At 34.3% G+C, this 68,356-nt stretch overlaps 5 protein-coding genes and 1 long non-coding RNA gene across 6 annotated transcripts; 4 read left to right on the plus strand and 2 right to left on the minus strand.

The window, feature by feature from the left end:
* The first annotated feature begins 13,386 nt into the window (after positions 1–13,386).
* Positions 13,387–14,772, plus strand: LOC146923294 (uncharacterized). Its single transcript, XR_015012883.1, has 2 exons — positions 13,387–14,220; positions 14,335–14,772. It is a non-coding gene; the product is annotated as an uncharacterized LOC146923294 (long non-coding RNA).
* Positions 14,773–16,852: 2,080 nt separating this feature from the next.
* On the plus strand, positions 16,853–17,596 carry LOC146923295 (uncharacterized). Its single transcript, XM_085711682.1, has 3 exons — positions 16,853–16,933; positions 17,018–17,284; positions 17,402–17,596. The coding sequence occupies exons 1-3, from the start codon at positions 16,853–16,855 to the stop codon at positions 17,594–17,596; spliced, it is 543 nt and encodes a 180-aa protein (XP_085567808.1).
* Positions 17,597–20,223: 2,627 nt separating this feature from the next.
* LOC146923296 (fatty acyl-CoA reductase 1-like) lies at positions 20,224–23,644 on the plus strand. Its single transcript, XM_085716061.1, has 4 exons — positions 20,224–21,896; positions 22,540–22,809; positions 22,915–23,045; positions 23,165–23,644. Exons 1-4 carry the CDS (start codon positions 21,870–21,872, stop codon positions 23,313–23,315), a joined length of 579 nt encoding a protein of 192 aa, XP_085572187.1. The 5' UTR covers positions 20,224–21,869; the 3' UTR covers positions 23,316–23,644.
* Positions 23,645–26,369: 2,725 nt separating this feature from the next.
* LOC146923297 (ferritin-2, chloroplastic-like) lies at positions 26,370–28,933 on the plus strand. Its single transcript, XM_085716064.1, has 8 exons — positions 26,370–26,987; positions 27,092–27,175; positions 27,264–27,324; positions 27,403–27,490; positions 27,964–28,025; positions 28,193–28,258; positions 28,553–28,616; positions 28,697–28,933. Exons 1-5 carry the CDS (start codon positions 26,830–26,832, stop codon positions 28,002–28,004), a joined length of 432 nt encoding a protein of 143 aa, XP_085572190.1. The 5' UTR covers positions 26,370–26,829; the 3' UTR covers positions 28,005–28,025; positions 28,193–28,258; positions 28,553–28,616; positions 28,697–28,933.
* A 194-nt stretch (positions 28,934–29,127) lies between these two features.
* LOC146923298 (serine carboxypeptidase-like 42) lies at positions 29,128–33,027 on the minus strand. Its single transcript, XM_085716063.1, has 10 exons — positions 32,756–33,027; positions 32,027–32,134; positions 31,820–31,912; positions 31,584–31,676; positions 31,159–31,244; positions 30,773–31,051; positions 30,540–30,673; positions 30,168–30,260; positions 29,777–29,894; positions 29,128–29,531 (listed from the first exon to the last, which is right to left on the minus strand). Exons 1-10 carry the CDS (start codon positions 32,991–32,993, stop codon positions 29,364–29,366), a joined length of 1,410 nt encoding a protein of 469 aa, XP_085572189.1. The 5' UTR covers positions 32,994–33,027; the 3' UTR covers positions 29,128–29,363.
* A 4,577-nt stretch (positions 33,028–37,604) lies between these two features.
* On the minus strand, positions 37,605–47,562 carry LOC146923299 (uncharacterized). Its single transcript, XM_085711683.1, has 5 exons — positions 46,167–47,562; positions 44,844–45,413; positions 44,233–44,462; positions 37,776–37,838; positions 37,605–37,616 (listed from the first exon to the last, which is right to left on the minus strand). Exons 1-5 carry the CDS (start codon positions 47,560–47,562, stop codon positions 37,605–37,607), a joined length of 2,271 nt encoding a protein of 756 aa, XP_085567809.1.
* Positions 47,563–68,356: the final 20,794 nt, after the last annotated feature.

Consider the following 68,356-nt stretch of genomic DNA (forward strand, 5'->3'; position numbering starts at 1 on the left):
TTTCTTCAGTGTCATCACCTCATGAGTCTTCTGCTCATCCTTTCCATCCAAAGTCGTGATCAAGTTCTCAGCCTCATAGTATCTAGTCTTCCACTGATGCTTCTCCCGACTCTCCATAGCTAGATGCTCCTTATACATCTCCTGAGTAGGTGGAAGTAGAGGCAAAGGCTTGGCAGGAATAGATGCAGACACATATCTCATAGAAGGGTAAGGCATACCAATCTCCTCAACTTGGTTTATCACCCACTGTGTATAGGCCTCATGAGAAACACCGGACCTTACACCCATATGCTTCACTTCTTTCTTCCGAAGCTTGGACCAAGCTTCCATGAAATCCTCTCTTATTCCCGTGGGTGCATTGGAGTAGTGGAAGAAGTAAGGAGATGTAGCAAGATTGATGGGCTTTTCCTTCATCGGGAAACCAAATTGTCGCAAGGCGAGCTCCGGGTTATAGTTGATTCCACCCCGGGTACCAAGAAGAGGTACATTAAGAAACTTCCCACCACCAAAGATGATTTCCTTGACTCTAGAAGCTGGAGTGAGCCAAACCACTTCATTGGGAGTGAGAGCCATAATCCTTTGTGAAATAGTCCAATTCTCTGGATTATCAAGGAAAGACTTCGGTAGGTGCAAAATAAACCACCTATAGAGAAGAGGCACACAACAAAGAATGTATCCACGACCCTTGCCGGATCGATCATGGATAGCATGGTATGTGTCAGCTAGCAAAGTAGGAACCAGATTCTTGGAGCGGAAAATCATAATAGCATTCATATCCACGAAGTTATCAAGATTTGGAAAGAGAATAAGCCCATAGATGAGGAGTGCAAGAATAGCCTCAAGAGTGTCTTGACAAGTGGTTTTGAGGTTGGCTTTGTCAAGAAGATACTCTGAAGTGAACCCTCGGATGTGAGCCTTAGTGACAAGATTCTTGGAGACATCGGTGGTCTTGAGATAGAGATCTTTAGCAATAACCAATGGAGTAGGAGGATTCTCAAGTCCCGCGAAGGGTACCCCCTTAGCAATAGATAGACCCATCAAGCAAGAATAAGCCTCTAAAGTAGGCACAACTGAAAGTCGGGAAAAGTGAAGCACCGATAGTCCCGATCATAGAATTCCACTAGAGTGTGCACAAGCTTCTCATCCACATTAGTCTGGAGAATAGTAAGTAAAGCCCCGTAACGATGTCGGAAACCAGTCGTATCCTCGATCTTGAGTGCCAAATCTCTCAAACTAGCCAAATCCACCTCCTTGAACTTGTAGGACTTAGTCTTTCCCATTCCTACAATGTTTACAAATTCAATTTGTCTAAGCCCTTCGATAACAATGCATGGAAAAAGTTTATGCATGTATGCATGTATGCATGAATGCATGATTATGTTCAAGTTCGGAGAAAACATGGTGGGTTGAAGTTCAAAGTTGAGAAGTCATGGGTGGACACGGTGTCCGGTGAAACTAGGGCTTTAAGATAATAGTAACCGGGTTCTAAAAAGGCTCCCAAGTTGCAACCTCTCCGACGTATATCATGGTGTCACGAGACAACACTCGCTCCATGATTATGAGTAAGAAGGTCTAACTTGAGTGTAGTATCACGTGACGACTAAAACTCGAGACAACAATCGGTTTAGCCTCCGCACTACGTCCTAGAAAATGGCCATGGTTGGGTTTGGTTATCTACGGTTCATAGCGTCATAGAGCAATTAGAAGTAAAGTGCCTAAACGCGACAACACGCGCCGACAACATCACCCCAAAATGCCTCAGCTATGTGGGATTGATCGCATAATCCAAAACACGAGGCAACCCCCGGAATGAATTGTCGATTATATCCCTCCTAAATCCTAAGTTCACTCAGCCCGGGTGCAGGACTTTTGATATTCTCACCCCACACGTTTGCAAGAATTTAAACATTTATTCACATAGGAGAGCAAGTAAAAGAAACAAGTAAAAACGAAGCGCAAGCGTGGAAATAAAGACTAGGCGTAACTCTCGAATCTCCCCAGTGAAGTCGCCAGCTGTTTTATCTTGGTTTTTCGGGTGTCAAACATTGATTATGTTCGAACCTTATTAACCGGTGATATCTCATTTTTTCTTGGCAAGGGAAAAAATAAGCAAAACCCTTGAGAATCGAGGTCCGGGAGTTGTTTTCGCTACGGGAAGGTGTTAGGCACCCATAACGACTATAGTAACCTATAGGAACCGTCTTTACTTTCTACGCGCGCGCTTTACTTTTAAATGCTATTTTGAAAAGTGATGTTAAGCCTAAGAGTTTTCTAAGTGAAGAATTGGAGGGAGAAGAAAGCGTTTGAATTTTTATTTTATTTGAATTGAAGGAATTTTGATTCATTGCCTACGTACCCGTTTAAGGGATCAAATCCACCGTAGTTCTCTCAAAAATGTTTTTGTTTTTGTTGGTTGATTTTAAATTTGAAAATTGGAATTTTTAAGAATGGAGATTGAGAGGCCTTAAAGGCATGAGACTTTAAGAAAAAAGTGAGGTTTGATTAGTGATTTTGGAAAAAATGAAAGTCAAGGTATGATTAAAATTCATTAAATTTGATTAAGAAAAAAAGAGAAAATCAATGGGGTTTTGGACCCCAAGGTTTATTAAGAAAATGGTTTGAGTGATATTTATTCATACTTTTTTTGTTTGGAAAATTGATTTTTCTAAGTATAAATCCTAGGCATTCATCTAAACATACAATCTTAAACATACATCTAAACATGCATAACCTAGGCATACATCTAAAGTGGGGTGTGTGCATGTGTCGGTGCTTGTGTCGGTGTACATTATTAGAGTCCATTGTCCTTTACATCATTGGCCTAGATACATTCTATGGTCTTGCAAGAAATTAAAATTGCATAAAAGTAAAGTATAAAAATTCCTAAATCTTTACATGTCAAGTCTTGGTGAAAATTAAATTGCAAGAGAATGAAGATGGATGTGAGATGAGATAGGGATGTCTATGGAATGCTTATGAAACAAGAAATAAAAGGTTAGTAGCACAATGTAGAGGAATATCATGAATATTATAGCAATCAAAAGACTCTAAACAAGCAACTAGAATTGACAAAGAAAAGATGCTAAATATACCCAAAAATTTACTACAAAATGATGGCAAATGTGGAGCCTATAATTTCTACATTATGGCCAATTTTATAGAGTATTCTTCCTTCAGCCATAACATGGAAATCAAATGGAAACAACAAGCCAAGAAATCATAGCAAGATTTTAGGTGTATTTATCACTTTATTTCTAACAAAAATCAAGTTACTTAAAGCACAAGATACCAAGAATTCACCACACAAATCAAGGTAATTGCATACATTTCAGAGGTAAAAGATTCAACATATTTGATATCAAGAAACATTATCAAGATAAAAAACACATGAGCAATTTTTGGAGGTTTTTCACACAATTTGATCAAAAGAAAAATATTAAACTAACAAGAATATCAAGACACATCTCCATATACTTTCAGTTCAAAATTAACATGTAAAATCATTCAAGAACAACTAAAACTATCAAGAAACACATGATGATTTTTGGGGATTTTTATGAAAAAAAATTTAGACAAGCAGGGGTGTAATTATTAAACAAAAGTGTGAAAATAGCAAGAAAATACGTAAGACATAGAAAACCAATGGGCTTAAGGCCCAAACCCAAACACAGGCTGGGTCTGGATCATCCAGAAGGCCTCTGAAGCGTTGGATCAACCCAGGAGGCAAAACCCTAGATCTGACGGTGGCAATCAAGGTTCAGGAGTGAACCAGACTGGTTCAGGTGAACCGGTCTGGTTCACGTCCTTATAAAAACACAAAGACCAGCCCACAATTCATTCCTCTCTTCTCATTCTCTCTCTAACTTCTCTCTCCCTCTAAGAGCTCTGCAAATAGCTCGCCGGAGAGGATGAATGTTGGTCGGAAAGTTCATCTTCTCCGGTACTACTTCCAGATTCCGATGAACATGAAACCCTAACGTTTTTAATGAAAGGAAACACCATGATACTCGTTTTTTCGTTCTCTTTCTGAATCTTTCCTTGTTTCTTGTGAAAAACTCGTAGATCTTTCTAGATCTACACCTTTATGGTTCGGTTAGGTTGAAACTTACGAGGAACGAGTCCAAACGAGGCTATGGTGTTTGTTTTACGGTGTAAATCTTCTTCTCTTCCTCTATTTACAAACGTTTTCAAAGAAAAACGAGGAGAGATACGAAGATCCACACCGTTTCGCTTTGATCTGACTTCGCTGATGTATTTTTAAAAAAAAACAGAGGAGTTTGAACGTGTTTACCTGTTGATGATTGGAGAAAGGGAGAAGACGGGAATACTTCGATCTTCCTTTCGTCTCTTGATTTCTGAACCCTAACTGTTTCGATTTCCTCGCAGATTTGAGATCCTCTCACTGTTGTTCTTCGATTTGGTACTTGATTCGAAACCCTAGGGTTTTGGATTAGATCGAATTGAACTTTGAACCGTTTTTGCTGCAGGTTTCTCTTCGTATTCTCTGATTCTTCAATTTCTCTTCTTCTCCTCTTCAATTTCCTTTCTGTGATCGCGTCCTTACGCTTGAATTGCAGGAAGAATTTTTACGGTTCAATGATGAAGATTACGCAAGTAATCACTGAGAACCTTGCTGAATCCGAAAATATTTTGTTGAATTGAAAGCATTTTGCTTCGATCTTTTGAAACTTGTGTGGATTTTGTGTATTTTGTGATGAATTTGTGAACTTGTGTCTGTTTTGGATGAATCTGGAAACGGTTACGGTGGTTTTAGTGGCGGAGGAGTTTGTTAGGGTTCTGGTAGTGGTGGCGCGTGGGAAGAGAGAATGGTGACTGTGTTTGTGATGAGTTGGCCTCTCTGGAATGGTGATTCTTTCTGACTTTGACCTGAGTTGGCACTGTTTTATAGGTGCCAAGTGTTCCCCTTGCCCAATAAAATGTTGCCACGTGCCCTTGGACTAAGCTTGGACTAAAATGAATAAAGGACTGATCTGCAATTTTTAAATCTTTGGGACCAAACTGCAATTTTGACAAATTGGACTAATATGCAATTTTAAGACTTAAGAGGACTAAAATGTAAATTGAAAGAGACTTTTTAAAGAGAAAAAAAATAAAATGAAAAGAAGGACCTAAGTGTAATTTTCGAAACTTGGAGGACTTGAAATGCAATTTTAGGAATTTTAGGACTAAAATGAAAAAGTTAAAATAAAATTGAATTAAAATTTGGTAAATGGGAAACAACGTAAAGTGAAACCAATAAAAGACACAAAATGGACTAAAACGAACCAACTACTTGAATGAGGTACTTTAAAGTAACCTCTCTCTGTCGAAATTTCGTGTGAAATGACCAAAATGCCCTTCGGGATCAAAACGACTCAAAAATGACTCAGATGCAATTTTAAGATGGATTTTTAACAGGAAATTAAAGCAAAAGCTTATACAAGCAAAATTAAAAGACTCAGAGACAATTTTTGGAAATTACACAGAGTTTTAACACATGAAAAGACCAAAATGCCCCTAGGGGCTAAACTGACTCAAAATGACTTCAAATGCAATTTTTGAAATGGATTTTGACATGGAATTGAAATAAAAACTTATTCAAACAATTGAAAAGACTCAAGCAATTTTTAAAGGACTAAAATGAGCTTGGACACAGGAAATGACTAAAATACCCTTTTACATGAATTTTGCAAGTAATATTGAAATAAAATGCAGAGAAAGATGTAATTGATCAGAGACAGTTCAAATGACTTGAAATGCAAGAAAAGAGGAATGGAGCTAGTATTTTTAGGTCCAAAATTAGGGTATAACAAGAGGTACACCCCCACTATATAAACACTAGTAATGTGTGTGTTCCATCCGATGTGGGACTTCCACTTTTTTCAATTCACACAACACTAGTTCTACCCAACATGGGAATTTGTGTTTAGTCTTTTTACTCAATTTCCACACATGTTCCAACAATCCCCCACTTGAATTTAAAAAATGGTTTCAGAAATAATGTCAAAGACGTCTCCATAAGATTTGCTAGTAAACAAAGGTGTCGCCTACAACTTGAACCTTTGCATAGCGGATAATATTCCGATTTAACAAGAGTTGCTTATAGCATTGAACTCTATCTCAGACATAGAATCCGCACACAAACCTTTTCTAAGGTGTATTCTAAAAGCCCGTGCGTTTATGGCCCTGCACATCTATCCCAGTTTTAACGGACGCTCTAGGTATTCTGCCCCGAATTCCATAAGAACCGGCCTTAGTTCCACATTCGTATAGGTGAGTCTATCAAGAGTAATCCTGTAGCTATGTACTCTGTAACACCCCGTTTTTCCCAACTTTAAAATTTCATTTAAAATCAGAGTATTTTGATCACAAACGGAATGTCACATACTTCATTTAAATCATAAAATGGATAATAATAATTATCCTTCAAATTCAACATCATGAAAATCGTAAAACTGTTGCAGCGGAAAATAGTTCAACATTTAAAAGTCTTGGCACGCAGGCCTTATTGGAAAATCTCATAAATTAGTTCATAAAAGAGACACGTAAGGAATAGAAGTAAAAGCAAGCCCCCATCCCGTTACGTATCAGAGCACCTAGACACCAAGTGAGGAGTCCACTCACGAACGCCTCTAATCTTTATTACCTGCACATTACCCATGGTCGAGGCAACATATACGCAGAAGGGGTGAGATTTCATAATCAATACATTAAGCATATAATCCAATAAAATGCATTTAACAAGTTAAACATTAATAACATCTCAACAATTAACACTTAGCATATTTTTCATTTAATAACAAATACAATCATCAAATACTATTACTAATTTTCATCTCAAATCATAATCAACTTAACACTCAACTTGACGACACAACTCATCTTTGACCATGCAACTCTATCAACTCAACAACAGCTTAACAACTTAGACCATCATGAAACTTCTTGATATGCAAATGCATGTGGTACCAATCAACTACAAAAAAATGAGCATAATAGGCTCTTCAACGTGTGAGCACAAAGGCTGCCGGGCCTAAAGCCCCCAACTTTAATGAGCACAAAGGCTGCCGGGCCTAAAGCCCCCAACTTTAATGAGTATGCAATGAACTCAAACTTCCAACAACTTAGACAACAACATGAATAACTCATACGACTCATAATCATGGACAACTCCTTAGATCTTTACAACTTAGACCGACTCTTGCAACTTTTATGACATTCAGGTCAGTCAACAGGAAATAGCAACGTAGGCAGCACATAAACAGTTCTAAAATATCACATCAACATTAAAGAGTGGATCGCATCAATATAAACATCATAAATAATCCAAATAGTACATATATAACAATGTCACATTAATATTAATCTCAGTCATCTTAATTAAGCTTCTTGGACAGTTTACAACTTCTTAACAACTTACATTTCCAACTCAAGGGTCATCTCAAGACTTTACGTGCGAAAAATCACAAGAAACAATTTTGGGCAGAATGGGGTAACTGCTCGCCGTGGCGAGTAGGCTTGCTTGCAATGGCGAGTTGCCTTGCTCGCGAGGCGAGCTCACTTGCTCGCAACGGCGAGCAAAACATAGCTCCTGGACCTCCTTTTCTCTCTCTGCTCGCGGTGGCGAGTGATTCAGCTCGCGAGGCGAGCGACGGTTCTACAGTAATCGAGCAGATTTTAGAAATTCTCAATTTTTCATCTAATCTCTTGATTCTAACCACTAAACAGCCTCTAATAACCATCTTATGAATCATCTAAGGTCTATACATCATTTTTACATCAATCTAACATCTGTTCATGATTCAATCATCAAAATTAATCTTAAACCTAATTCCCAATTCTCACCAAAACTTAACCTAATCATGCTAAATTCATTCTAAAGAATTATACCCTTAATAATATTGAAAATTAGTCTCACCCTTACCTGGTAATAGCAGAATCGCAGCCCTCCCTTGGTTCTTCTCTCTTTCTGACTTTTCTCCATTTTTTCTCCAAAAATGTTTCACGCACGTTGTAAAACTAATTCTCACAACCTAAACCTTCTATTTATAATACTTGTATTACTCTTCTCACCACTTAACTTACTCACCTCACAACACAACCCCGCTTTTAATATTTTTATTTTATTTCTCATATCTTATTTTATTTAATAATAAAATAAGTCACACCAACATAACAACTTCACAACATCATATAATTCACACATCTCAATCACTTAAATCATAAATCATATAAGCATATATTTATAAATATACTCTAAACTTCATCGAATTAATTAAATAATTAAGACGGGCGTTACATACTCCACTCCACATAGAGTATAGATCTCATTAAGAGTTTCTATTATCTCATCCTTCTGTCACTGCAGGAATCATGCTTTCTACTTTTCTCATAGCATGTTCTATCACTCATGACTTGTTATTACCAATTGAACCTATTTCTTGGGATCTCCAGTCAGTTAGGTCGGGTTACCATCACTCGTGACCTTTGGGCATTAGTCCCATCCTATTGGATGTGTTTAGGACTTTCTTAGTTATTCCTTTCGTCAAAGGATCAACTAATTCTTCATCAGTACGTACATGATCAACTTTAACAGTTCCTTTTGAGAGTATCTAGCTCTCTAATTCTTTATGTGTTCGTGCCTTAATAATCGTCTCTTGCCATTGTAGTAACGATTCTCAATTTTTTGTAATGGCTGCAGTACTATCACAATGAATTAACACTTATGGAAACAGTTTTACCCACTAAGGGTTCTCAACTAGCAAGCATCTTATCAACTTGCCTCTTCACTAGTTTTCTCTAGTGTTCTCATCTCAGATTCATTCCATAGTGGACTGAGTCAATATCATTTGTTTCAACAAATAACTCCTCCAATGATGCTCAATATGCAGTCACTGGTCGCTTTAAGACTCATCTGAAGGATGTTCAATTTTGTATATTGTACCATTCATGTACAATATGATACTTCTCATTTGTATCTTGTACCATTCAAGTACAATAGGATACTTCTCATAATGTAATTCTAGAATCATAATCTTCTTAAGGCACCTCATGACTCTTTCAATAGCATGTCAATGCTTCTCATCCGTCTAATAGTAAACTTGAACAAAAGTCTCACGACGTGGCCAACGTTGAGTCTAATACATTCAATGGCATATTTTATTTGTCTAACATCATCTCAAGTGTTCTTATAAAATTTTACACTTTGATCATAAGGTGTGCTTGCAAGTTTACAGTCAAATAATTACATTTTCTTAAGATATTCTCAACTTTGTGAGATTCATCAGAAAAGTTCTCTTTTCTGGTCTAGTAATCTTGAAATCAAGAATTACTTCAACTTTGTCTAGGTCTTTCTTATCAATGTTATTGATAAACAATGATTCACATAATTCGTAATATGATAATTCATAATATGAATCTTTAAACCAAATATGAGCAAGTCGTCTTCATAGAGACATATGATCGTGCACATATTATTTCCATATTTGTTGTAAATATATTTGTCACTTTCATTCACTTTATACTCATTTGATAACATTAGAATGTCAAATTTTCCATATTATTCCTTAGGAGTTTATTTTAGACCTTACAAAGAATTATCTAACTTACAGACCTTGTTTTCTTGTCCATGAATCACAAAACCTTCAGGTTGTTCGATATAGATTTCTTCTTCTAGTTCACCATAAAAAAGGCAACTTTCACATCCATTTGGAGTACTATCGAGTTATGAACAGCGGCTAAAGGGACTAGTACCCTTATGGATATGATTCTAGTGACTGGTGAATGAATGTCGAAGAAGTCTATATTTTTCTCTGTCTAAAACCTTTTACTACAAGGAGAGCCTTGTATTCATCAACTGTTCCATCAGGTTTTACTTTCCTTTTCCGAAATCCAAATACAACCGATTGGTTTTGCAACTATGAGGCAAGTCAACCAAGTGTCATGTTTTGTTAGACTCTAGAAAATCCATTTCATCGTTTATTGTTTCTTGCCATAATTCAGTATCCAATGAGGATATAGATTCTTTAAGGCTTAATGGATCTTCTTCGAATGTATAAACCATAAGGTCCATACTCTTTTGCAATTCTTGCTTTCTTACCTCTTCGAGGTTCTATAACATCATGTACGATGTTCTCATAACTATTTCTGATTACTGAAATATGATCAGATATAGTGCCCCCACTAGTTCTTAATATACAAGGGGAATTTAATTTACCCCCAGTAGTGCCCCCACTATTCTTTAGTTTACAGGGGTACTTACTTCATAGAAATCAGCATCGTTTCACTTTATGACCACTTTAGCATTTAGGGAAATAAAACCTTTAAGCTCCCCTAATTATAGCATACCCAATGAATACACATTAACAGGCTCTACTAGTGAGTTTAACTCTCTTGGGTTCGAAATCCAAACTTATGTCAGACAATCCCAAGTTAAAAAAATAAGACAAGTTGGATTGTCTTTTCTTCAAAAAAAATTTAATTAGAATTTTTGTTCATAAACTTGGGTACTCTAGCCAACATAAATTTCAATTTTCGTTAAAGAAATTGAACACATCAAGCATATCAATTTTATTTTTAAAAATTTGCAGTCATCAATAAATATGATAAAATATCATTTTATCATTTCTAGGTTATGTGCCATCAAGTTCGCACATATCATAATTTATTAAGTTTAGAGATTCAAATTCTCTAAACACTGATTTATATGAACTTTTGGTTCATTTATCTTGACTGCAAAAAATAAAATTGTCTAATCATATAACTTTGGAATTAAGTTCAAGTTACTCAAGTATAAAATTAAACGCTCGTTCACATAATAAGTTTTGATATGTCAAATATTAAAATCACACAACTTATAAAATATAAGGAGAATTTAATTTTGAACATACCATCAAAGGCGCAATCTTTTTTTTCCACAAGAATGCATGGTACACAAGTCTCTCTTTAAGTCTGATTCAACTCAGTCTTATTCAGTAGAAATCTGAAATTCATATTCTTTCTTACTTCATATCTCCAATGCCAACAACTTTAATGGTGTTATAATATTATAACAACATTTTCTTATTTCCAGCAATAACATATGTTTTGAACATAGCATAATCATAGCAAATATGGCGCGATGCGCTAATGTTTATCCATCATTCACTTAATTCATCAACTAGAATGATTTAACTAGTTATATCAGTAAATTTCTCTTTGGTCATGTTAGGCTACAAAGCAGCACTTGACATGTTCATATAATTGTGTGACATATGACATGGGTTCTCACAATTGTATTAAAAATAAATTGTGAACCAATATCAATTCTTGATGGTGGCTGCTGATTTTCACTTAGGATCTTTTTGGGTTCCTATTCCCTTGGCAATTAGAGTTATTTATTCATAGTGCGGTTTTGATTTTTGAAAATAAATTTCAAACAGATTCAAAGTAGCATATGTGAATTTCGTTAGTGTTGTTGTTATAACAACAAGCACTTCATTGTTTCAGTCGAAAGATGTATTTCTATAGCTTGATTCATCCTTCTTGTACTTATGGACAACGAAACCTCAATAAGTAATTTCTTCGTTAGACATAGTAGTCGAATCATCTTAAAATTGTTGTTTTTGGATTCCCAAACTATTGTATTTTGGTTTTCCAAATTCTATTTTCTACCAAAGTTGTTACTAGGTTGAGTCACGACCAGGTCGCTCTCTTTAAGACGTTTTGTGGCACTGCCCAAAATTATGCAAGGCAGACTATCAACCACGCCGCCTCCAGGATAAAACAAGCACAACTACAACTGTGCGGTTAACTACTGCACTGTAGAAAACCGTTCGAGAATTACACCTTCAATATGGTACTAAGACCACTCTTTTAATACTGAAACCAATATGGTATTATAACCACTCTATTATGCTGTTGAGACCGCTCAAATATGGTGTTACCACCATTCTAAATTTTAACATCTCCAAATATTAATATGGTATTTCAACCACTCAAATATGGTGCTACGACCATTCTAACATCTAACTTCTCCATGAATTGAAGAAGAATATATATGTTTAATTAAGATCATTCTTATTATACCGAAAATGGACTATGATCTTAAAATATTATTTATTCTAAAAAGACATAAATAATTGAAGGGACTATGCTCTTAAAACCCTTCTTGATTCCGAAGGGACAATATACCGAAAAGGGACTATATGGTCTTAAGAACACTCTTAATTCCGAAGGGACAGAAAGGAGTAGAAAAAGGAGAAGGACTTGTCATCACAAGTCGAAGGAGGGAGAAGAGAGGAAAGACACAGAAAGCATCTACTATGAATTTCGGTGTGTAGATTGCACCGTGTGAGCTCTCTATTTATAGAGAAAATTCACAACTAATAAGTGAGAAACTTTGCGAACAAGTAATACATTACTTTGTGATTAAGTAACTCACATATTAGATCTAGTACAAAAATATATTATATTATGTACCAAAATATATTTCAGATCAAGTACTAAAATATATTAGATTGTCTACCCAAATATTTCAGATTGTGTTCCAAAATATTCTAGATTGCGTTCCAAAATATTTTAGCACTAAGAAAACACTTTCTAATAATGATTAAATTAATTACTTAATTTATCATTTCCAAATAATAAAATATATATCAATATATATTTTTTTTTCCTCTAATGCTTACTTTGTTCACATAATTATTTACCCCTATTAGAGGTACACCCCCACTATATAAACACTACTAATGTGTGTGTTCTATCCGATACGGGACTTTCACTTTTTTCAATTCACACAACACTAGTTCTACCCAACATGGGAATTTGTGTTTAGTCTTTTAACTCAATTTCCACACATGTTCTAACATTAGCTATAGACATTTTATATATAGCATAGGGGTCACATGCCCCTTATCATTTGTTAATATACACATAACCAGATGGCTTTAAGGAATATCAATTAAGATTTAAGGATTAATTACAAAACTCTAACATTTAGGCGGCTAAGTAGTTTTTTCTATAAATCAATCAAAATTATGAAATGTGAATAAAAAATATTACAATATTTCAGTTCTTACAAGAACTATAAATGTTTCATGAGTTGGTGTATGAAAAAAAATACACCTTGGTTTCAAGTGTGTCGAAATTTGGTGTATTTTTTTTATTTATTACTCCTACCGGTTCTTATGAATAAATACCATTTGCGTATCTGTTTTTTGGTTGAGTTGCTGAACCTTCAAATATTTTTTTAATAAAAAATGTGTTATAAAATACACATCCAGTTTTTTTTTTTTTACCAAAGAAAAATGTGTATTTTAGTTTTTTTTTTTTGGAAATTCAACGATTTTATCAAAAACAAAAACTAATCGCATAGTACACTCTACTTATGAATTCTCGACCCAATCATACATTATTCAAAAAAATAATTTTACATTGGGCTAACAAGATAATTTTACTTTTATTGTCATTGAATATCCTTTTCTTGGTGCGAACCTTCCGGAAAAAGGGGTCATGGTAATCCGGATTTTGGTTGTGAGGTAAGTATAGTCTGACAAGAATGGTTCCACCTAGAAATTAAACTCGGATTCTACCGAACGATTCGTCCTTTGGTGGAGTTCATTAACTACTTGAGCTCAGTTGCTTAAATATTAGTCAAAAGGAATAAATTTTAATTATTACTCCCTCCGTTTCAAAATACATGTTCAAGTCAACCATTTCACATATGCCAATGCACAATTTTGACCGTTAATATCTTTAATTATCTAAAATAAAAAATTATAAAAATTTAATATTTTGAAAATATTTGTCGAGACAAATCAAACAACATCTTACATGCTAATATTTGTATTTATACATTAGTTAAAAAGTATGGTCAAAGTAAGTCAAGTGAATAGTGCACATTGCAAAAATTGGACATGTATTTTGTAACGGAGGGAGTAGTAAGTTTTTCATTTGACCTCTTTATGTGTGTTAATGGAACAAACACAACACATTGATATACTTAAGAGATAATTAATAATGATATATTATAATTTTATGAAGGGTTTTTACAACTTCATAAGTGCTAAGACTATTAAATTATTTTTAAGAGAGCATGAACAATATAAATAGAACAAATCGATCATATTCGAATTTTTTACATGCAAACAAGAAAAAATATGGTTCAAATTCTAAAGTTTGTTTATGCTATGATTCTATTCATTTCCATAGTATTTCTCGTCAGAACAAAACTGAGTGACAGTAAGTCATTTTTTTCATTCTTTTCAAAATTGCCTTCTTTACTTTATAGTTTGTACACAATCTTTTAACATATTTTAGTGACATTATTTTATTACTATCTTTTTTTCTTTATAGTTTATGAAGAATGTGAAACCGATGACTATTGTCCAAAATATAGGGACTTGTTATATGTTTTTAAGTGCATTGATAAAAGATGTGAATTGGTAGAAGCACATGTATGATTCTATGAGTTTCAAACCATGGAGAGTGCAAAAACATACTACGAAGGAGAATGGGTTATAATGTCAAAGAAAACAAAGTAAAATATGACATAATATTTCATGAATTGTCGTTTGGTTATTATGTTAGCACTCTATAATTTAATTTAATTTTTCTAATCTCATGAACCTTGTAGTTATGGTGTGTTACTCTAAGATAGTTTTAAGGTAGTAAAGATTATTTTTTATATTGTCTTCTTCTCTCATAATTTTGTAGGTATCATCATGGCATATCACACCTTTTAAAAATAACTTTAGTAGTTGGGTGTATAAATAAATTTTACCTTACTTCAAAGCCTTTTTAATTTATGCATGTCATAATATATAAATACATTAGATGTCTTGTTGAGCTTTAGAAGATATGAAAAACAATTCAATTTGCAAACACTTTAATTTATATTTGTAGGATTTTAGTGGATATAAAAAACTAGAATATTGTCACTAAAATTATAATAAGGTACTACAATAACAGTAAAAAAAGTTAATTATTTTATATTTTGTTGTCTCCATGAGATTGTCACTAATCTTTATTCAAAAACAAGCCTTTGGTGAGGTTTCAAGAAAATTTGACTAATCTTAATAACTTATTCAATTTTTTTTTTTTGTCAATGTAGTTTTGTTGGGATCACCATTACACTTCTCTTTAGATGAAATACATTTTACCCTTTCTCGACGTGACTAAGAAAAGAAAAAGCTCTGGCGAAATGAAAAACAATTTTTTTACTGTTCATTATATCTTACCTCACCAAACCACCAACAACCACCGGTCTCTGCCGCCTACTTTAAGAAGGTTTTTTTTTAACAAATCAAAATGATATATATATATATATATATATATATATATATATATATATATATATATATATATATATATATAAACAAAGACGTTGCAATTCCCCGCACAAGGTGTTTTAAGAAGGTCTTTGTTAATATATATATCATTTAATTTGATTAAACACGTGCTAAAACATATTTAAGTCAGTTAAACACGTGACATAAAACATGTTTGAGAGTTTTGTACATAAGTTATAGTTCTAAAATACCAAAATTGTTGTGTTGGATGTGGTGGTTGACGTTTGAACCAAACACCTCCATTTATGTGAGCTTTTTTTTTTTTTTTTTTAAGGATGTGAGCTTTTGTTATTTCGTTTATCAATAAAAAAAAAATGTAGAGTGTTTTCACCAAAATTGTAAAAAAAAAAAAAAAAAAACCACCGTTGTCCACGTATACATTTTCAATTCATTTTCCTATATATGTATGAATGAAAAGAGGGTCTCGCTAGTATAGTTTGCCTTAAAGACTAACTTATACCATAGGGTAGAGAATCTTTAGATTTTACTACTTGCATTTTCATCAATCCAAACATACATATTTACCGATCATGAACTTTCTTTTCTTTCTTGAGGTAATATTTTATTTAATATGAATAAAATAATTACCTTATCATTGTATTATATACCTTATCAAAACCCAACGTGAATAAAATAATTATTTCAATGTGAGTATTTTAAGAAATAAAATTTTCAAGTTTTTAATTGACCAAAAAACAAAGTTTCAAGTTGTTTGTGGGGTTGTTCAAAGGAAATTTAGATTGTCATTAAACCACTTGTTACTCCCTCCATCTTAAAGATTGGCATTTGACACACACTAAGAATTTACCAGGCAAGATTCACTCTTTAAAATCTCAGATTGATGTGATGGAGGCGAGGGGCGGGTTGAATGTTTTATTAGAGGATGAAGTGGCCGAACTGCACACTATGTCAACCGATCGTCACTCTTTATCCAGGGTAAATGCGAGTATCATGTGGCAGCAATCGAGGTTGTTATGGCTGCGCGAAGGAGATGCTAATTCTAAATAATTTCATGCTATCATGTCCGGACGTCGCCATAGAAATGCTATTTCATCTATTTTAGTTGGTAATAATCTTGTGGAGGGTGTCTCGAATGTGAGGGAAGCGGTTTACAGTCACTTTTGTAACCACTTTCAGGCGCCAGACATCATCAGACCCGAGTGGAAAACTTACAATTTCGAAGATTATCCATTGATGAAGGTTCTCATTTGATTGTTCCTTTTAGTGAGGCAGAGGTGAAGGCTGCGGTGTGGGATTGTGACAGTTTCAAGAGTCCGGGACCGGATGGTATTCATTTGGGTTTTATAAAAAAAAATTGGTCCGAATTGAAGAGTGATATTTTGAGATTTGTTTCGGAGTTTCACCGTAACGGTCGTCTTTCTAAAGGAATAAATAGTACCTTCATTGCTTTAATTCCTAAGATAGACAATCCACAACGTTTGAATGATTTTCTTCCAATTGCATTGGTGGGGTGCTTGTATAAAATTTTGGTGAAGATGTTGGCCAATCATTTGAGAAAAGTAATGGGCACCGTTATTTCAGAGGCTCAGTCAGCGTTTGTTAAGGATAGGAAAATTCCAGATGGCATCCTTATTGCTAATGAGGTGGTTGATGAGGCCTATAAGATGAAAAAAGACCTTTTATTATTCAAGGTAGATTTTGAGAAGGCTTATGATTCTGTGGATTAGGGTTACTTGGATGATGTTATGGGGAAGATGGCTTTTCCAACTTTGTGGCGCAAGTGGATGAAGGAGTGTATCAGTACGGAAACCGCTTCAATTTTGGTTAATGGTTGTCCTACCAAAGAGTTTCACATGAAGAGAGGGCTGAGACAAGGTGACCCACTTTCCCCTTTTCTTTTCCTTCTAGTTGCCGAAGGTTTGAATGTCATGATGACTGAGGCGGTGAACTTGAATTTGTTTACTAGGTACTCTGTTGAAGCGCACAGTGGCACTGTAATATCTCACTTGCAATTCGCGGACGATACATGATTGCTAGGCACTAAGAGTTGGGCGAATGTCAAAGCCTTGAGGGCGATTCTTATGTTATTCGAGGATATGTCTGGTTTGAAGGTAAATTACCATAAGAGCATGTTGGTTGGTATTAATGTGGATGAGTCCTGGTTGAGTGAAGCTGCGTCTGTTTTATCTTGTAAAATTGGGAAATTTCCATTTGTGTATCTTGGTTTGCCCATTGGTGGTGATGTTAGGCGTTTGATTTTTTGGGAATCTGTCATTGATCAAATAAAATCTAGACTGTCAGAATGAAAGAGTAGAAATTTATCATTCGGTGGTCGCTTGATTCTCCTTAAGTTCGTCCTGTCTTCACTGCCTGTCTATGCCCTTTCTTTTTTAGAGCTCCCGCAGGTATAATCTCCGCCATTGAATCTATTTTAATTAATTTTTTTTGGGGTGGGGGTGAGGATCACAGGAAAATTGCCTGGGTTGACTGGGATTCTATATGCATGAATAAGGAGGTTGGTGGATTGAGGGTTCGGAGATTGAAGGAATTTAACATTACTCTTTTAGGTAAATGGTGTTGGAGGTGTCTGGTGGATAGGGAGGGTTTGTGGTTTAAGGTCTTGTCTTCCCGTTATGGTGAGGAAATAGGTCGCCTTAAACATGGTGGTAGGAAGGGTTCAGCGTGGTGGCGAGATATCATGAAAATTCAAGAGGGAGTTGGTGTTGAGGGTGGGAGTTGGTTTGAAGCGAGCCTTACGAGGCGTCTAGGTAATGGTTTTAATACGTATTTTTGGTCGGATTGTTGGGTTGGGGCGGTTACCCTGAAAGAGAGATTTCGCAGGTTGTATGACTTGTCCATTCATAAGGAGATGACGGTGGGTGAGATGCATGCTTTAGGGTGGGGTGAGGAAGGGGAGGCTTGGGGATGGAGACGTCGGTTGTTCGCTTGGGAGGAGGAGTTAATGGAGGAAGTGAAGTTGTTACTCTCTAACGTATCTTTGCAGGAAAATAGTTCAGATGTTTGGCTTTGGCGCCCGAATGCAGGAGATGGCTACACAGTCCGTGGAGTGTATCAACTGCTCATGAGGCATGAGATGCATGATCATGACGACATTTCTGACGCGGTGTGGCATAAAAGTGTTCCTTTAAAGGTTTCTATTTGTGCGTGGCGTCTTTTTCGCAATAGCTGGCCTACGAAGGATAACTTAGGGCGTCGTGGTGTCATTCCTCTCGACTCTTTATTGTGTGTTTCAGGGTGTGGAGAAAATGAAACAGCAGAACATTTATTAATTCATTGTCCAACTTTTGGTGCTCTTTGGCAACATGTGAAGCACTGGCTTGGTGTCTATTTTGTGGATCCCCAACATGTTATGGATCATTTCTATCAGTTCATTCATTCGCAGGAGGGTACACTCCCCGACGTTCATTCTTACATATGATTTGGCTTTGTTGTATTTGGGTTCTTTGGAGTGAACGTAACCATCGGCTGTTTTCTAATAATGCAAAATCAATTATGCAACTTATGGAAAAGGTAAAAATCACTTCACTTTCGTGGTTGAAAGCGAAAAATGATTGCTTTTCTTTTGGCTACCATATGTGGTGGCAACGACCCTTTGTTTGTTTGGGGATTGGCTGACCATTGTTTACCACTATTTTGACTCTGGACTGATTGTTGTATCTTTGTGTTCTGCTTCTCTTTGCACACCTTGTGCTAGGGAGCAGAATTTTTTTGTTTATATATATCATTTTGGCTTGTTCAAAAAAAGAAAATACACGTCGCAGTCAACCATTGCACACATGCCAATATACAACTTTGATAATTAATGTCTTAAATTATATATAATAAAAATTTGATATTTTAAAAATATTCATCGAGATAAATCAAACAACATCTTACATGCCAACATTTGTATTTATATATTAGTTAAAAAATATAGTCAAAGTAAGATATGTGAATAGTATACATTGTAAAATTGCGACGTGTATTTTGAAACAGATGGAGTATATATGTGAGTGTGTGTGTGTGTGTGTGTGTGTGTGTGTGTATTTTTTTTTTGTGGTGGCCGGGGTTTGAACCCCGGACCTTGCATATTTTTTGCATTGTTCATACCAACTGAGCTATGCTCACGAGGACATATATATATATATATATATATATATATATATATATATATATATATATATATATATATATATATATATATATATATATAGGGGGCTGTTAACTTGCACCCACCTAAAAACACTAAGGTGCAAGTTAACAAGCTGCACCTACTTGTACTTTACTAAAACACCATTTTGTCTCTATTAAACTTTATTTTAATTAAAAGGACATTTTTGTAAATAGCATAAATAATATTTGTTTATAATAGAAAAACATGGGTGTTTTGGTAAATAACTAGTTCGTGCAGTTGTTAACTTGCACCTTAGTGTTTTTAGGTAGGTGCAAGTTAACAGTGGGGGCTGTTAACTTGCACCCACCTAAAAACACTAAGGTGCAAGTTAACAAGTTGCACGTACTTGTACTTTACTAAAACACCATTTTGTCTCTATTAAACTTTATTTTAGTTAAAAGGATATTTTTGTAAATAGCATAAATAATATTTGTTAGCATAAATATGTTATCATCTCAATGTTGTATTATTCAAATAAATAACTTTACATATGTCCAAAAAAATAATATTATCTTCTCTTTAATACCATGAAAGGTTAAAAAACCAATGAAAAAGTTAGGAGTAATGAAAGGTTAAAAGAGAAAGTTGTCCCTTTTCTAACATGAAAGGTTAACAAATAACTGAAGGTTAAAATATTTAACCTAAAGTAGATATGCACATGACATTTATTTATAATTTTTTTTTGGACAAGGCAATAATGAGGAAAACAATAAAGAGAAGTTAGACATCCCGGCTCGATCGGTACCCTTAAGAAACTCTCATATAATGCCACTAACTAATATATATATATTTATGCTAACCAAGTTGCTCAGTTGTATCTGTGACACTTGACAGTAAAATGAAAATAAGTGTTTGATTTAGGGTGCTACGCAATCTGAGCCAGTGTAGGGGGCACTTGTGCTGATTGTCTAACATATGAGTTTTTCTACTATAACAGTATAAGCAACATGTTAGGCATTATTACCTGGAGAACCATTATTAACAACCTGACATGCATTAAAAATTGTGGGGTTAGATAGAAGTAACAGGGAGTTCAACATGACTTGTTAGATGATTATTAGTAACAACGGCCTCGGCACTTCCGTCACTACAAAAATCTAGACATTTAGCGATAGTGGAAAACCGTAGATAATTGTCATTTGGCCGTAGGTATAACCCAAATTGCATATACCTACGGTCGTTTTTTACATGGACAATAATAGATTTTTCCCTACGGATATTGGACGTCAATATAACCTATTGTGACGGATTTTCTTCGTAGGACAAACCAATTAGGTTATACCTACGGATTTATGATGTAGGTATAGAACCTAATCAGAACTTAAACTGTTTTTTACCTACGACTTCGGGATGTAGGTATAGAACCTGATCAGAATTTAAAAAGGTTTTTACTGACGCCTATTTTCGTCACTACAGACTTCAGTGACCAAATTTATTGTTGGTATAAATTATTGCCTTGGGAAATAGATTTTTGAATATACATCATTTATTTCAAATGGTATTGTTAAACTATCTTTTAAAGATACAATACCATTTGAATAAATGAATATACTTTCTCGGTCAAAAAGATACAATACCATCCGATCATAATTTACTTATTGAATATACCTTCCGATCATAATTATAAACCTTATACATCATTTAATCAAATGAATCTAGGAAATAGATTTTTGCTTATAATTATGATCGGATGGTGTAATTTTTTTAAGGAATCTTATTGAATACATGTAGCCTTGTTTTGGCATTTGACATATCCTATTATACTAATATTTATTTCTTTACAAATAACAAGGAAATTAAGTGATAATTAGATAAGCTAGCAATACAAAGTAAAATATGATAATAAATTTTGGGATGAGCTCTGATTAGACCGGACATTCAAAAGGCAAAAACAAGGTTTGTGTGCTAGAGAATTTGAAAGAGTATTGGCACTGGTAAAAAAGACAGTAATGTTATATATTTCTTCAACTGCTTAGGTTTTCATATAAGAGAGAATAAAAGAGCTATTGTTAAAGATTTTCTAACACATCGAATTCGTCTTTGAAAAGCTTGATCAGAGTCGTTGGAACTTTGCCTCAAATGGATAATGTCGTTGAATATTCGTTTGAAAATCTTTTGCTTCTAATATAATGATCTGTTACATTCTCTTTGTCCTTGACTTTTCTTGCTTCTTTTTGCATGTGGTCAGAAGAAAACAAATTGTACTATTTAGAGTCAGTAGTAACATTCCATCATAAGAAGACAAACCATGTCAGAGTCTCCCAGACTACTGACGTCACCTTCAGAAGCTTCTTTCCTCCAGAGTCTGATTCCGTCATAACCTTCCAAGCAAAAATGCTTCTTCCAAGCAAAAATGCTACCTTCATATTTTGTTTGAAGTCAAAACAACCTCTCTTTTGTAGCAGATGCTTTCCTTTGTGTTCAGAGTCTTGGTACTTAAGAACCAGAACTTAACTTTGAGAGTCAAAATTTAATTCTATGGTCCTGCATACTTGAACACACATTAGCATATCCAACTGTTCTTTCATACATTGTTATCATCAAAACTTCAGAGAAATTATTCAAAAACCCATTTTGGTTCAACATGTCATTGTTGGACCGAACTGGACAAACATTTCTTGGTGTATTTGTTTCTCTTCTCTCTTTATCTTTTGCTTGCGATTTTGTGCTTTACACTTGGTTCCTAGATTAGATATAGGTATGTTTTTTTTTTTTTTTGAAGAAGCCAAAATGATATTAATAATCACCAAGAGCGATTCATCTCGCACAAGGTGTGCTAAGAGAGTCACTCCTCAAAAGAATATAAAACCAGTATCTGTTGCCAAGTAAAACACAATTACAGTTATTGTTGTTGTTGCTTGAGACTACTTTAATATTGGTTGCTATGTACTTCCCTTTTGCTCCACAGATCTAAGTTTACTAATGCGATTTTGAGTATGAATTCACAACACTTTTATGAATTCTTATTGTTTATTTTATTTTACGAGCAGTTTAATGTGTTATACGTATATATTGATTATCTATATAGGAAAAACAAAAATAATCTAACTTTACTATGGACAATATGATATGCAGATACCTGCAGATTTAGCCGTCAATTGTGTGATCACAACCATTGTTGTTGATTTGGATCAAGATCCAAACAAATTTATCTACCATATTTCTTCATCGCTAAGGAATCCTTTCAAAGTTTCTGATCTTATAAACGTTACATATGATTATTTTGTGAAAAATCCTTGGATAAATGCAAATCGAAAACTAATAGTTACTTCCAAGAGACTTTGGCCGACAAGTTTGGATGCTTTCAACAATTACACGATGTTCCGCTATGTCATTCCCCTAAAGGTTTGTTAAATGTGAAACTTAACAACCTAATTAAACGTTTCAAATCTTATTCTTAAAATATTTATACTAATCCATTTCACACAAATATTTTGGCTTATTTCTTAGGTCTCAAATTTTGTGAACAAAATATTTTTCGGTTTATTCCAAGATAACACTTATGATGACAACTGCAAAAAGATAGGAATGCTTAAAGGACTAGCAAAACTATACACTCCATATGCGTGTTTTAAGGGCGTGTAAGTAATTTCCCATGACCTTTACTTTTACGAGTTATATTTGGTTGATATACTTTTATTTGATTCTCTTGTATGAATATATGAGTTTTTTTTTCTTCATGCTTTTCTTTTTATTTCAGCTTTGATGACATAAATACAGAAAATTTACGAAGGGTAGCAGAGGGCTATACGGGAAATGGAGAATTAGACTTTGACCCCACTAATATTGATTGGACAAACTATATGATGAAGACACATATTCCTTGCCTCGTCAAGTATGCTACAAAGTAATATCTAAATCAACCAATATTCTATTATTGCTTCAAAATGGCTAGGCACTGCAATGATTTAGAATATTTATGTTGGAATAAAATAATTTGTTTTTGTCTCCAAATATGATGTTTGTACCTAAATATGTTCAGAAATTTGTTGTTTTGTTTATAAGTATAGTGGCTATTTTGTGAGCCTCAAGGGGACTCATCTTGTTTGTAAGAGGTGGATTATTTAAGTCGTGTTGTTGTAGTCTTGAAATTGTAATTGTTAGTGAGAAGTTCAGTTTCATACCTTTATGTTTGTATCCAAACTTGTTCTATGATCCAAGTGAAGTAATTGTATCTGTATGGGTCTTGTTAACGAGTGCTCCTGGGGCACTCTTTAAGGATTTCAAAAGAAGAAATTATTTTATAAAAAGACAAACATTTCGATTTCCGATGCACTGATTACACGTATTTTCATGATAAGTTTCCTTTTAAAGGCCTTAACTAGTGCCCCAGGGGCACTGGTTAACATTTCCCTATGTGTATATGTCCTTTGGCTAGTTAAAATTTGCTACATTTTGATTAGATGTCAAAACTATGATTATAGAACTGATGTAGAAGAGTATCCCTTGAGAATTATATCACTACACTCTAAGAAATCTAAAAAATTCATGATTTATAGTTTCTATTAAGGTAAATAAATTTACACATACATGAGTAAATCGATTGACTCTTTGAAAAATGATTTATTTTGATTTTTGGTTGTAAATCTTACTCCTCATTTCTTTGAACATGTAAATCGATTGACTTAGATTTTTTTAAAAATACTTTTGACATGTAAATTGATTTACTCGTATAGATGTAAATCTTAGGGTGTGTTTGTTAAGTTTACCAAATTTATTCTTAGGAAATAACATTTCTTAAAATATAAAAATGAGAATTTTATTCTAAGATATTTAAAAAAAAAATGTTTGGTTAACTTTATTATATTCTGAGGAACCTTAAAAATAGGGGACTTTATTGTCACCCTTTTCTTTGGGAAATTGTTTCTATTTCCAAGAATATTTTATACCAGGAATAAAATTCAGTAAACTTGTAACAAACATAGGCATGTATATTTATATCATTTTATTCCTAGGTATCTAAGAATATAATTTGAAACAAATATTCACTTAAAACCATGTAGGTTCAGATAACAATATCTATATAGTTTATGTTGTGAATTCAAACAATAAAACATATCAATAAAACTTAGATATGTGGAGCAAATGAAATAGTAATCAATAAACAAAGTAGCCTTAAGCAGCAGCAGCAACAACAACAACAAACAGACCTAGATCAAAGTTTGAAGCAACACCACAAGTATAACCAAAGCAACACAGATAAGAAAGAAGAGAAGGAAAACAACACCCCAATGTTTGTTAACGTAGTTCGGTCCAAAAAAGACCTACTCTAGAGGAGAGAGAAGCTCCCCGATCCATTATGAAAAGAGTGATACAAAGAGGTTAGAAGAAATTAGCCTATAAACTCACAAAAAACAAACTCTAATTTCTACCCATTTTTCAAGTCACTCAAACCCACAAAGAATCCTGAGAGAAAACACTAAAGAAAACTTTTTGATCATTCCTCTAATGAAATCTCACTACCTAAGGTGTTTACAAATGTTTCCAACCCAAGATAATCCCTCACAAAAGACACTCAACACTAAAGTTACCTCATTTTATTTACCAAGTTTTTCTCTCTTGAAGCTCTCTAATAAAAAGTGAAGAATGAAGTTTTATACAGAGCCTAGATCCCGAGGAATCGTGCCACATTTTCATGTTCGTACATAGTACTAACTGACTGTTATCCTTAAATTGTGCTACGATCCCATGCTCCCGTGCCACAATATTTCCAGTGGCTCGTTCCAAATCCGAGGATTAGAATGGTGCCACTATGACCAAACCACGTGCCATGATTAACCAGATTCTTCAATACCAATTTTGAGCCAAATATCAACGGTCTATTTTGATGATAACAAGATTATAATGGAAGGAACAATTTGTCTACTGTGTCAATGAGCTTGAAAATTATTACAAAACAAATAAAAAATATGTCAACTCTGTAGTCTTAATACAATGGTCATCAAACACTAGACAAGTTGATCAAGCCTATAGTAAGCAAACAAGTACTTTGGTCAACACATTGTCAACAAACGAATAATCTATGCCAAGTAGTCTAAGCAATCGTCTGGACCAAGCAATATCTGATCATTTGTAAGGTCATATCATATGTATTTGTGTCTAGTTCCAATATCTGGCCAAGTAATCACATGGGTGATTTATACATTCAACTATCAATAAAATCAGTTGAATGAGGTACTAGAGATCACATGCCTAGCTCATATTTGGTTCAAAAGCTATTAATATCTTCAAGTACAAAGAAGTGATTCACTCGAATTTCTTCAACCAGAGTAGTCACTTAAAAGACAGAGATATAACATATAATTGTACTATAGCGTACATATACTTACAATGTGAATTTTTATTGTCAATTTCAGGGTGAATTTTGCACGTAAAAGTGTTATTTTGTTTACAAGACTGATGGTTTCTATGCAGGGCCACAATGTGGCTTTAAATTGCAATTGTGATTGCAGCCGTCCTTGCGATTGCGATAATTATGGACGTTGCATAGCGCATTGCGGTGTGAAATAATTTAATGTATACTTACCATAAGAACATTTCGGTTTGATCTACATAGCAGTGTTGAGAGTGGCTTGAGAGACTTAAAGGTCACAACTTTCTTCAAATCTCAAGTAGATAAGGGCTTTGGGGGTCTAAAATTTAATTTTTTTCTTTTTCTCAAAAGACTCTGACAAACGGGGTAGAGGCAAATTGATGCCGCTGTTACAATGGCTGACATGGATGGTTGCAATTACAATGCCATCCATACATGCGGCTGTTACAACAGCAATATTGGGGCCACAATTGCGGATGTGAGCTGCGAATTGAAATCACAGGCCACACACTATTTACACTAAGCTCAATAGTGTTGGGTGTGCTATCATGAGGCGACTTTATAATCATTATTATTACTAATGTTGGTGGTTCACCCGAGTTTTTTTATTTCTCTGGCTCCGCCATTGTATATATCCATACACTAAGCTCGATAGTGTTGGTGTCCTATCCACAATGTGGCGAACCAAAGTTTGAATCTTGGTTGGGTAAGATATCCATCCATATTTAGTATAGGATTACCTCAGGTGGAGGAAAGTTTACGGCCCTTTATTATTTTGTAAAGAAAAATCCTTTTACAAATACTTCGCATTCAGTTGCATATTTTGCTTCCACATCTCACTCTTCACACTCTTGTGTTTCTAACTATCTTCTTATGACCTCTGAGTCTTCACAAAATGCTCCTACAAAGTTCATCATTCGTTTCCTTCTCATTCTTTGATAAACCAAAGCTTCCTCCATTCTTATCTTCCTCTCCATGCGAACGGTTCTTCTTCTGTGAGATTCTTCAAGACAAATGTGGGTTGTGGTTGTGGAGGTGTTGTTCAAGCCTCCATGGAGGGTCCTAATAATCGACCCGTTTTAAAAATAGCTTTTAATCCTGTTGAGGAAGTGCAAAAGGAGCTTCTTCTCATCCCTACCATGCCTCATGCATCACTGGCTCGACATAAGTACAATGATCAATGTGAAGCCGCACTCAATGCACAAATCAAGTAAGTTTTAAGTTCTCATTTCCGGAAAATAAGTCGTAATTTGTTTTATGTTTATGCAAATATATAATGTCATTCTTAGTTTTTTTTTCTTCTCTTGTTTTCAGTGTGGAATACAATGTCTCATACGTGTATCATGCAATGTATGCTTACTTTGACAGAGATAATGTTGCTCTGAAAGGATTGGCCAGGTATATATTAACCTAAAAATCCATGGTTCCTTAGTTATTTGAATTCTATTACTATCAAAATGTTGGTAAATTACATGTACAATTACAGATTTTTCAAGGAAGCTAGTGTGGAGGAAAGACAACATGCTGAGATGATGATGGAATATCAGGCATTCTTGTCTTTTTTTTAGCTATAATTTTTCTAGCATTATTTTTTATCAGTTTCTTATGATTAATATTTTATACAGAATAGAAGAGGAGGAAGGGTTCAGCTGCAATCAATGCTGCTACCAATTTCAGAGTTTGATCATGCAGAAAAGGGTGATGCATTAAATGGTGAGTTGTGCATGTTATTTCTTAAAAATAAATAAATAAATAAATAAATTTTGAAGGTTTTACATCTGTTTTATAGTCTATGTACAATACATGTGAGTTTTCTAAATTGGTCTCCATTTTGAGAACATGCACGTTATTTGTGAATTTAGGTTGTTTCTCTAATTATACAACTGCTAGTTTTGTTTCATTATGTTTGGTATGGCTCATAGACGATAAGTGTGTAGCGTGGGGCAAAGGCCCCGCTCTTCACGCGGTATGGTTTAAGGTTACCATAGTATTTAAACACAAGTTATAGCTGTACTTTGTAAACTATAATAACTTTTCACTGATAATAGAAAGATACACAGACACTCTGTAGTCGGAGACGTAGACAAAACTGACCAAACTTTGTGATCAAATATCATACGTGTGTTATTTTCATATCTTTTTCTTTTGAATAGGGTTACTGTTCTAACACATGATATATATTGCAGCAATGGAACTTGCTTTGTCATTGGAAAGGATAAACAATTAAAACCTTCTAAATTTACACGGTGTAGGTGGTCACTTTTCAAATTCTTCATATTTTTGTCTAACCTTTTAATTAACTACATTTTCCACTTCTACACATGGAATTTTTATAAGGTTTTTGTAACTTCTATGTATAGGAAACTGTTGTTCAATGGCAATAACTAGTTTTTCTTTTTCTCCCAATTAATGCAGTTAGCAAGTGAAAACAATGATGCACAACTTGCTGACTTTATTGAAAGCCAGTTTTTGGTTGATCAGGTAAATTAACTTTCATTTGATTCTTTTTTATGACAAAAAATACATGAGGCGGGTGTCATAAGAGTTGTTATCAGACTTGGATTATCTATAGTTGCAATATGGTGCTGCAGCGGTAGAAACTATTGAATTTAGAGCGAGAAATTTTCTCTTTAAATCCAACGTTGATCCATTTTCGTTGTTCTCCACACAAAAAAAAAATATCATCTGTGTAATGTTATGTCCTTAATTTTACTTCTGTGAAAAGGGGGTGAAATAGAATTTTTCTGTTCAAATAAACTTTCTTTTGTGCATTAGATGGAAGACATTAAAAAGATATCAGAGTATGTGGCTCAGTTAAGAAGGATAGGCAAAGGACATGGTAATTTTACTTGTACCAAAGCATTTACCATAATTCAGTGAAAAAATTGAAGTAGTTGACTTTTACTAGTGGAATTGCAGGAGTATGGCACTTTGATCAGATGCTACTTAATGGAGGAGTGGCTGCATGATAGTTATCTACTACAACATTGCCTACTACTAGTATCTATGAGACAGAAAATTGTGCCTGCGAACTCAAATTCATATCTTTATCAATCCCTGTTAGGCTTCTTTCTGAACTTTTTTCTGTACTGTACTTTAAAAAAGGTTGGTTTTCAAAACCTAAGTAAACAATGAAATTCAAAACATTAATTGGCTTCTGCTTGTGCATAAATGTTTTTATCATTTAAAAGACAGTATATATGTTTAGGAGTGTAAGTGGACCAGGTAAATGACCAAACCGGACCAACCGGTAAACACCCGTTCCGATGATTGGTTCAAGTCGAAAACTGATCCAAACTGAAGGCATTTCAGAACGAATTGTGTAAAGAACAATGTGGTGAGAATCAATATCATATAAAGTAAAAAGAATGGAATAATGTATTTTCCCAATTCCCCTTATAAATTTATTTTCCAAATGCAATTTGCTAAGGTCCCTACAAAGAAACACTCTTTAATCATTTTCTTTTTCATTGCTGCATCATTTAAGCAATGAATTTTTCAAATCTAATAATAATCAACTGGACTATACAATCTGCTATTTCCACATGTTATATAGAGTTGGCAGACTCATCATCCCATTTTTTATTCATCCATCAATTGAAGGTCTTGTTGTGTTTGGCAATCTCCTACCATTCACAAAGTTACTGAACAGATGCAGTGCTCTAGAAGGTTGTGCATATGGTACCATGTGAGATGCACCCCGCACGGTGGCGAAAGTTAACAAATTTCCATACTCAGTTGCCCAACCTCCAACCTACACATAGATATGCAATCAATCAACTCTTACTCATCAAAACTAGTGTTGTCAACCAAGAATTGTAGAAAATAACGGTTTGTTAATTCCGCAAAGCTACAATGTTGTAGCGCCGCTAAATAGCGTATCTCATAACAATAATGATTTGTTTAAATTCCACTACGCATTAGCGTCACTAACGATACTAGAATACTGAACTTATTTTTCGAAATGCAGAAAATGGTTAAACTGTTAAAAATAATTACCTGGCCTTTGTGGAACCAAGCTCCATATGGGACTGTAATCTTGAACTTCAGGTCATCAGCCAGTTCACGAATGAGCGTTCGAGAACCTAGTAATGGCACAACGGAATCTTGGTCTCCACTGTCATAATAATTTAACACATGATTAGCTTCTTAGTAATCGGAGGATTTCAAGAGAAATGATCAATAGAGATTTGGAAGCCTGAGAGTGAGTAAAACTTGTAAGGAGTCGTTCTGATAAAAGATGTAAAATGAATGATTTATAGGGACTAACCACCTAACTAATTTATAACTAACTTATTGATATTAACATAATTAGCATTTTGCAACGTAGCTTACTATCAAAATGTATAAATTAAATAGCCAATTGGTCTCTTTTGTTGAAATTAATTACCTGAAAACCCATACTGGAATACGGTTTTGAACAATCCGTTTGAGAATTGGAAGCATATTAATGTTAGGATCTGTATCACTGTAATTTAAAACACTGCAATGAAGAAAAACTGCAGATCAGACATCAGATAACTAATGAAAATGAAGAAAAAAAAATAAAAAAAAAGACATATCTATTATGATTATAGCAGTCAAGATTTCAAGTAAATTTAAAAATCTCAATTAGCAAAACTTAATCGAACAAAATCAACATGTAAGGCAATGATTGTTTATATTTTATAAGCTATATTAAAAGATGATATCTCTAGTTTATGGGACTTGAGTGTCGCTAATAATAGTTTATGGGACTTGACTGTCTCTAATTTATACTTACCCACTGCACATGGACCATGAATACGGCAAGTTGGTACGGTTCGCATGGAGAGCCTTTTGAACCTCAGGGAGGTTGAAGTAAAATTTTCTTTCATAACTCATACAGACATCTACACCTATACTTATTTTAGTAGCCTGCAGTAACGAAATAGACGAATTAATTAGTTTATAATTTCATCAAAAGTTAAAAATATCATTAATAGTATAATAGAAATGAAAGAGGCAAAAAAGTACCATCTTTTTCAATCTCAATTCTTGTTCAACTATGGATGGATAACAAACATCAAGAATCACATCATAGTTGTTTATATAATTGCCAACAACTTCATTTGCATCACTGATGGCAGTGTTGCATGATGCAGATACATTATGAGGAGATGCGAAAGTATAATCATCAAAATCGCAGTCTTTTGTAATGGCAAGGCCAATTTCATCTGAAATCATTCCATGTGACCAGAAATAATCATATGGTGCTCGTGCATCTCGATCTAGATTCAAAAGTGGGTTGCCAATCTAACAAAGCCAGAGAAAAAAGCTTAGATTACTTTAATTAAATTCCCAGATTTCTTAATTAAACACTCAATAGCCAAATATAAGATATCATATGAATGGGATCTTACAGCTACTCCTTTCAAATTGAACTTGTAACCGGTTGAATGAGCATTAAAATCAAGAATAGCATTAGCTAACTGAGGAATGTAATGTCCTGAATAAACATTATAAAGTATTAGTGAAGAAACAAAAATTGTTCATGAGAACAAAGGTAAAAGAAAACAGATAATAAAAATAGAAAAGAGGAACAAATATTTCAATAAACAATGTAAAAATAAAATGAGATAATAATTGTATAGCAATATCCCAGTTAGCAATGATGGCATAGGTTATGTGCATATGCATAAAGAATACAATACGAGGTTTAATTATGCAGTATAACTGAATTATGTCAGCAAAACAGAATATTTTGTAACACGAGACCAACTTTTAAGAATTTCGAAACGATAAATTAATAATTAAAATTGGGATCTGATTAACGTGTCTTTTGGACCTGCATAGCTTTCTCCGGTAAGAAACAACGCTCTGGATTTGTAGGTAGGAAACTTCTCGAACCATTTCAGGAAGAACGAAAGCATATCATTGGCTGCCAAAAACAAATTAAAGGATTATATCCATGCATTATAAAACTAACAAATTTCATACATAACACATCTAAAAATAATGTTTTCTTTTGCATAGATAATAATAACTACATAAATTTGTTCACAGAAAAGTTTAAATCAGTACCTGTGGCCTCGTCACCGATGTTGTAATCGGAAGTTGTATTTGAGTATGACCAACCAACTCCAGCAGGAGACTCAATAAAGAGAAGATTGGAAGCTATGATAAAAAAAGTAAACACAATATTAAAATCAGGAATCTATATATAAACCCAAATTATTCTCTAATATCAATCAAAACACAAACTCAAACAATAATAAACAAAATTGATACCTCTATTCCAGGACATTGAATTCTTTCGTACACCACGTCCATCACCAGTAGGATAAAACGGACCCAATTCAGTAAAGGCACCTCCTCCAACGGAAGAACAACCAGGACCTGAAAAATTAACAAAGTTACTACTTAATCTCTCTCAATTAATATACAGATTATGAGCCTTGTAACAGGATTTGAATTTGAATCTGATGCCGCCGATTTACAAAAAAAAAAAACTATGAAAAAAATAAAATTAAAGTATAGCATCTTTCATATAAGGTAAAGGTACTTTCTGTCAATTGTCAACTGTTAGAAAAGCAAGAATCATTCAACATTTTTGATCCAAAGATTCTGTTCTTGTCAAAGAAAACATGATTCTGTACTATCAAGACAAGAACAACAACTCAACCTGAATTTGTAGGGACAACACAACATAACATAACACAAAACAACACACACAAAACAACACAAGTACAATGCTTTTCACCAAAAGATAACAACATGTAAAATTCAAATTGCATGTTTGGTCTAATTGTCAAAATCACGCTGAACCACCGCGATTTAGACAAAAGTTACACTAAATCACAGTACAACCGTGATTTTGGTAAACTCACCGTCAATCCAAACATACACAAAACCAAAAAAAAAAAATTAATAAAAAGATAACAAAAAATATACTGAAAATAATACAACAAGAAAATTAAGTCAGCAACCATAATATACTAATTAGTGAATTATTATTACCTCCATTAAGCCAAAGGGTGAGGGGTTTATTTTGAGGTTTATGATCAGCTTCAACAAAATAATAAAACAAACTTCTACCATGTTTTACATCAATATCAACATAACCAGCATATTGACTGAATTCAACTTTAGGTTGACCTGGAAGACTAACAACCAGATCCTCAATAGGGTACCCTTCAAGCAGATTGCAAAGATAGGACACAGCAATCAATATACTAAGAAACCAATACTGTGCCATTGTAATTCACTCACTCACAAGATACTCACGCTCTGCCTCTATCTGTTCACTGAGAAAGTGTTTAAATAGTGTTCAAAAGAGTAGTTATTAATGTGCATAAAGTAAGTAATAAAAAAATTAAAAGATATTGTTTGTTCCACGATATATGTGACGTTGGATTATTTTAAGCCTGTTATTAAGAAATGAAACCGTAAAAATATAACAAACGATGGGTTTAGGCCATTTTGTTATTAAAAAAAATTATGATTTTTACTCTTAAAAAATTATGATTTTACCAAATTATTCGTATTAAGTATACATTTCGGTTGTTATTATAAGCAATTTTTTAAATTCATTAAATAAATGATGTATGTGGTCTATATTATAAACCACATACATTATTTATTGAATTGATCTAAAATATAATGACAGGAGTATTTCCGTTGTAATAAACCCATAATAAAGGAAAAATGATTTGAGAGTGGTTCACATAATTAACATTAATTAAAAAATATTTTGTCAAAAAAAACTATAGTATTGGTCAACCATTAATCACTTTTTTTTTTTTAAAGGACCACCATTCATCACTTATGAATTGGTCAATATTCAATTTATCCCTAAAAAAGTATAGAATAAATTTGAAAATTAGTTTGAAATTAAATATTATTAAATTGAAAACTTTGCCGTTGCTACCCGCTTTGTTGAAGGAGTGACATAGACATGATGATTGTTTGTTGTGCTTTTCATCGCCATGGCGTGAAATGTCTTCCGCTGTCGTTTTCCTTCAAGTGTGTCTATCACTATGGGTCGTTTGTTGTTGCTTTGTTTCTTCTAGTGTTGTAATTTTAACTTCTAGTGTTTTAATTCTCCTTGGTTAAATCACCTTATCGTTTTCCAATTTTGGCTTATTAGACAACCTAAAGATGCTTTTCCTTAACAGTTAAGATGCTTCTAGATAGTATTATGTACACCAATAACTTTCTGCCTCTCCCTCTTTGGTCCATCTTATTTGATTGGAACTTGGGAAGAGGACTCTCTACAATATGCACTAAAAGGAAACAACATCAATGCATATTGCTTAGTGGCTAGCTATTCTAATTCATCAATATGTGTGTGAATTCCTTTCAAAAAAAAAAAAATGTGTGAATTCACATCTGATTTGTGAACCTATTGTGCTACATCAGTTTTTATAGATTAAAAACTTGAGTAAATCACTAAATTATCTAATGTCTTTATAAACCACTCTTAACTTAGTTTTTGACTATTAATATTTTAAATTAGTTTTTATCTTTATCAAAAAAAAAATTAGATTAAATTCTTTGTCATATGATAAAAACATAAAGACGTGACGTGACCTAATTAAAAATCTTTTAACAAAAACGTAAACTAGTCTAAAATATTAACAGAGTAATTTGAGATTGATTTACAAGACAAAAATTAATTTGATAGTTTGTTCATTAGAACTTGTTAATAGTGGGTGGTGGGGTGAATCATATTTGTAGTGGACAAGGGTTTGATAAAAGTTCTTTTTTAATTATAGGTATGTTTGTACATGTAAGGAATAATCAATAATTTTCTTTTTTCCTTCTCTTATACTAAATGTTGCACCAAATCTTGCTAGAATATTTCTCTCTTTTCACCTTTTTCTCTCTTTCATAACCAAACACATCATTAAGCAAGAACCTATAAATTGAATCTTTATAACCAAACACATGGTTAAGCAAGAACCCGTAAATTGAATCGTCATTAACCGACTTTGTCTAATGTGCACAAGTAAATTAATTGTGTTTCATTCACAAGTTTGTTTTTTACCATTAGATCAATAATTCATATCATATCTCATTTGATTCAACAGGGGAAACAAACTTGTGCATGGTGCAAGATTTGTCACATTTTTTTTAGTGTTAACAATTATCTCACTTATGCATCATAAAATTGACCTCGTAAACCATAATTGAAATTCCTATATTCTTAGCTTAAGGTGTTGCTTGACGTCCAATTTCCATGTCTGTGTTGATAATCTCTTCTCAACTTGATTTCATCGCGTTTTGGCTTTTTTTTTTATTGGATTCAACTTCTTTTTTTTTAATTTCCTTCAAAAAAAAACTTCTTTTTTTAATTGGTATTCAATTTTAACTTTGATAAATAAGATTCAATTTTTGGGTTTTATTTTTTCTTAATAAACCCTAATATTTTTAATTTGATTTTTGAAGTTCTTTTTTAAAGATGTTATGAATGAAGATGATGAACACCAACATTTTTTATTTTCAATAAAAAAAAGTAATAAAAATGAAATTTGTTTATTTGGACCTGCCACATAAGCATATTTTAACGGAGTTGGATGAAAAATGGTGATGATACAAATGTTTTATGACTTAAAGCGCTCAAATCGGATACCATTTTTTTAAAAGACCAATATGCTAAAAATAACTCAAAGGAGTAAGTTATTCCTTTTTAGAGGAAGGAGTAAGTTGTTATAGATGTCTAACTGCATTTGGCTTATTATATTCATTAGACTAATAAGCAAAAAAATTACGATAAGTTTTACTTATGTAAAATGCTAATTAAAGCAATACAAATGAAATGAAAACTAACACTTCAAGAAAATTGAGTAAACTTACTGTCAATGTAAATACAAGAAGTTTTTTTTTTTTTTTTTAAAGAACTTCAAGAAGTTAAATTCATTCATATTTGATTTTTTTTAAATCCATTCATATTTGATTTTTTTTAAGAGATTCATTCATATTTGATGTTGTATTAAATATACTGTCAATCACCTTTTCAATATAAATAATTCATTACTCCATCCGATCACATTTATAATCAAAAAAGTATTTTCTAGATTTATGAAAACATAATGTATTTGATCGTTCCTGATCAGAAGGTGACTGTCGATGCTTTGAATGCGGTGGTTTGAACGGTGGTGGAATTCGTCAGAATGCTTCTTGGAGCGAATGGGGGGGGGGGGGGGGGGGGGGGTACCTGTAGACACTCCGACGCTCAAGTCAGTAGAGGTGGAGAGCTGCAGAGCCGTTGTAACGGCACACCAGGCTCTGACGGTTACGAAATCGTGGGAAGTGTAACCGCCAGAGAGTTTATTGCGGGAACTTGCAGAGAGACGTTGTGGTTTGTTTGAATCAGTCTCGCTCGCTCCGTGCACCCCCTCGTGGGGGAAGGGGTGTGTTGCAAGTGATGTTGCCAAACGTGGTGTTTGGCCTTTGGATTGTATTGGGTCTAAGTAAATGAGCCAAATGTCTTTTTGGCCGGTCCAGAACAGTATTTATTCTATATGTAGACAAAATACATTATGTATTTAATGAATCTAAAAATACATTTTTACTTATAAATATGACCCGAGGAAATAACAATTTTGCATCTAAGTACTATCTCTCTACGAAATTCATTGCTAACAAAGTCATCTAAGTTACAGTAGGAAGTAAAAGTGTTAAAATAAAATGAATAAATTTATCAATCAATCAAGTGATAATTTTTTTACTTTTCCATTTCAACTTGTTCAAGAGGATTTTTCTGTTTCTACTCATTTATGACAAATAGATTTGTTTGAATATTATATACCATTAAAGTAATTTTTTTGACAGGATATACTATTAAAGTAGTTAACTATAAAGATATACTAATTCATTAAAAAAGAATTAAAAAATAAACAAATAATGGGTAGGTTTCAAGAGGCTTCACCCCTGCAAACCATGACCGTCAGTTTAACGGATTAGGAATTTTAGGCGGAAACGTGTTTAGGAAATGTTTTCTTCTTTTAAGATTAAACCAAAGGATGCCCTATCTCTTTCCCTCTTGTTCTTACTCGACACATCATCGTGCTATTTTAATCTTCTAGTGTAAATGGAGTGTGCATAGTACAATACAAGAAATGAATATTAGTTGTAGGACGTAACTAATAAATTTTGTTTTCATGGTTAAATATGGTTACAAAACAATGCTGATTTTTATAACAGTCACGTTAAAAAGAAATAAAAATAAGTAATGGAGCTGGGCAATTCCATGTGCTGGAATATGAATTTTTGTTACATATTAGGTACTAGTAATTGCGTATATGTTTTAGTTTTATACAATACAGATTAGCATTATAAATTTACAAAAAAAATTAAAAATAATAACATTATAATATGATGGTTTGGTTGCTAGTGCAAGCCACAAAATGGGATTTTGTGGGACATAATATACCCACTACACAACAAATTTAAATCAAATTGTTTATTAATTCTCCACCCAAAAAAATATGAAAAGAAAAAATAAAATACACATCAATGAAATTCTGCGCTAATTAATGAAAGAGCTATGTTATTTGTACAACTAAAATTGAACAACCAATGCAACAACTTATAACTTTGTGAGAAGCAAAAAAATCGAAATTGAGCAAAATATATTTAAAAATAACAAATAAGTTGTTGGTTGTACAATTTGGTTGTTCACATATCATTCCTCTTAATGAAAACTACCTATATTGAAGCTTTGACCGTATCATCCAGCCACTTGTCGACTATTACAGCGATCATGTTTGCATTTCAGTAGTCGTCGACCTTTTCTCTTGTCGGGGTCATATTAGTCACAGTCACCATCTCGCCCATCGGTCAAATCGTTGATTTCAGCCACACATTAGGCGAGAACCTGGACAAAAAGAAAACAAAGCCTAATATATTGTGGCTATCTTTGTATTGAGCTTTTGGATGCTTGATGTCACCAATAATTTGTTCCATGGACCATTTCGTGTTTTCATTGTTAACTTTACTGTCGATGATCATCGTCAAATGAGATACAACAACTTACATGTGTTCTCATTTGTCGGTGATCACCAGTGATGAGGTTGTCAATAACGATATGAGATGGTCCCTAAAACAAATTATTCGCAACGTTAAATATTCATAATCCCGAAGCAAAAATAATCACAACATTGGGCCTTGTTTTTTTGTTCAGGTGGTTGCCGAATGCGTGGTTGACATCAACAACATAGCCAACGAGTAAGACAACAACTGTGACTAGTACAACACCTAAAAAGATGAAAGGGTGTCGTCGACTGAAACACGACCGAAACACAACAGTTATGGTCACTGTAGTAGCCGACGAATGGGTTGATGATCATGCCAGAAATTATGGGTTGCATAGACATATATTAGCAGCCCACTAGTTGTTAGGAAATAACAAGGCTGAAGAAGAAAAAATAAGCACAATCACAACACGACCGTTGTCTAAACCGACAACAAGATAATTATTACTATGTGAAATTTTTTACAACACATGGACTTCTCTCACTCTCACCCCAATGACCTAGTACAACCACACTCTCACAAAGCAATTATTTAAACACAGACTTCTCTCACGCTCACCCCCACTCTCACCGCCATTGACCTAGTACAACCACACTCTCACAAAGCAATTATTTAAACTAAGTTAGATATAAGTTTATAGTGCTAATGTGTGTATCTAAAAAACAAAGAACCTACGTCCAATATATAACATTGGTATTCCCTTTGTTTCACCACACTAAGCGATGTGGGACTTCTTCAATATCTAATGTTTTTAACCTCTTTCTTTATTCAAGAAACTTGACAATCAAACTCAGCACTAGTGTGGATGAGACTCCGAGCATATGCATGTATGTAGTTAACCACGAGAACGTCGAGCCCACTTGAATTGGACGCAGCTGCGATGGATGCGAATGTCATCGTCTTACAGAGAGGGGTGGACTTCCGGTTTGAAGCTGTTGTTTTTCGATTTAAAAATTATACCGAACGAAATTACTGGGCGAGTCACGACCAGGTCGCTTTCTTTAAGACGTTTCGCGGCACTACCCCAGTTTGTGCAAGGTAGACTATCAACCACGCCGTCTCCAGGATAAAACAGCCCAGATCACTGTTACGAGTATACACTACACAGTATATAGTCGCTCGAGAATTACACCTCAAAGTATGGTTCAATCGTTCGATAGAAGCCACTCGATACGGTACGTAACCGCTCTATTCGAAACCGACGGGACAGAAAGGAGTAGAAGATGAAGAATGATTTGTTAACACAAATCGGAGGGAGAAGAGAGAAACTGCACAGGAAGCATCAACTGTGAGATTTGGTGTGAAGAATGAGTGGGGCGAGCTCTCCTTTTATAGGCAGAGTTCGTAACAAAAAAACGGGTTACTTGGGGATTAAGTCTGCTTAATCCTTAAGCAAACGCGTTTTACGCGTGACTTGGGGATTAAGTCTGCTTAATCCTTAAGCAAACGCGTTTTGTTTCTTAATTGGAAATATCCGGAAGTTTCTGGATACGCGTTTTGGATCGGGTCGGATTGTAACACATCAATTTGTTACGCGTAACGCTTTCGTATAATGAAAATTAATTAATTAATTAATTTAACATTTTCAAGTGACAAAAAAAATATATATCAATTTTTTAACCCACGACCCAAGCCCAAGCCCGGCCCGGCCGGCCGGTCGGACGGCGACGTCGTCGTCGCGCGCGTGATATATATATTTTGTAAGCGTTCACCCGTTCACAAAAATGGGTACCCCAAGGGCACACCCTTGGAGGTCACCCCACCCTTATATAAACACTTACTAGTTGGGGTGACTCTCCAATGTGGGACATTTTTAAGTCACATACCCACACACTAGTTTCTCATAGTGTTTTCTTTCCAATTTTCTCACTAGAATTAACTAGTGTTCCAACAATCCCCCACTTGACTTCAAAATGGTTTCGAGACATAACGTAAAACGTTTCCATAAGATTTGCTAATATACAAAGGTGTTGCCAACAACTTGAACCTTTGCATAGTGGAAGGTATTCTGATTTAACAAGAGTTGCTTACAGCATTGAACTCTATCTCAGACATAGAATCCACACACAAACCTTTTCATAGGTGTATTCTAAAAGCCCGTGCGTTTTAAGGCCCTACACGTGTATCCCGGTTTTAACGAATGCTCTAGGAATTCTGCCTCAAAATTCCATAGGACTGGCCTAAGTTCCACATTCGTATAGGTGAGTCTATCAAAGGTACTCCTGTAGCTGTGTACCCCACTCAACATAGAGTATAGATCTCATTAAGAGTTACTATTACCTCATCCTTCTTTCGCTGCAAGATCATGCTTTCTATATTCTTTCTCTCATAGCATGTTCTACCACTTCATGACTTGTCTTTACCCATTGAACCTAAATCTTCCAGTCATATAGGTCGGTTACCATCATTCAGTGGGCTATAGACATTAGTCCCATTCTACTGGATGTTTCTCGGACTTTCTCTCTATTAAGTCCTTTCGTCAAAGGATCAGCTAAGTTTTCATTCGTACGTACAAAATCAACCCTAACCGCTCCATTAGAGATACACTCTCTAATCGTGCTGTGTTTTCGCCTTATCTGTCGTCTCTTACCATTGTAATAACGATTCTTAATCTTTGCAATAGCCGCGGTACTATCGCAATGAATTAACACAGCTGGTAACGGTTTCTCCCATAAAGGGATTTCAGCTAGCAAGGATCTTAGCCAACTTGCTTCTTCACAAGCAGTAGCTAGTGCTATCATCTCAGATTCCATTGTGGACTGAGCCAGAATGGTCTGCTTCTTAGACTTCCAAGAAACAGCTCCTCCAGCTATGCTAAATATATAGCCGCTGGTTGCTTTGGAATCATCCGACAAGGTGTTCCAATCTGCATCACTGTACCCTTCAAGTACAACAGGGTATTTTTGATAATGCAGTCCTAATGTCATAGTCCCTTTCAGGTATCTTTTAACACCCTATTTCTATTAAGAGGTAAAACGCGCGAATACATCAGAAATATTCTAGAAATAGATGCCACGTCTCAAAACAAACCAAAAGATATCATGCATATATATAATATTTCAACGGTCACAGCGGAATTCAAATCATAAACTTCAACATATACATGCCATGGTCAAATAAATCCTCATATGAAAATACTCCAAGTCCGACAAGTGGACAATAGCAACAACGTAGCAACAGAATCCAAAACGACAAACAGACGCTAATCCTAATCAGAGCCTAGATACTACGACACTGACACGACAACGGAGAAAGCTCCCGTCGTCCAAACATCCAACAAGCAAACTCACCAAGCGTCTAGTCTTGTACAACGTCTACCCATCCATACAGACAGGTAGGCGGTCGAAACCACTGGGGGTAAGCATTACATTAATCATAATCCACGAAAAACATTTATCATGAACATTGGAAATGAAAGAATATATTCAAGAATAAAAATCCATACATATATTCATAAGTAATCACAACATATGCATATTATCATTCCAAGTTCATCTCCACAAGTGTATCATACACGTATCACATATACATAACGCTCCCTCCTAGAACACCAGCATCACATGATCATTATTATCCCTCATCACTTACATTTCAAGCTATCACATTATTATCATAGCATAGCATGCATATTCAGCCTCTAATTAAGTCATCAACAAAAGCTCATCATTTATCAACATCAATCAATGATAACATCACTTACCTCATTACTCATTTAGCATGCTTAATTCAACAAGTACAATTCATCATTTCAAGTTACAAGCAATCAATCATCATCATCAAAGAAATCACCACATCTTATGTATATACATACATATACAAATCTCACCTCATCATTTTTATTAAATAACCATCATCAATTGATTTACCAAGTGTATAAGCACAAACAATTAAGGCATGCAATTAGAGCATAATACAATTACTCACAACCATCCACAAAATTCACCAATGTACATATACACCAATCCACATCATCACAACATTCACCAAATTTTACCAATACACAAATTCACCAAGTCATATATTCAATTATGACACAACTCATCAATTATTCAAATGCATGCAATGTTCTAGACTCTTCTCTAGATGCATGTGGTACCAAAACACCTCAAGGTCGTCACCTTCGATGCAACAAAAATATCGTATGTAAGAGTACACCTCCTCTTACTATGTAAAAGTACACCTCCTTTTACATTTCAACAACAACAACAACATGGTATGATGCATGGACATATAGCAATGGCTTGATAATGCACAACCCCAACATAACAACTATCAAAAACAATGTAAAAGTACACCTCCTTTTACATTTCAACAACTCAACAACATTGCATTATCAAGAATCATGCCCATACATTCAACAATCACATCTCACATAAGATTCATCAACATTCATCAACATCGATTTACAATTCATTTCCATTTACATCACATAATTCAAGTAAAATGGAATAACACAACAATTTATGACAAACATCATTCTCAACCTTCCACAATCATTCAAACACAATTATTTAATCATACGTGACCATTCACAAAAGATTCATAAGACTTTAGTTCAACAAGATTCATTTCTACTAAGTTCGTCTCCAAAAGTCTCCATTTAAAAATAATAGAAGTTATGAACCAAAACCAATTCCACAAGCTCAATTGCCTATGCCATGTATTCTCACAAGTCACTTATGTGTGCAGTAGAGGTTACAAAAGCATTTCATCGGCCACACATGAAGAATTCCCAAAAATCACGAAGTTCGTCTCTTGGCATCATTTTGGTAAACCAATTCAATTCCCAAAACAAAACCAAGTTAGACCCAAGCTATGATACTCTTAGAAGCTTAATTATAAACTGATTGAATAAGGTTAGGTGTTTGGAATCCATTGGTATGCTTAAAAGTACACAAAAATACAAATAAACAAGGTTTTGGGATTCTGCAGAACTGACACGGTCGCGTGGTCAGGACACACGGTCGTGTCATTCCACCAGTACAGCAAAATTGCAATTTTACGTTTTCGGGCATAAAATCTTGTTTTCGAATCCGATTTCAGTTCCGTTTTCGCCAATGCATTCCTAACACTTAGACCATACAAACCACACATGAAAACTTGACATTTCAACATTAAAACAACTTAATCAACTCATCCCAAAATGACTTATTTTGTAAAAGCTCTTAAAATGACTTTTACTCAAAAATCCATTTTCTTCCCAAAATGATTCCTCTCCAAAACCAAGTGATTAAAACAGAAAATCATACCATCCTAACCATTCTAACAATCTTCTTAATTCATTCAACATCATCAAAATCAAAATCCTTCATTATCAACCCATTTTCACCAAAAATTGCAAAATCACCACAATTCAATCACAACAATACTTTCATCAACACCCAAAGCATAAATCCAACAACCACATGTTCCAAATCAATAACAACAACTAATGAACATGAATTCATGCACAATTTGACACCACAACTTCATTTTTCAACAATTTACTCAAGAACACAATATACCCATATTTTTACATTTCAACATGTTAATTCACATACTAACATGCAATTATCATACAAATCATGCTCTCAATCATAACAACAACAATTATGCACGAATTCAGAGCAATTAAATTCAATTTATCAATTTCATAAAAATGGGTTTAAATGAAAAATGATGAAATTATGATCAAAAACTAACCCCCTTACCTCTAACACCAAGAATCTTTAATTCAAGCTTCAATTTAGCTCCTAGGTGATGAATCCCCTCCTCAAGCTCTAGCCCTTGATCTTGTTCTACTCTCTAGCTTCTATCTCTACTCTTCTCCAAATGAAATGAAATGAAATGTGAAATGTTGTGAAAACCTAATTTTCACCAACAACTAGAGTTTATATATGTCATCTATTCAATTGGGCTTATCTCTCAACCTTAATGGGCCTAACCCATTTCTATTCTAACACCCAAAATGTCACCACTCACTTAATGGTAAATTACAACACTAGTGGTCACTTACCGGTAAATAAAATAATTACTACACTCTCTCTAATAACTTGGTAAAACCACATTCTTACTAACACTCAAAATAATAATCCTCAATGAAAATTACAAAATTACCCCTACTCTCAAAATGACCAAAATGCCCCTAAGTCCAAAATGACTAAAATACCCTTCTACACCGAATTCTACAATTCCCAACCAAAAATACACACAGATGCAAATAATCACATAATAGCACATACAACACACATAAATAAATAATAAAATAAATCTAGCGAAAATCGGGCTGTTACATATCTCATGACTCTCTCAATAGCATGCCAATGTTCCTTGCTTGGCCTACTTGTAAATCTGCATAAGAGTCCCACGACATAGGCAATGTCGGGTCTAGTACAATCAGTGGCATATCTGAGACTGCCAATGATGCTCGCATATTCAGTTTGTCTAACACCATCTCCAGTGTTCTTAAAAAGTTTTACACTTGGACCATAGGGTGTGCTTGCAGGTTTACAATCAATGTAGTTGTATTTCCTTATTATCTTCTCAACGTAATGAGACTGATCCAAGGAAATTCCTTTATCTGATCTAGTGATCTTGATGCCAATGATTACATCAGCTTCTCCTAGGTCTTTCATATCAAAGTTGTTACTCAACAGTGATTTCACAGAATTTATGGCAGGAATGTTCAACCCAAATATGAGTAGGTCGTCTACATATAGACATATGATAGTGCAAATGTTTTTATCATACTTGTAGTAGATACATTTGTCACTTTCATTCACTTTGAACTTATTCGTAATCATTAAGTTGTCAAACTTTTCATGCCATTGCTTAGGGGCTTGTTTTAGACCATACAGAGATTTGTCTAACTTACAGACTTTGCTTTCCTGTCCATGGACTACAAAACCTTCAGGTTGTTCCATATAGATTTCTTCTTCCAACTCACCATTCAAAAAAGCAGTTTTCACATCCATTTGGTGTACAATCAAGTTATAAACAGCAGCCAAGGAAATTAGTACCCTTATGGATGTGATTCGAGTAACTGGTGAGTAGGTATCGAAAAAATCTATATTTTCTCTTTGTCTGAAACCTTTGGCTACAAGGCGTGCCTTGTATTTATCAACAGTTCCATCAGGTTTCAGTTTCTTTTTCAGAATCCATTTACAACCTATTGGTTTGCAGCTTGGAGGCAGTTCAGTCAAGTGCCAAGTTTCGTTAGACTGTAGAGAATCCATTTCATCATTTATGGCTTCTTGCCATAAGTCAGCATCCAAGGAAGATAAAGCCTCCTTAAGATTTGATGGATCCTCTTCTAATGTATTGACTACATATTCAGGTCCATACTCTTTAGCAGTTCTTGCTCTCTTACTTCTTCGAAGTTCTGTTACATCAGTTATGATGTTCTTATCACTATCCTTAATCACCGGAGTGTGATCAGGTGTAGTGTTCATATTTGCGCCCCCACTATTACCCCCACTATCTCTTGATAGAAAGGGAAATTTCGTTTCATAGAAATCGGCGTCATTTGATTCTATGATCACCTTAGCCTTTAGGTCATAAAACCTATATGCTTTACTGTTCAAGGCATACCCAATGAATACACATTCATAGGCTCTACTTGCTAGTTTGACTCTCTTGGGATTAGGAATCCTTACATAGGCTAGACAGCCCCATGTTCGAATGTAAGACAAATTTGGTTGTCTTTTCTTCAAAATTTCATAAGGAGAAATTTTGTTCTTAGTTTTAGGTACTCTATTTAGCACGTAGCTAACAGTTAATAAAATTTCCCCCCACCAATGAGGCGCTGCACCAGTATTAAGCATGATGGCAACTACTAACTCGGTAAAGGTTCTATTTTTTCTTTCCGCTTTACCGTTCATCTATGGAGAGTAAGGTGCAGTTGTTTCATGAATGATTCCGTGCTCTTTATAATACTCATTGGATGTGTGTGATAAATATTCAGTGCCTATGTCACTACGATAGCGCTTGATTCTTTTATTGAATTGAGTTTCAATTTCTTTGACAAAAATTTTAAACATATCAAGTGCATCACTTTTGTTTTTCATTAAATACACATAAGTGTAATCAGAGCAATCATCGATAAAAGTTATAAAGTATCTTTGCCCGTTTCTAGTCAAGTTACCATCAAGTTCGCATATATCAGAATGTACTAATTCAAATGGTTCGGTTTCTCTTATTACAGATTTATGAGATCCTTTTGTTATTTTTGCTTGACTACAAAACTGACATTTTTCGAATTCATTCAAAGATAATTTAGGAATTAAACCGAGATTGCTCATATTAGAAATGATTCGTTTATTAACGTGACAGAGTCGTGCATGCCAAATATTAAAATCACACACCATATAAGCAGAAGGAGAAATTTTATTCATAAGATTCAACTTAAACATACCATCAGTAGCATACCATTTCCCAACAAAAACCCCATCCTTAGTAATAGAGTACATATCACATGCTATGATTTGTTCAAAACCAGCCTTATTCAATAAAAAGCCAGAAACTAAATTCTTCCTAATTCTAGGAGTGTGCATCACATCCTTCAATATGAAAGTCTTCGCGGAGGTGAATTTCAGCTCCACATCTCCGGTTTCAGCAACTTCAGTGGTGTGAGAATCTCCCAACAGCACCTTCTGATCTTCAGCAGCAGTGTATGTCTTGAACATAGCACATTCATAACAGACATGGCGAGAGGCACCAGTGTCTATCCACCAACCATCAGATCCACCCACCATGTTGATTTCAGTTATCATTGCAGTATACGGCTGCTCCTCATTTGTTGTCAAGTGAGCCTGAGCTTGAGCCGGTCTAGTGGATGGGTTTCTACACTTTTGTGCCATATGACCTGGTTGTCCGCAATTGTAGCAATTAAACGGTTGAGCAGGGTCATTCTTTGATGGTTGAGCTCTTGGGACCTTTTGTGGGTTCCCATTCTTATTCCGATTGGAATTCTTATTTGCAGGACGATTCTGATTCTTAAATTGTTTGCCAACAGGCTTCAGAACAGCACCCACAGATTTCTTTTTAGTGTTGTTGTTCGAGACAGCAAACACCTCTTCATTCAGTTCTTGTTTTCTTGCCTTTTCTTCAATACGAAGTCGAGTAATCAGACTTTCAAGAGAAAACTCCTTAGTCTTATGCCTAAGGGCATTCTTGAAGTCCTTCCAAGCAGGGGGCAGTTTATCAATTATCACAACAATCTGAAACTGCTCAGGTAATTGAATTCCTTCAACAAAAATCTCATGAGCAATATTCTGAAGCTCCTGAGATTGTTCTTCGACAGATTTCTCGTCGTTCATCTTATAGTTTAGGTACCGGCTCACATCAAATTTCTTTGAGCCAGCCTCTTCAGTGCTATATTTATTCTGAAGAGCATCACAAACATCCTTAGCTGTCTTATGAATCAGATGCAGATCATATAGATGATCCACAAGACAGTTCAATATGTAATTCTTGCACAGGTAATCCTCTTCTTGCCAGAGGAGTATATCCTTTTCAGCCTGTTTCACCTTTTCAGCATGTTCGGCAGTAAGCCTTTCCAACTCAACATTTGCTGCAGATATAGAAGCATATGTAGCCACTGCTGTCTTACCGTTACTAGTCGTTTCCATAGTAACCGACATCGATGGTATCACAGGTATGTTATCCTTCAAGACGTGGGCAACCTTTTTCGTAGTTAGAAAAAACATCATCTTTGTTTGCCAACGCTTGAAGCTACTACCGTGAAACTTAAACGGTTTGTTGAAATCGACAGCTGTTCCAGATACAGTAATTTCGTTGTTGGTATTCATGGTTTCAGAAACGTCTTAAAATTGTTGTTTTTCGATTTAAAAATTATACCGAACGAAATTACTGGGTGAGTCACGACCAGGTCGCTTTCTTTAAGACGTTTCGCGGCACTACCCTAGTTTGTGCAAGGTAGACTATCAACCACGCCGTCTCCAGGATAAAACAGCCCAGATCACTGTTACGAGTATACACTGCACAGTATATAGTCGCTCGAGAATTACACCTCAAAGTATGGTTCAATTGTTCGATCGAAGCCACTCGATACGGTACGTAACCGCTCTATTCGAAACCGACGGGACAGAAATGAGTAGAAGATGAAGAATGATTTGTTAACACAAATCGGAGGGAGAAGAGAGAAACTGCACAGGAAGCATCAACTGTGAGATTTGGTGTGAAGAATGAGTGGGGCGAGCTCTCCTTTTATAGGCAGAGTTCGTAACAAAAAAATGAAGTTTCTGGATACGCGTTTTGGATCGGGTCGGATTGTAACACATCAATTTGTTACGCGTAACGCTTTCGTATAATGAAAATTAATTAATTAATTAATTTAACATTTTCAAGTGACAAAAAAAATATATATTTTAACCCACGACCCAAGCCCAAGCCCGGCCGGTCGGACGGCGACGTCGTCGCCACGCGCGTGATATATATATTTTGTAAGCGTTCACCCGTTCACAAAAACGGGTACCCCAAGGGCACACCCTTGGAGGTCACCCCACCCTTATATAAACACTTACTAGTTGGGGTGACTCTCCAATGTGGGACATTTTTAAGTCACATACCCACAAACTAGTTTCTCATAGTGTTTTCTTTCCAATTTTCTCACTAGAATTAACTAGTGTTCCAACAGAAGCTGACTCAAACTTGAAGGGATGTACAGAGTAATTCTACTACCATTGTTGTTGTCATTGGTGGGAGGGATTGTCCAATGGAAATATTAATGAAATCGTGTTTGTGTTGGTTGGTTTGATTTTGATTTTGTAACTTTTGGTATGATGAAGAGGCTCAAACATATTTTGTAACTTGTGTTGTGATGAAGTTAGGCCAATAAGATTTTTGACAAATTAATTAGAGATCGTGTGTTGTTGTTACATGTTGGTTGCGAGGAGCTGTGGTTAAATTATGGAAGTGTAGATAAGTGAGTAGAAGTACACTGCACTAGGTGAATGAATTAATGAGTCAAAAACCAACATGTCTTCACGATGAGAAATTCTTACGTGAAATTCAACCCAACCAATATGTTACTTTTAAAATCAACCAATCAAATAAATTAAAAATAACTAAATGCTATATGTAAAAATGTAAATAGTTGAATGTAAAAATGTAAATAGTTGAAATTCTGGCAATAAAAACAACGTGCTTTGATCTTCCAACAACCAACGTTTCTTCTCCGTCGGTCCATTGTTGGACCGTTTTTTTGTTCTTTTACATGGACGTGAGTGCTTTTTTGTTGCATAAAGTTTATATATAAACCAGTATTGAGAGGAACATTAACGTGTCTTTCTATCCGTTTTTTCTATCGTATTTAATTGTGTATACACAGAAATATTAATTTTGATATTTAATTAAAAAATTTGACAATTAGTAATATTATGGTTGAATCAAACACAACCCTACAAAACTAACTTGTGAGATGAGGATTCCTCACACTTATAAGCACATAATCAAGTCATCTTTTATCCTATAAGACTCTTTAACGCACCCCTCACACCCATCATTATTTGCCTTGGTACGTGGATATAAACGATGAGTGATTTGATAGCATAAATCTGATAGCAAATGACTCAGTGAATTTTGAAAGAGACTCTGATACCATTTTACAAGTCGTGGTTGAACTTTGCACAATTCCCCAAAACTGACTTGTGAGGTTCATATTTTAATTGGATTTAACTATTTTTTAATTCATCATTTAAATTCTTGTTTTAGTGGGTTTTTTAAGGAATTTTAGTGGTGTTGTTTTTAATGAGATTTAAAATTTATTAATTAATATTTTTAAAATTATGAAGAAAGGGATAAAAATAACAGATTAAATGAATGATAAATTTGAAATAACAGATCCATGACAAAAAATAGTACCTTTTTTTTTTTTTTTTTTACAAAAAGGAGTATCCATTTTTAAATAAATTTTGTTTAAAAATGAATGCTATTTTAATTTTCAATATAGAATTCATTATTATTTTTCAATTTTCCCTTTAATTATTAATAGTATTCTACTTCAATAGTTGATCAAGAGAGGTTGTAATTTAAGGTGGTGTCTAAAAAAAGTTGTGCATAAAGAGGGATTTAAGGTGTTGTCTAAAAAATATGGTGTAGAAAGGGATAATATTTGGGTGTCATTGTGGTTGGTGATATTGGTGACATTGACAAACCACAATGTCACAAGTGTTAAAAAAACAAAAAAAAAATATTGTGAAAGAGAAAGAAGAAAGTTACTTGTAACATTGTGGTTGGTCAATGTCACCAATATCACCAACCATAATGTCATCCAAATGCTACCCGTGTAGAAAGAGGGTTGCGGTGAGGGGTTCTCGTAGGAGATCGGTAAAGTAAAACGATAAAAAATTAATAGTGCATTATTTTTACTTTTTTTTTGTGGCCGGGGTTTGAACCACGGACCTTGCATATATTAATGCATTATTTTTACTTTTATTTTAAGAAAATAGTACAATATTTATAAAATGGTAATTAATACGATTAGTTTAATAATAGTGTCAGTTCTTTTTTTAAAAGTTTGTTGTATTTATTAATTTATGTGCAAAAAATTTAAACGACAATAATTTTAAAATGGACGAAAGTATCCCGATAAACCTAATTCAATTGATAGAAAATTGTATAATAGTAGTTATATAAAGGCCACACTTCTTCACATTTAAAATGTGTGAGCTCCATCTACTAGACAATTTGACCCAGAAAAAAACGGACAGTCGCTTTGTGTTGGCACATAAGTAGACGGATTAATCGTTCACTCACGACTTTGCACAACATAAAATTAAGAACATGTAAGTTTGCAATGTGTATCTTTTTTATTTGGGCACAAATAGTTTGTTACAATTTTTATAACGCTCCGATTTTTAGGGGAATCATGTCAAATTGATTTGGAGTTTGACCTAGAGGTAAATGAAGTCTGACGAAAAATTATTGCACCTAAAAATTGAACTTGGTTCCTCCAAATTAATTTTATATAAAAAGGATAATTTTGAAAAGTTGATTTAATTTTCTTTTTTCAACAAAATATTACAAAACTCTTTCCTACATACTCCAATTAATTTTTGAAAATATAGACGTTACACTCTTGATTTTTTTTCTTTCTGTTATCCTACATACTCCAATTAATTTTTGAAAATATAGACGCTACACTCTTGATTTTTTTTTCTTTCTGTTATTGTATGTTGATTGATGTTAAGCATTTAAATGACATAAATGAATTGAAAATCATGTTGGAAAAGAAATTTGACATGAAAGACTTAGGCTTTGGCAAGAGTAATTTGAAGGATGTGAGTACTCCTTATACTGGGGGAATCACTTCAAACTCTCTTTGGATTAGTGTCCATAGACAGATGCTGAAGCTGAATATATGTCAAAGGCTCCTTATGCAAGTGTTGTTGGTTGTTTAATGCATGTTATGGTTTGCAGTATACCAGATTTAGCACAAGCTGAAATTCAAGTTTGAAATATTGTGTCTAAATCGGGTAAGCGTCATTGGGAAGCAATCAAATGAATTTTCTTACATGTCATGGTATCATGTTTAGCAATGGGTACGTTGATTCAGACTATGCAGGTGATATTTATGATGAGAGGTCTACAACATATGTCTTTACTATAAGAAAAGGACCTATTTGCTGAAAATCATCAATTCTATCCATAATAGCCATGCCGACAATTGAAGCATAGTACATTGAAGCAATTGAGGCTGCCCAAAAAGCCTTATGGCTTACAAGTTTGGTGAGAGAATTGAGTGCTGAGCAAGGCTAAAAGCAGTTCAAATCAAGGCCAAAAAGATAAATTGATGGGAAGCAAACATGCATCCATGAAAATCGATGCGTATAAGCCAGGAATAATTAACAACTTACCTAAATTTGATTATGAAAAGAAAAACGTACGATGGCGGCAAAAGGTTGAGGGAGAACCAAACACAGTGAAAGTACTTTTGAGAGGGATAGACACGCATTTGAGCTTTCTTAACGGGTAACAAAACACTAATTAAGGAATGTTCGAACCTTCATCATTTTCTGGGTATGTTTGACGAAGATGGTATGAAGATGAAGAAGAGGAGCGATGAAGAAGAAAATTAGGTGTTGGTGGTTCATGTAAGATACAATAGACTTGCATGATCCAACAATCGCCTTTTTGAGATAAAATAAAAAAAAAAAGAAACTAACATTCCTTAATTAAAAGATTGATAAAGTCTTTGGTAGACCATTGGTTAACCTTTGAAATTTGAGGTTAAAATTAACATAAAGAAACTAAATTGACTGACGAGACCGTATTTGAACAATTAAAATATACGATTTAGAAGTTATAAAAAAACACACATAAATTAATTAAAAGATCAAATATCTAATGGTGTATGATGTTGAAATATGATGAATTTTGGAGAAGCACGATGAATTTTGAAATATGATGTTGCGTTGAAGATGTTCGTAACTGATGAACCGGAGAATGGTGTATGATGACCCTTCGACGAAGATGTTAGTGACCTGTTGTTTGTTTAAATTGATTGTTGTTTTGCGTGTATTTAGGCGTGAACTTATGCATTTTTATTAATCTGTGATATTATGTTGTTCGAACGTGTCTAATTTGATGTGGATTGTTTAATATGTACACGATATCAAAGTATTTCGTGAATATTTGAAGGTTTGTGTAAAACGTTGTTCGTTGGGATGTGTCTAATTGCCTGCGCCACCTCTATTGTTAAGCAATTAGTAGTTAATATGTGTACTGGGTTATGAGCACGACCTTGGACACAAACGACACAGGCGTGCTGAAGGAAACTTTTTACATTCATACTTAGCACGATGAAAGTGACACGGTCGTGTCAATATACTATGTTCTAAGTTGATCCAGAATGGGAATAGAAGGCACGCCCGTGTGATAGTTTAGCACGGTCGTGCTTGTGAGTACTGATGCTAATGAAATTTATAGTTGATAATCAAGCACGATCGTGTTCATATTTGGCACGGTCGTGTCATTACATTCTGGTCGTTAGTTAGTAATGTGAATGGAATACACACGATCGTGTGTAAATTGGGCACGGTCGCGCTACATGATTTTTTACAAAGTTGTGACCACAGCATGCTCAAATTGTATTACCTTACCACAGACGTAAATAATACCACATACAATTTGGAATCATTTACAATACAACCTGAACAGAATTATAGATTATGACACCGACAAAGATTTACATATGAACTTAAACAAACTTAAATTGAACACAATTAAGTTTTGAATAGAATTTTTGATAGTGCATGTTCAAAGAAACTTATACAAAATTCAAAGAGAACCCAACATAACAGTACCAGAAGTTGATGAAAGAAACGTAAACAAAAGTAGCATTAGCAAGTTCAAAATAACCCAACATAACAGTTCCATAAGTCGAAGAAAGAAACTTAAATAAAAGAACCACTAGCAATCATCCAAGAAGCATTAGCAAGCAAAAAACCTATCCTCCCTACTCCGTAAGTCACGAACACAGATTCCCAACATTAGAATCCACATGGAGGTTGGTATTCAATGTTTAGGTGTTGAGCATATGTTGTTGCGTTTGGTTGTCCTGCCTCATCTGCTGCACCTCAGCCATCATCGTTGCACGCCATTCCTGCTCCTCTTGATAATGCCTTTGATGCTCCATCCTCATCTGTTGAAGGTCGGCCCTTGTCCCTCGAACCTCAGCCTCTATCCTTGCACGCCAATCATGCTCATCTTGAACCTCCGACAGTGGTTGCTCTTCCTCCTGGTCATCAGCCTGTACGTCATCTCCATCATGCTGCCCTGCAGGAACTTCTGGACCTAAATCAGAATAAATCCAATTTTCTACATTTGATGTGTCCGTCCTATCAGGATTTGGCAAGAGAAATGAGTCTTGGTTCCTCACCCTCAATTGAAATTTTTCTCTCTTCCCCCCACTCACATCCTTGATCATTTTCATTTGAATAAGTGTGTCAATAATGATTCCATTGCAACCATGAAGTGGATGTTCATCCTTATAAAATTTAATTCCTAACCTCTTTCCAATGTACTCTATCGGCCCCCCGACCACAATCTTACCAGTGTCCTGTGTCGCAACAGCCGCCATATGGCTTAACAGATAGTATCCTGTGTTTACTTGTTGCTTGTTGACCATTGCCCATAACATGAACAGTTCATCGGTCCTAACCGTCCTCGTTTCCTTTCGACCAAAGATGGAGCAAGCCATGACCCTGTGAATGTAGCGGAAAACAGGGTTGTGGATGGAACTAGCCTTAGCAGATTTAGGCACAAATTTCGTCATCCCAGTTATTTGACGCCAAAACTCATCAGGATCATAATTCTCAGGTTCTGTGCTCGGGTTATGAGAATCTTGGATGAGTCCCGTGCTTGCGAACCTCATCCGTTCACAAAACTCAGTCAGTGACATGCTAAATTCATGGTTATCCAGGCTAAATGACACATGGTGTTGTGGGTCATCAACATTACATTTATCTCTTGTAAAACACAAGGTACTAAGGAATTCTAGGGTAAGGTATATGTATGTGGTGTATGAATTTCCTATAAATCTCCCCCATCCTATGTTACCAACCAGATCCCTAACATTTTCTCTCAAATCTAAAGCATCTAAAGTAGTTCTATCGGGATACTTGCTCATTGCGATTCCTCTTCCAGCAAGTATGTTGAACCTCTCCCTTTCCTCCGCTTTCTTTAGGATAATTCCTAGTTCATAAGGCTTACCATTCTTTTTCTTGCCATCGGAAGAGCCAGCATCATGAGCAACTTCCTTTCCCTTGGCATCAGCATCCATTTTCTTCCTGGCACGAGATGAACCATCATCAGCACCTTCCTTTCCCTTGGCATGAGCAGCTTTTTTCTTCTTCGCATGAGATGAACCATCATCAGCAACCTTTTTCCTCTTGGCATCTTTTGAAGCATGATCAACAACATCATCCTTTCTCTTGTTAGTCATTTTTGAATTTGACAAAAGGAATAAAAATGGGGTTTTGAGCAAAAGTTTGGATTTTAATGATGATTTTGGTTGGGAACTGTTTAATTTATGTTGGGTTTATAGATTGGGGATGAGGAATTGTGTTTGATTCATGTTTAATCTTGAATTTGGTTGGTTTTGAGTTAGGTTTTTAGGATACACGAAATTGGGAAATTTCTTTGAAGATTGGATGATTTTTGATTTGGGTTTGGATTGAATGTGTTATACCTGTTGGTTGTTGTTGTTTTTGTTAAGATTTGTTGAAGTTAGGAGTAGTTTATATGGAGGTTAGGATGGGAGAGAAGTTGATGGAGGTTGAGGGAGGTTTAGGTTTTGCTGGAAGTTGAATGAGTGGTGGTGAGAATGAGGAACGGTTACCAAGTCAAATGGTTGATATATTTGTATGTGGAACACACACGACCGTGTTGTATATTGACACGGTCGTGCTTATACATTCTGGTTAGACATGTAAAACCAATGCCATTTTTGAACACGACCGTGTGTGGATATGACACGGTCGTGTGCACACTTACTTAAAATAAATAAAAATGTTAATAAAAAAAATTGGAGGAAAAAAAAGTGGAGGCTGGGAGTCGAACCCAAACCCTCCACCTCGTTAGGCAAGGCAATATTTTGGACACATTCAAAACCATTAAGCCACATGGGGCGCGTTCGTTAAGTTAACAAAATCACATGTATATAAAGATTTTTTGCTTCAAAGACTGGGAATGGCACGGTCGTGTTTTATACTAACACGGTCGTGCTTCTTTAAACTGGATACACCTTTGATCATATACCATTTTCGAGCACGACCGTGTGTATATATGACACAGTCGTGTTTAAACGTACTGGAACTTAAAAAATGAATGTTAATAAAAAAAAAGTGGAGGCTGGGAGTCGAACCCAAACCCTCCACCTCGTTAGGCAAGGCAATCTTTTGGACAAGGTCATAACCATTAAGCCACATGGGGCGCGTTCATCAAGTTAACAACATCACATGTATATAGACTTTTTTTGTCCAAACAATGGGAATGGCACGCTCGTGTTTTATACGAACATATTGTCTCATCAAGGCATATAATTTTTAATACCATATTTTAATAATGCAAAACAACAATGTCTCATCCAGGCATGCTCCTTTCCAATAATATTAAAGTTAAGATTCTTACATTGTTCAAAGCACCAGAATAGCTATATAATTTTTGTTATTTTTTGTTTTTTTTATGGATTTGATTGTAATAGCTATAGATTAAGGCCTACTTATGATTGGATGGCACATACATTTGGCTTTGAATACTTTTCCTACACCATGCATTTGTCTTTCAAGTGTCATGGCAGAGATTCCATAAAGTGGATGCTCCCTCACTCAACCTTTAATTGTTTTATATATGGTTTACAACTTAATTTCAATTGCCTTCTACTATTATATATACATTCACATTGTTACACTTCACTACTCAACTCTTTTCTTCCTTTCCTTAAAAAAAAAACCAACTCTTCCATTATGGCTCTCACCCATACACACACTCATGTACATGTTATGATTCCAGATTCCCCACTTGCATTTTTTTCTGCTGTCAAATTATCGTTTAAGGTCTATTTCTCTACCCCTATTTTATCAACATCAAAACATTTATTTCGGCTTCAGCTATTATCTTCTTCCTTATATTTTAGTATGTAATAATTTGGTTATATTTTAATTTTTTCAGGCACGTGTTGAAGTTGATCCGAGTTTTGTCGAGGCATACACTAATGATTTTGATGACGTGTGGTACATTGTTACACCTTATGGAAATATCGTAACGCTTGAGTTAACAAAAAACTTCTTTAATCCAACTATAACCAATGGTTGGAACACACTGCAACAATACCACAATTTCCCAACCAACGTGGATGTAATGTTTGCTTACTATGGAATGAATTTATTCAAAGTCCAAGACTTTCGTCAAGTCAATCTCTTCAGCCAACTGCTTGCCTTTCACAGTAGAAGTTTGAAGCGAAATGAAATTAAGTTTTTTAATATTCAATTACGGGAGGGTCTAACAATGAGAAACAAGCTGGTAAAGTCAACTATACTTACTTGAAAATATTAAATATTGGTAATAATTATTACATATTCTTTTAATAATATATTAATGTGTTTATTTTTAATGTGCTTATGCAGAAGTTACCTTCGGACTTTAGTCAATACATCGAACATAATATATGTCGAACTTTAATGTTATGTTTGGAGTGTAGTTTGGAGTGTAGTTTATATGTCGAACTTTAATGGTCCGATTTATAATTATCTTTTTATCATTTTCAATATGTAAAAACCACCTTCAATCTTACCCAATCTATATAACAAGTTAAACGGTCGTGTTGGACACTAACATGATCGTGCTTCTTTATCATATGCCATTTTCGAGCACGACCGTGTGTATATATGACACGGTCGTGTGTCAACGTACTGTAACTAAAAAATGAAAGTTAATAAAACAAATTGTGGACACTGGAAGTCGAACCCAAACCCTCCACCTCGTTAGGCAAGACACATTCATATTCATAACCATTAAGCCACATGGGGCGCGTTCGTTAAGTTAACAACTTCACATGTATATAAATATTATTGGTTGCAAACATAAGGAATGGCACGATCGTGTTGGATACAAACACGGTCGTGTTTCTTTAAACTGGATGCACCATTTATCATATGCCATTTTTTGAGCACGGTCGTGTTTAAAGGTACTGGAACTAAATAAATGAATGGTAATAAAAAAAAGGACTTTGGGAATGGCACGGTCGTGTTGTATAGTAACATGGTCGTGCTCATGGTTCTGTATAGAAGCAGGTTTTCATACATCATTTCATGGACACTATAGCATAACTAAACGCGAAATATTATAAATAAGGTCTACCAAATTCATGGTAAACCAAGGATAATGTGTGTTGATCAACGATCATTACAAGTAGTTAAAAAAAAGTCAGCGGTACGTACGAACAAAATATATGCGCCCTAGAATCAAAACATAGTCATAAAATTCAAAATTCGGATAAAACAATAAACGCTAAGGATATTTCAGCTTCCGATCAAACCACTACTTCACTGCAATAATGGTTTCTTAGGAACCTAACGACAACACTAATCGTCGTCTATGTGGATGGGTGCATTAGCCGGGCTAGCTATGGTCTTCAAATATGCATCAGTCTTTTCCATAACCTCTAGGCGTAAAATGTTGTGGTCCCCAATGAGCAAGTCAGCTGCAATCTTCATCCTTACCGCCTTCTCATTCAGCTACATATGATAGTATGAAGTAATTAATCAACAGTCAAAATGGAAAACGAACATTGACTTTACTATAAACTAAAGGATGCCGTCAATGTATCAACTTTTAATGTATTAGTACTTACCGGGTGAATCAAACAGTTTGGGTGGAATAGGTGTTCCATGTTCATCCAGTGCATCACCCATACCCCTGAATTGTCCCTGTATGGACAACAACTTAAGTTATCTCAAAATCATATGCCGACCCTATTCAATATGCATAAATATATAACAAGTATAGTTCAATACCAACTGGGAGGATTGGGCATTCCTAGAGTAGCATCAACAATTTTGTTGTGCTGAAAACCAATGTCCTTATTGCGAAAGACATTGCTATGTCCACCCGCACGTACAATGTGATACAGCAACACACCCTACAATAAAGTTTGCGTCAGCTTTTAAAGTATAAAACAAACGGGACGTATATATTTAAATACTTTAATAACACACTCACCAGTTGTTTCACTGTAATTTGTCTGTTTGAAGAACTTATAAGTGGACAATTTGAGTCAAGCCGATAGGTGATCATGGCTTCAACATCTACAACCATCAGGTACCATTGATAATCTGGGGCAACCCTCAATGGAATGTAAATCTGTGCAAAAAATAGGGTGCAATTAAATTATAATTTTAATCGATTCCGGTTTAATTTTAATCGATTTCGGTTTAAAATGTATGACATTGCCTACACAATATATGCATATAATCCAATAGTGTGTTGCAGACTTACAAACTTCAAATTTGGGAAAGGAGTCATCCAATCTTTGTACTTTTCTCTTATTTGTGTGACGCTGAGTCTGTCCTCCAAGTCCAACTAATTGTAAACAAAATAAAATCAAGTCTATTGCATCACTACGTTTTTCATTACATAACTTGTAAAAATTTGAAAAGTTAAATATAGATTTGTAAGTTCACCGCAAACGAAGGGGGTAATGTCCACACAGATTGCCTATCAACTTGGTTACGTGTGATCCTTGCAGCAGCTAATGCAATTGCCTTCGATATAAATTTAATAACAGTAGTTAATGTCACTATAATCAATTAATGTAAATTTTAAGTTGAATTGGGTTCATACCACTTCATTACTTGGTTCACAAGGCGTCAGACACTTAAGTTCAGCTCTTGTTGCCGTCAACCCCATTGTCCAGACAAGTCTCTCGTTTCTCAAATTACTATCAGATGCATGATGAAAAAGATAGGCGCACACTTGTGCATCTCTAACAGCATGTCTTTTCATTTCTAATGAGGTTGGATCAGCTGTATCCTTTCCCTAAAATGTTACAAACAAAAAAAATAAATAAAAAATTGTAATATGCATGTAACCAATGTACGTCGTTATCATATTACATGTTTAACGTAAACATAACTTTAATAATAGTATTTTTTTACCTTTGACGTTTCCTCCACCGACTTCCTTGCCCTTTTTGGTGTAGCTTCCTCCAGTTTTACCGTGACCTTCTTCTCGGATTGAGACAGTTTGGAACTTGTTTTCAACGAACCACCTACTGTTGGATTTGGTGAAGGGGTTTCTTTAAACAATTTCTTATTTACACCATCTCCAGAAAATGTTGGAGGTGTCTGACTATTTCGCGTGTGTCTTTTGAAGTTGCTACGACTTACAAGCAAAGTTTGTTTCTCGGTCTTATAGCTCTTGGTTGGTGTATCTTCCTTCAACCAATAATCAGGAACGACTGGTCTCTCAACAGATTTTGAAACATTCCTCTGTAACACACTTAGGTCAACACTACGATCAGCCATAATTTCCACTCCAACTAACATGCTGCTGCTACACCCAAACCTCCCTCCCCCGAAGTAATCATCTTCATTTCCAGATTTAGAACTCCAATCCATGTCAGCAAGTTCCTTTTCGAAACGTTCTTGTTCAGTAAGCAAGTCTGGGTCATTAATTGGTTGCTTTTCAAAGTTAATGGAAGCATCTTTCCCTTGTGAAACTGCAATAACTTCCAGAGCTTCAACAGTGGCTTGAATGGCAAATAGAGAACCCCGTAATCCTACCACCTGATCCGCAATTCCCTGTTATACAACAGAAAAAGTTAATAGCAATCAACATTGCTGAAATAGTACCATACTTGAAGATAAAATACGTACACCTTTTCAACTGTGTTTTGTTTATTAGCCATTTCAGACACAATTAGTTTCAAGCTTTTGATCTCTTGCATCACATCTTCTAGAGTTAATACTTTTGGGGTCCGTGCAGGCGAATCCTTATTCGCGGACGATACATCAAAGTCATCTTCGCCATCCATTGTATGTTGTCCACAAAAAACATTTGTTTTCAAATGTGTTTTATTATTGATTTGTTCAAAAAACAATATAATTAACATGAACTTCGTACATCGCAGAAGCAATATTTAGTAACATTTGATTCGTCATTGTTTTTTTTTTCTTTCACAAAAGCTAAACACATAATATCAAACACGACCGTGTCGGAATTTAGCACGACCGTGCCAGTTAAAAGTCACACCAGCAGACTACAAGTCCAGTAACTTTTGACACGGTCGTGTCAACTACAAGCACGGTCGTGCATATGCTGCAACCCCAAATTATAGCTTATTAGAAGATACAATTTTTTTGTTAATAACATCATGTTATACATCATTCACTACTAGAATAAAAACACATTATGATCATACAAAAGGATCATTCAAAAACAAAAATCATACAAAAGGAATAAACCATTTTTGTTAGGTGTTAGCTATTTTAATAAAGAACTATTTTTTTCTAACAAGTTATAAGAACATCAAATAGAACATCAACAAAAAGGACACTAAAAAGAGGATAATGTTAACCTTATACAATAATAACGTAAATCCTTTTTCCTTTTGTGAGATATTAGCTATTTTCTTCCTTCAATGACTTACTTATTTGTTGTAATTTTTAATGACAACATACATCATCAAAATGAGTTAACAAAAACTTATTATCTTCTAATACTTAGATAATATTAAAAAGTGATTTTAAGGAAACTTTGTAAGAGCTTTATCAACACACAAAATGACTTAACAAAAAGTTTATTCTCACACTTACCTTAATGAAGGAGGATGTTGAAGTTCTTCATGTTGGAAATCATTTTCTTCAGCCATTGTGTTCAAATATCGTGTTTCTCTAAGATTTTCTGATATGTTAAGGTTACAATGGATAGAGAATAAAGAGAAACTTTGCTTAAACATACACAGAAAACTGTGCAAAAGGGTACCCTATGATGTGTCTCACTCTCATTGGTCCATTGGTTATTAAAATATCAATATATGTCTTATGTTTATGTGTAAAGAAAAGTGTCATTTTGGCATTTCACTTACAATCTCACGTGTAACTAATGACCAAAAATATGGTACTAGGTTCTCAATCTAATTAGTGGGCTCATGTAGTTACATGTAGTCACAATCAACTACCTTTTTATAAAAAAAATTATTAAATCAAATTGTATTCAATATTATATTTTCTTCCTTATAAATATACACCCTCAGTTCTCAATTTCTCACACTTTAAGATTTACTCTCTTCCTAACTTACTAAATTTTCATTCTCAACATGTCAACTCAGCCATCGGCTCCTGCACCAGTAAAGTGCACCGTCAAGTTGGAAAATGATGGTTCTGTCCACGACACTTGGTACTTGATACCAGTCGAGACGCTATCGGAACTATTTCGGTACTTCAACGAATATTTCATGAGGTACTATGAACCAAATCGTAGGGTGAAATTTTTTTACTGCATAACGCCATACTACTCGTTGGAAACTGTCCATAACGACTGGAAATTAAGCTACGATGTCAAGCATCTTCAAACCGACCGTGAGGTTGAAGACATGTTTTGATGGAGGAAAAACGTAGGGGACCCTTTGTATTTGTATGTTACAAGTCAATTATCCAACTAGTACATCCCACAGATTATTGCTATCCTATTTAATGTATCATCTTTTTTTTTATGAATTTTACCATTTGTGATGTGAACCTCATGTAATCGTTTAATCATTGTTATATTATGATATTGTCTTTGTTTCATGTTTTACATAATTCAATGTTGTTTTGTTAAGTTCCCTCTCAAAAAAAAAGAGGTTGTTTTGTTAAGTACATTTAAATAAATTGATGAATTCATATACATAAATTGTTGTCAAAGAATAATGTAGATCGTAAAAAATAATAACAAAACCAATAAAATGAAGAAACTACATAAGTTACAAATTCATTTACCAGTTTTCGTACCTTTAATTCATGTTGATGACCACCTCCTGTTATAACTATTACATGCTTCTTTTCCTTGTTTATGGCCATTAGCTTCAGCAAACCTTTGACCCAATAGATGATAACAAAGTTATTTTTTTTTCTAAACGATAGATGCAACAAAATATTATACCAACATTTTTTGTTATGAAAATTCATTTTACAATACATAGACTAACAAGATTGTGACATTGTGCTTCTATAAATAATCTGTTTTGAAAAAATTATTGGTCTACAAATTAAATGTTAGTAATTAATATCCAACCAACAAATGTTAATGGTGTAACTAACCAAAATCTGTCAAACCTTTTAAAATAAAACAAAAAAAAAATCTTGTTCATATATACTTTGTCCTTTATTTCTTGTCCTATACATAGGAGACAACCTTTTTTATGTCCAAAAAACAATCCAAAACAGCTTTTTCAGTCAAAGGTACCCATCAAACCTGATTTTCTGTCATATCTGCTGTATCCATTGGATAAAACAGTGTCTCATGTACTTACTCAAATCAATTCATACAAATCTCAGTTCCCAATTTGATTTTGGCCAAATTTTCCCTCTATGCTTTTGGCCACTTTTTCCCTCTATGATTTTGGCCAAATTTTGAAATGCTTTTGTTAACATACAAATTTTAAACATATAATTTTAAAAAGCTAATCACACACTTGGTTACAACAGTTATGTGGTAATAAAAAATTAATAACATACTTACTTCATTAAAACTAAATAAATAACTGAATTAAATAATAACAACAATAATCTAACAACACAACATGTTATTTCTAATAAAATAATTTAGCTATAAAGGAGCACGGTTGTGTTTACACTTACCACGGTCGTGCACTTAGTAACTGACTTTTACTACTATATAAGACCACGGTCGTGCATAATTATGACACGGCCGTGTGAAAAGACATTGGTGCCAAACCATTTTTTCACCAACAGTCACGCACGACCGTGTAAATTTCTGGCACGACCGTGCAAGTTTATGATTAACTCACGAACTTAGATGACAAAATGTAGGAAAAACAAATAACTAAAAAACATTGACCTGGAGACTAAGCACGGTCGTGCCTAATATCAACACGACCGTGAGAAACTTCACTGGTAAACATTAATCCATTTACTGCTAATCAAGCACGACCGTGCACAATTAACCACACGACCGTGGCTATTATCCTTGTTTGCCACCCATCTGATTGTTGTTCTTAATTCACAGTGAAGGTGATATTCAGTCTGTGATGAATGGTAATGAACCCAGAACCAACAACAGAACAACTATGAACATTTTGATCTTACACATGGAGTTCTTAGCCCTTCTCATATCTTCCTTCAATATATTCAACTCATAAGAGTGGTTTTCTTTAACAAAATCAATATCATCCTTTAATCTCTTGTGAACATAACCAGATTCATTTTCAATTTCTCTTTTAAATACCGACATTACTTGGCTACATTCTTCAAACTGTTTTTTCAAGAATAATACATAAATCTCAGATTCCTTCTTCACAAACTGAATATCTTCCTCAATTAAATTTTTCATATCCACCAATTTAGCCTCCAATTTTTTCTTCAAAGCATTAAACTTCATAGCTTGATCAACTAGTACACACTCTAATTCATGTTCTAAGGTAGAATTTTTAGAACCAAAATCCGTCAACTTACTTTCCAGAACTTGGGTTGAATCCTTTTCACATCCAATTGGTTCACACCACTTGAAAAATTCACACCTTTGTTTGCTTTTTTTTTTGTTGTTGTTCTTGCAAACGTAAAACAGCCGGTTTGGATTTTCATTAGTCATTGAAACCTTTATTGCTGCTATTTTGTTACAATGGCATACCTTGTTGGCATATTTAATCCAGCTCTGACTTTCTCCCATGTTGCTTGCTGAGCCCTTTGAGACATTCATGGTTGCACTGTTACAATCAAATAATTTTCATGTTCAGTCAATCAATAAACCTAAAAATCAAACAATCAATTATAATAACATTTACATTTCATCAACTTCCAAAACAAAGTGGCAGAATTTCTGCAACTTCTTCAACTACCTTTAAACTACAATTTAACAATATTATAGAACCACATATCAAATAAAAGTGAAATTCAACAACACAACAACTTATCTTACATATTCGAAATTGAAGCAACAAATTACCAAATCAAACTAGAAATCTAATTCAAAAGTAAATCCAGAAGGAATTGAATAACAAGAGGATAGGAAAAAGTTATTACAATGGAAAACTTACAATGTGTGGAGTTAATGTTGTCAGGAGAAGAAGAATTCGGCTCTGAATGATGAGAAGAAGATGGCTTCAGTTGCTCTTGCTCACTTCAAGAAATTGAGAACAAATTTGGAATTTGGTTTAAGTGTTTTTATGGATCTTAGTAGCTCAAAGTAATAAATGCAACATATGAAAGTAATTGGATCCCCAATTATTATTTCAACCATATACCCTAACCCTAACCCCTCTCATGTGTTTGGATTCGAAAATTGCGAGGTAAATGAAACCAAAGGAAATAAATATTTTTAAAACAGTGAATAGAAATCATTAAATGTTTGTTTGGTTGATGCTTAAAGGTAAATGGAAAAAGACTTATATGATATGTTTGTTTATGAAGAGTGTTTGGTTATATATAAATAGGATAGATGTAAATTTATTTAATAGCTAAAATAATTAAAATAAAGCCTAACTAAACAATTTATCTTGCAACTCTAAACCTTCTTTTAAATGTGTTTCTCAGCCAAGCCAAATGTGTCAAGAGCAATTTTCAAAACACGAATCATAAATAAAAAGTTACTCTCTTGTTCTTTAGTCAGCTACTCAAATAGGTATGAGTAGCTAGACTTTACTATGACAGAATAGGTATGAGTAACTAGACTTTACTATGAGATTTACTTTTCCCACCCTACTGCCTTATCGCATGCCTTGTTTTTTTTACCAAAATACCCTTTAACCGGACTATATAATCCTCTACCTAAACTAGTTCAAAGATGTCACCAAGACCGATCAAACTAGAAACTCTTACCCTAACTGGAAGAATCTTCGAGTCAAAGTACTTGGATGAAGAAACAAAATTGTGAAAATTAAAAAAAAATATGATGAATTTTAAAAAGAAGATCAAATAAAGTCCAACCCAAATAGAAGAAAAATAATTGTGAAAATTAGAAAAATGATGAATTTGAAAATGAATATCAAATAAAGTCCAACCCTAATAGAAGAAACAAAATTGTGGAAATTTAAAAAAAAAAATGATTAATTTTAAAAAGAAGATCAAATAAAGTCCAACCCAAATAGAAGAAAAATAATTGTGAAAATTAGAAAAATGATGAATTTGAAAATAAATATCAAATAAAGTCCAACCCTAATAGAAGAAACAAAATTGTGGAAATTTTAAAAAAATGATGAATTTGAAAAGGAAGATAAAATAAAGTCCAACCTTAGTAAAAGGAACAAAATTGTGAAAATTAGAAAAATGATGATTTTGAAAAGGAAGAACAAATAAATTCCAACCCTAGTAGAAAGACCACAAAACGAGTGATGAAACTCACAACTCTTATCCTAATGACAACATTCATTGACCTAAACTACTACAAAGACCTCAAAACGAGTGATGAAACTCAAGATTCTTACTCTAACTGAAAGAATCTTGGAGTCAAAGTAGTTGGATGAACGTTCAGGGACTAATCAAACTTTTTATCAACTAACCAATCTTACAACTCCAACCCTAATGACAATATTCTTTGACCTAAACTACTACAAAGACCTCAAAATGGGTGATGAATCTTGTAGTCAAAGTAGTTGGATGAATGTTCAACGAATAATCAAACTATTTATCGACTAATCAAGCTTACAACTCTAACCCTAATGACAATTCTAACCCTAATGACAAGATTCTTTGACCTAAACTACTACAAAGACTTCTTAACGAATAATCAAACTCAAAATTCTTACCCTAACTAAAATAATCTTGGAGTCAAAGTACTTGGATCAAAGTTCAATGACTAATCAAACACTTTATCGACTAATCAAGCTTGTAACTCTCACCCTAATGACAATTTTCTTAGACCTACACTACTACAAAGATTACTTGGATAATTGTTCAATAACTAATCAAAATATTTACCGACTAATCAAGCTTGTAACTCTCATAGTAATGACAATTCATTTTTCCCTAAACTACTTCATCGATGTCTGAACGACTGATCAAACTCACAACTCTTACCCCGACAAGTAGAATAATATACGATAAGTATTTCGATGAATGTTTAATGCCTAATCAAACTATTCACCAACCTATCTTGCCGACAACTCTAACCCTAACGACCATAGTGTTCGAATTAAACTCACGCCTTAACTGCATGATTCCTCTACCTAAACTAGTTCAAAGATGTCACCAAGACCGATCAAACTAGAAACTCTTACCCTAACTGGAAGAATCTTCGAGTCAAAGTACTTGGATGAACATTCATTGACTGCTTTATCTATGAACATAAGCTTGCAACTCTAAACCTAACGACAACTCACGCCTTAACTGCATGATTCCTCTACCTAAACTAGTTCAAAGATGTCACCAAGACCGATCAAACTAGCAACTCTTACCCTAACTGGAAGAATCTTCGAGTCAAAGTACTTGAATGAAGATTCATTGACTACTTATCTATGAACCTAAGCTTGCAACTCTAAACCTAACGACAACTCACGCCTTAACTGCATGATTCCTCTACATAAACTAGTTCAAAGATGTCACCAAGACCGATCAAACTAGAAACTCTTACCCTAACTGGAAGAATCTTCGAGTCAAAGTACTTGGATGAACATTCATTGACTACTCAAACTCTTGTTATCGATTACCCTAGCTTGCATCTGTAACACTGTTGACAGATGGTAATTAATCAATCAAGATATTCACTACGTGGATTGCACTAAAACTTTTTTTTTCGTTATTATTGTAATTAACGTTTATTACATCATAAATCTAATTTAATAATAATATTTTCTAATGCCAAAACTAACTTATAAATTCAATCTACATAAAAATCACACCTATTTTTTTATACACATTAAAATTTAAATAACATAATACTACATTATTTAATCATTAATAAGAAGATAGTTCACCGGCTAATGAAACAACTTACAACTCTAACCGCAATGACATTATTCTTTGACCTAAAGTACTTCAGAGAATACTAGACTATATTTATATGGACTAAAAACTTATTAAACCCTCATATAATCATTAATAAGAAAATTATTTAATCAGTTAATATAATGATTTAATCATTTATGTTTTAATCATTTTATTTGTAATTAGGCTTTTTTTTTGGTACATGTAATTAGGCTTTAATCTATAGATATTACAATAAGATCCATTAAAAAACAAAAATTATATAGCTATTGTGGTACTTTGAACACTGTAAGTCTCTTAAACTTACTATCATTGGAAGGGAACATGCCTGTATGAGACATTGTTGTTTTGCATTTTTAAAATATGGTATTAAAAACTTTGATTAAAACATAACAATATACTCTTGCACGGTCGTGTTACGTATACACACGACCGTGCCTTTCAGTTTACATGTCAGCACGACCATGTCAATATACAACACGACCATGCCTTTAAAATAATTGAAAAAAATCTCAATTATATACATGTGAACTTGTTTACTTGACGAACGCGTCCCATGTGGCTTAATGGTTACACGAATGTGTCCTTGCAAGTTTGAGGGTTTGTGTTCGAGTCCCCACAACCACTTTTTTTTCCATTAATTCCCTTTTTTCTTAGGCCACTTCAACTAAACACGACCGTGTCATTCTTACACACGGTCGTGCTCGAAACGTGTCATAATTAAAAGTGCATTCCTTTTTTTAATCATTTAATCATTTATGTTTTAATGATTTTCATACGAATGATTTGTTTTCATTTGTTTTTAATCATTTTCTTATTAATGATTATTAATGATTTCTCAACAACACACAATTCCACAACTCACCAAATCAATTAAACTTGTCTCCTACCTCAATCTTCTTCTTCTACTTCCTTCTTATTATAATTCCTTCTTCTTCTTCCT

This window comes from Medicago sativa, chromosome 5 (assembly GCF_051527215.1).
Source record: "Medicago sativa cultivar Bolivia chromosome 5, Bolivia_mono, whole genome shotgun sequence".
Classification (NCBI taxonomy): Eukaryota; Viridiplantae; Streptophyta; class Magnoliopsida; order Fabales; family Fabaceae; genus Medicago; species Medicago sativa.

Excerpts from the sequence above, each read along its gene's own strand:
- LOC146923297 (XM_085716064.1), top strand. The coding sequence starts at position 26,830 with ATGGAGGGTCCTAATAATCGACCCGTTTTAAAAATAGCTTTTAATCCT. Across the intron at positions 27,176-27,263 it reads GCTCTGAAAGGATTGGCCAG|ATTTTTCAAGGAAGCTAGTG; the intron begins GTATATATTAAC and ends GTACAATTACAG. Across the intron at positions 27,491-27,963 it reads AAAGGGTGATGCATTAAATG|CAATGGAACTTGCTTTGTCA; the intron begins GTGAGTTGTGCA and ends TATATATTGCAG.
- LOC146923296 (XM_085716061.1), top strand. The coding sequence starts at position 21,870 with ATGCTTTCCTTTGTGTTCAGAGTCTTG. Across the intron at positions 22,810-22,914 it reads GCTATGTCATTCCCCTAAAG|GTCTCAAATTTTGTGAACAA; the intron begins GTTTGTTAAATG and ends CTTATTTCTTAG. Across the intron at positions 23,046-23,164 it reads TATGCGTGTTTTAAGGGCGT|CTTTGATGACATAAATACAG; the intron begins GTAAGTAATTTC and ends TTTTTATTTCAG.
- LOC146923299 (XM_085711683.1), bottom strand. The coding sequence starts at position 47,562 with ATGAATACCAACAACGAAATTACTGTATCTGGAACAGCTGTCGATTTC. Across the intron at positions 45,414-46,166 it reads GAAATGGTATGCTACTGATG|CCTATGTAAGGATTCCTAAT; the intron begins GTATGTTTAAGT and ends GGGGCTGTCTAG. Across the intron at positions 44,463-44,843 it reads GGCACGCCTTGTAGCCAAAG|ACGACCTACTCATATTTGGG; the intron begins GTTTCAGACAAA and ends GTCTATATGTAG.
- LOC146923295 (XM_085711682.1), top strand. The coding sequence starts at position 16,853 with ATGGGCACCGTTATTTCAGAGGCTCAGTCAGCGTTTGTTAAGGATAGG. Across the intron at positions 16,934-17,017 it reads GCATCCTTATTGCTAATGAG|GGTTACTTGGATGATGTTAT; the intron begins GTGGTTGATGAG and ends TCTGTGGATTAG. Across the intron at positions 17,285-17,401 it reads TTGAAGCGCACAGTGGCACT|GTAAATTACCATAAGAGCAT; the intron begins GTAATATCTCAC and ends TCTGGTTTGAAG.
- LOC146923298 (XM_085716063.1), bottom strand. The coding sequence starts at position 32,993 with ATGGCACAGTATTGGTTTCTTAGTATATTGATTGCTGTGTCCTATCTT. Across the intron at positions 31,052-31,158 it reads TCAATTTGAAAGGAGTAGCT|ATTGGCAACCCACTTTTGAA; the intron begins GTAAGATCCCAT and ends TGGCTTTGTTAG. Across the intron at positions 29,895-30,167 it reads ATTCCAGTATGGGTTTTCAG|TGGAGACCAAGATTCCGTTG; the intron begins GTAATTAATTTC and ends TTATTATGACAG.